General features: G+C 46.4%; 1 protein-coding gene across 1 annotated transcript; it reads left to right on the top strand.

The window, feature by feature from the left end:
* Positions 1-17,386: 17,386 nt before the first annotated feature.
* On the top strand, positions 17,387-36,147 carry ARHGAP40 (Rho GTPase activating protein 40; the record flags this gene model as incomplete). Its single annotated transcript, XM_082491374.1, has 15 exons — positions 17,387-17,424; positions 19,550-19,752; positions 24,212-24,432; positions 26,280-26,355; positions 26,927-27,078; positions 27,694-27,859; positions 28,234-28,325; positions 28,446-28,523; positions 28,772-28,931; positions 29,695-29,777; positions 30,963-31,169; positions 31,438-31,578; positions 33,271-33,431; positions 34,500-34,555; positions 35,429-36,147. 15 exons carry the CDS (start codon positions 17,387-17,389, stop codon positions 35,533-35,535), a joined length of 1,941 nt encoding a protein of 646 aa, XP_082347500.1. The 3' UTR covers positions 35,536-36,147.
* Positions 36,148-71,227: the final 35,080 nt, after the last annotated feature.

Raw genomic sequence — 71,227 nt, 5'->3', positions numbered from 1 at the left:
CTTCTTGCCGGCCTATTGTTAATTCACTAGTTGTCTGAGAGTTGTTTAGTTTTTCCATAATATGAATCTTTTTCCATCTATGATAACTTGCAATGTCCCCAGCTACTTGAATTGAATACTGTGGTCTATAGTCCACGTGAACATACACGCTGCCATCATATGGCGGGGACTGAGCATGGGAAATGATACGGAGTGCAACACATAGCTGAGACCTCAGCGTTCCAGTAAACAGCTTGGCTGAGACCCGAGCACACTTCCAGTGCGTGAATTCCTGCTTGTTGGCTTTGCGGCACTAACATACTTAACCCTTTGTCCAGTTTTGCCCCTTTATAGAAGGTTCCTTCCAGGACGATGGACTCTGTTAGCAGTGGAGGTTGGTACTGATGCATGTTAGAGTTATGTGTGTGTTGGGAAGGGACTGCCAAGGAGTTGGTGAGGGCAATGGCAAGGGTCTGCTTGACCATTATACGCTGATGGTTCAGCAGCAGTGACGAAGTCCTGCCTGGGTCCCCTAATGAAGCACAGGAGAGACATCGTTGTAACTAAGAAACAGTGGAAAGGCACAAATGTGGAATGCTCTTCACTCCCTTGCCTCTGTTCTCTTCTCTCTGAAGAGTCTTGTTTCTGAATTGGTTGAGGCCAATTAGTTGAGGTCAGTTAAGTGCCTGTTTCCTGGAGGAGGTGGCATGACAGATGTGCGTTTCCTTCATTTTCAGTTCGTGGTGAACCTTCACTGGGCTTAGCCTGCAGTGGACATGGAGAACACACGCAGGAGGAAAGGAAGTCTGCCTGGAGGGGTGCTGGGGCATCTGAAGGGCTGTAGCACTGCCGGTTTGTGTGAGGCTGTCTTGCTGATGGTGGTTGCCATTCAACCGCTGTGAACTCACACTTCTTCACTGCTGCAGCCAAATTAACAGTTACACTGGAGTCCTGGGAGCTCAGATTTCTCAGCATCTCTATGTGTGCACAATTAAGCATGCTGCCAGTGCTTGAACCCCCATTTCTCCTGCGTGATCATACTCCTGACAACCCAGTGACCAATGCTGGAAACGAAAGCGGTGTTTCTTTCCTTCAGGGTGTGTGTAGGCTCTTGGGTGAACAGGAGCCTGTAACTCTTGCAAGGTCCGTAGCAGGTGGCCAATATATAATGGAACTGGAAGGATATCCTCTTTAGGTAACAAATAAATACAGCTTTGCTGATGAAAGTTGTTTTTCACAGTCAAGGTAAAGCTCAGACAATGTTAATGTTTGAAAACAGCAGGGATAACACAGTGGAAGGAAATCCTTGCATGCCTCATAGCGGAAGGTAGACATGAGGCTGCAATATATACATCCCTGCAGCTGATCTGAGATACAGTTGTTTTGGTCAAATATTCCAGAATCCTGGACTCAGTCCAGCTTGTGCATAGGAAGGGTAAAAGCAGATAAAGGTAATAGCTGTATTTAGATGCAGTATTTCCTTTGACTAATGGGAGAGGAAGGATACCTCTTGGGAGCAATCCTTCTAATGATATCCCTAATCCAAGAGTTTCAGAGTTCATTCACTCCGCGCTTCCTACGCTCTCTTGGCCAGCGTAAAGCAGGCGTGAAGCTGCTGGATGTTTGCAGGCCAGGAAGAGTTTGGAGCGAGCAGAGAGCTGCCAGGTCAGTTGGGAGAATTCAAGGCTTTATTAAATACCAGCGCGCATCGTGGAAAAAGCTTTTTGGAGAATGGCTTTTTGCAAAGCTTTTCTAGCTGCAGCAATGCGTTAGCTGGAAGAAAACCTAACTGGGGGGCAAATCTACAAGTAGAACCGAGGAATTGCTTCTTTAAGGCTTTCCGGTGAACTCTGCTATGAGGTCTGTGCAGTTTTGTAATGGATTAGCATTACCTCATTGTCAACAAAGCAGATGGCAAAAAAACCCTAGTCTTTGTAAAGGTCAAGAAGCTGCTGCTTGGTCGCTAGCTGGGGATCTATGAATATCATTTAACCCCATATGAGTGCTTTGTCTGACAATAGTACTGAGTCAAGTGTCATGGTTCATTTGGACCTCTCAAAGTTACAGGAGGATGTACCATGTGAATCCAACTTATTACATGAGCTCATTTGGTAAAAATCAAACAAGGGCTCTGTCCCCTTTCAGTGGGCTGGTGTAATTTGTAAATTCTCTCATTACTTCCTTAATTCACAAATTCACTAACTCGCTTGCTTATGAGGCCAGTTTCCCAGCTGGTGGTGAGAATGTGCTGTCACGGTGCAGGTCTCCCAGTATCGCAGTGGGAAGCCTGGGAGCCTCAGCAGTGTGGATGCTGAAGGGTCCGCTTGAAAGCTTTTTGGGTAAGGTGATGTACTTACACCTTCAGTCATGGGAGTTTGGTTTCTACCATTCCTCTGGGTTGTTCCAGTTAATTCTGAAGAGTTTCAGTCTTATCAGCAACTGCCCAGCAGTTGCTTTTGCACAGCTGCAAGGACAGCAGCTCTTATCTCCTCCTCTCCTTTGTATCTGGTGTACAGGTAGCTCTTGCTTTAGCCCAGGGGCGCTGCTCCCAGCGTAGAAGAGGCTGAGCTGTACCAGCGTGAGCTGCGTGTTGGGCCAAAACCTGAGCAGCAGTCGAGCCAGCAGCCACAGCCCAGTGACACCTGTGTCAGAAGATGTCCTTTGTACAAAAGTGTGGTTGCTTAGACCCACCTGGCTAAAATATACCGTCCTGAATATGAGTTTGGTTTTAAGAGTTCATCAGACTTACTAGAGCTGTGAGGTAAAACTTAGTTGCTGTAGTTTCTCTGCTCATGTGCATGTCTTTAGATTTACTTTTATGAAATCTTTGTAGTTTTCAACTCACCTGTGAGTTGGAATTGAATTTCTGCTGCTTTAGCGTGTTGGATTCGAAAGTGCTTATTCAGTGGATCATCTGTGTGATGTCTTCTTTTTGCCTTTGCAATAGCACTGTGTTACCTGGAACTTGCACACCGAGTGTAAACTGAAGAACAAAAATCTGTTTTGCAACATCACTTGGTATTGATACCTTCGTATGTCCGATCTTCTCTTAGAAGAGCAGAAAGCAAAAAGCATGCGGGGATTTAAAGGTGCTACTCTAGTCTCTGACTGACCTTTGAGATGATCTTGCACCATTAACCTCACCTGCCCTGCGTTCGTCTTCCTTTAAACCCTGTGCTACAGTTTGGAAGTGTCTGTAGTGAGCTCCTCCGTTCCCCTCGTTGGCCCCTCAGCCCTAGGTCACGCCTGCAATCTTCTGATTCTGCTTTTCATAAAGACTCATGGTAATTAAACTTTGTCATGAATATTTTGGAAAAACAAGCCCTCTCCTAATGAGTTAACAAACTCTTGACTACTAATAGCTCTGTAAGAGCCGTGAGCTGTATTGTGCAATCAGGTTCAGCATCTCAACCAGTTTTGTTCCAGCTGTTACATCGTTTATAGATGAAACTAGTACAAACAAGCTCAGTGTGGTGACTTCAGAGCAGGGTGCCAGCGTAGCAAAAATAGTGACAGCTGGCTTTTTTTTTTTTTTTTTTTTTTTAAACAATCTTCTGAGCCTATAAAGCAGCAGCCCAGTTCTGTTTCTGTCCCAGCTCTCTTCTAGAGGACAAACAAGGAGAATGCCCAGAAATATAAATTATGGGCCACTTGTAATCTCCCCACACAGAGAGAAGTTTGGATTCCTCCTGATGGACCTGTTACTGCTAAAGAGATGACGAAGTAGAACAGAAGCCTGTTAGGATAAATGATGGCACTTTTGAGTACAAGCACAACTGTTGCTCAGAGTGGAATAATTGGCACTTGCTAATGCCTGACTGCTGAATAGGAACTTTTGCTACTAGGCTGTGTTACATTTTCTTTTCCTTTTGGAAAGACTTGATTGAGCAATCAGGATCTGTAAAAATGCTGCTCCCCTTTGAGAGAGGGGTATCTGCCTCTTCCCCTGCTGAGGGGCTGATGGATGTCCTACCCACAAATGAGCTCAGTGGCATTTCATTCCCAAGTAAATGCCCTGTATCCACTTGTGTAGGGACAATGTGTGGGGACCTGTTTGGTAAGTGTTTTTCTCTGGATATTGAATTTGGAACATTTAGGTAAGTGGATTTATTTTTATTGTAATTATTCAACAAGACAAGCTTCAGTAACACAGAGGGGGTTCCAGCCTAATCTCTGAAGCAGTTTCAGCTAGTCTGACCCATATAAAAATTTCTAGGGAGATTTTTAAAACTATAAGATACTAAAATCTACCAAAACCGAACCCTAAACAAGACATCGCTTTGAAAACTGTATTTGTACTTAGTCCACACTCTGGTCTTCGGGTGTTTCACTTTTAATCCTAATAAATAGTTTAGTTGTGTAGCTATGACCAGGTCACTCCTACTTTTGCCCTCCTCTTGCCTTACCATCCTTGCTAAAGCTCTAGCTTATCTGAGTCAAGCTATCAGTAGCTATTGTTTAGCTGTCTCATAACCTTGGGAGCTCTGAACCATTTGCTTCTACCTTGATCGTGGGGCCGTGCCACGTGCATGACTTCTGTTCTTTCAAGAGTGGATGTTTGGCATTCTTTGGGCAGTAACTCCTATGGGATGCCCGAAAACGCACTGACTCATGGTGAGTTCAGCCCATGGAGCCCATCCCGCTGCTTGTGATTATGGTGCAGGAAATAAACAAGATGACAACCTAATCTATCACGTCTTTGGGCTGAGAACTGGGGCAGCAGAGTAAGATAGTCCATTTCTGACACTCTTTCTATTTGTAGCTCTGTTGCCCCATCCATTTCCCAGAAGGGAACAGAAAACGCAACTTGCAAAAATCAAGATGAGGTTTGTCAAATGGGCTGGGACGTGAGCTTGGGAATTTGAGCTCTTGCTATTCTTTTTCTATGAAAATTAAGGAGGTGTGAAGTGTTCCGTGACGCTGGTGCCGAGGGCGAGCTCTGCAGCGTGGAGTCCAGTCCCGTGTGAGCTGGGCTGGCGTGGCTGGGCTGGCATCAGGGGGTGGTTACTCATCGCAGCCGGAGAGGGAACTGCCTGCTGGTCCTTTGTCCCACCTGCCTCTCTGCTGTCACACCTTGGAATGATGTGTAGCGCTCTGTCAGCTGGTTGCAGGGATTACAGGTCCCTGTGTCTGAAGGAAGTGAACAAGCAGCTTGGTGGGTATTAATCTGGTGCCCGTTGCTCCTTTCTGCCTTTAGTGTGCAGCAAGAAAGAAAGGTTTTTGGGAGGCACAGCACCCAGTAGGTGTCAGACACGTGTTTGAATAGGGATGTAAACAAGGTCATCCTCAGAAACCCGCCAAAACTTCTAATTTTATACAGTCTGAAAATGCCCAGAAGGCAGAAACATATTCAATTTAAATTAGTAAGTCTTGGTTATTCATCAGAATAAGTGTTTTTGTGCATTAAGAATAGCTGCTATATCTTAGCGCTTCCTCCCATTGTTACAGCTCTTCCTTGAGCAGTGGAAATGTTTTGGTGGTTTAAATTACATTTAGAGTAGTAATGAGGTTTAAGCAACCTTGCAGTTCGCTTATCTAAATATACATCTGTGTCTAAAGAGCGTGTGGTTTTTATTCCCCCCTGCTTCAAGCCGTGACGTTACAAACTGGGGTGGGCAGCTGGAGGCGGTCGTGTACCCAACCACTGGCCCGTGTCTGGTGGAGATGTCTGCTCCGAGCTGCCGCTTCTGATGGTAATGTGGTGAAGCGGCTCTGGCTTTGACTGCCAGCCTGTTAGTCCGCTCTACTGCAGCATCGCATTCCACCAGATATCAGGGTTCCTCCTTTGCCCAATGGTTGGTTTTTTGGTTTGTTTTTTTTTTTTTTTCTGAAATGTGAGATTAATAGCCATCTGCATGCAAACGATCTCATTTTAGGAAGCACTTGTTCTCACTGTTTGTCTACCGCCTGAAGTCCTAATCCTCTGTTCGTCACAAGTCTTGGGTGCAGTAAAGCAGATTATGTGCTCTGACATGCAGCGTGCGGCTGGGGGCAGGCTGGGGCTTACGGTAGGGAGGGTCTGATTGTTCGGCGGCGGCTCTGAGCCACCCGAAGTGTGGGTAGAGCACAGTGGGTGGAGGGGGTGATCCTGGGCAGTTGGGGACAGCGATGCTTTACCTCTCGACTTGCACTGGGACGACACCCCAGCTGCCCTGGGCATGCCTGTATCCCTCCCAGCAGGATGACAAAATTAGGTCTCGTCTCTTGAAGCAAAGTCAGGAGCAGAAGCGCTTTGTAGGGTCCGAGTGTTGCTGTGGCTGTTTCTGGGCAGCTGTTGAGCTGAGAGAAGCTTGTTTGATGTCCCAGCCCAGGGCAGAGCAGAGCCAGCCGGGGTTTTGGGGCTGGCTGCTGGCAGCCGCTGCCGGTTACCCAGACGTGCCCCGGGCCACAGCCTGGGTGCTGCCTCCCTGCCAGGCTGGGAACAAGCTGGGGCTTGGGTAACCGCGCCGCCTCCGTGACTCCAGAAACTGTAATAATCTCGTAATCTCAATTGGTCCACGTGATGGATAGGTAACACTGCTTGAGGATTTTCTTGTGATGGGGTGGAGGGGGGATAAATTATTTTCAGGCTTTCCTAATGTTATGTGCTCTGTAAAAATAAGCCTGCTGGGGGGGGGGAAGAATTGCGCGTTAGAGATTTCAGCTACGTTCTGTTTTTTCCACACCGCATCGCAGTGTCTTTCACGTGCATTTGATTTTCGTGGTAGCAAATTACTTTGGGGATGCTTGAAAAACATAATGCTGCCATAAGACCTTGTGATGCAGCTCACGAACGTTGCGTTCGAGCCCACCTGAAGGCGCTGCTGCTGAGCTCTGAGGCAGCGTTCAGAGACAGGTCTCCCGGGCTGGTGGGGTCCCTGCGGTCTGGCAGAGGAGTCCTGTAGTCTGCAGGTTTCCAGCCTGCACGTGCTTCGCTGAGCGTTATCCCCATTATCCAAAAGCACGTTGGGTGTTTTTCACCCCCTCCTTTTTGGTCCTGAAAAAAAATCAGGTGTAGTGAGCGAGCCAAGCCGTGTCAGTTTGGCAGGAGGTGTAGAGACACACTTCAGAAATAACTCGTGCACGAAAGCTGTGACGATACCAGCCCTGGATCTGTACCAGTGATTCATTTGAACTAATTGGCTGCTGAGAGCATTGGTATGTCTCTTTGTCTCCATATTTGAGTAAGATTCAGCTCCTGTGATCCAGATGATCACATCCTAGTGAGCTCGGCTCATCTCTGACTCCGGGAAGACTGTCCTGGAGCATGAAACATGCTGGAGAGCTCGAAATCAGAGTTGGAATACTTACCTTGATTCACTCTGTCTGAAAACGCAGACTCAGCTGGCCTCGTGTCCTATCCTTCCACCTCTTTTCTCACAAGCTAGGAAATAAACTTGCTGATTATTCCTTTCAAATGCCACGAATAACCAAAGTCCGGACAGGAGTAAATGTGTGAAAGGCTATAGATGATAGTGCAGCTGCTGTTATCCACAGAGATCTTCAGCTTTCAGTAATGCTTGTGTAGTGCTTTATATGAGTAATCAAAGCTGAATGTGCTATTAAAGAATTCTGTTTTCATTCTGGATACTTTAAATTCGCCTCAGTTGTGCAACAAGCCCGGCTGAATTATTACTGCTGCGTTAGAAACCTGCGATGATGAAGCTCGCTCGTACGAGGGACCGGCAGTCTGTCTGTCTGCAAATCTGCCCGCCAAAGAGGATGAGCACCTGGGTGAAGTTATTAAAAGAAATGTAACGAGAAGGAACATAGCTGAAGGATAAAAAATGTAGTTGTGGGTGGTTGTGCCCATCTACTTGCAGTACTGGCAGCTTAGACGTGGTTTTGCGTACGGGAGAAGGAATGGCTTCAAACCCAACCGCTTGTTTCGGGGCGCAGTGCACTCGGTGGGACGCCTGTTGTAAAGGCTGAGTGCTCTCTGGGGAGAAATAATACTTTCCTGAGTTTGTAAAAACAGTGGAGCTTAGAGCAGCCTCATCTCCTCTCATAGATGCTTTTGTTGTCATCCCCTCCTCGCTCTCCCCTGTCTCAAGCCCTGGGCAGTTCGGCACAGTTTTACGATGGCACAGACTTCTGTCTGATGTAGCTTTGCAACAACAGTTGCCCGTGGACCTGAATAAAAGCATCAGAATGGTTTTGACTGACTTTTTGCGCATTGGTAAGCTCTTTAGTGTTGCATACATTTATTTTTTTTTTTTATACTATGCTGCCTATGTATCATTGAGTGCTGCTGTAAAAGCTGTGGCACGTGGATGGGCTTTTGTTATAACTGAATTTCACGACCTGAGATTCTCCCAGTCTGGTGCATTCCGCGCTTTATCTTGGTTCAGAGCTGATGGATGAGAAGCTGTATGGATAACCCGAGTTTTGAACTCAATCCCTTGTGGTTCTAATTAGACTACTTGTAGTGAATAAGCTGAATAAGAAGTATAACAGATGAGATATATGCATGGGCTGTGGGTCTAGCAGGAACAGGAGGGAGCCAGGGAAGCCTAACTCCAGCTCTAACTCCAGCTGTACACGAGAGCTTTCCCACGGGCGCCTTCAGTTTCCTGGAGAAAGACCCACCTTCAGCACGGAGGTCTAAACTTTGGGAGGAGGAATAAAATTTTACAAGCCTTTCAGGTAAGTAGAAAGGGGTGTGTGTTATCCCATGGATAGTTTAGCATACTTAGTGCAGGGAGTTGCAAGAGTCCCAGACCAAATTACCCTCCCTCCGCCTCCCCGGGGGACAAAAGCTGTGCTGGGGTACCGCCAAAGGCTGCGGGCTGGGGTTGTGCCTAAACCGTGGAAAACTCATGTCATTTAACGTAGGGCAGAGGTGTTAATTAGGGATCCCTCTCTGCCTGCAGGTCGGCTCGGGACGGAGTCTGGGCTGAGCCCGTGCTGCGGAGGGGGAGCGTGGCGGAGCTCGGGCAGCGTTCCTTCTGCCCCAACCGGGCTGCGTGTTCGCCAGCTGGGGTGAAAGCGGCTGGACTAAAACAGTGGCTGGAAAAATAGCTGTATTTTTGGGTAAGGAACAAAACTGAGACGGCCTCTGCATGCTTTTATGAGGGATTGTCTCTAAAATAGCTGCCGCTGCCCTTTAAGCCGTCGCAGGCAAAGCAGGCTGAGCCATAGATCCAGTCTTACTGGGAATATTGGAAACAAGGAGCGGGGTTATTACCTGTGCTGGAGAAGCTTTGCGTGTCTTCATTAAGAAAGCTTTACATAAATGACTTGTTTGTCCCTTTAACTTCAGGATTATGAATAGTAAATGTCAGAGGAAAGGGACGTTGCAGAAACACTGTGCGAGGAGGTTTGATGGAAAGAATAACAAGGAAAGAACAAAACCTGTTAGGACGATGGCAGGGAGACGGAAATTTGATTGCTTTAACCCTTTGCTCGCTGGCGTGTCTCTTGTTGATGGGCTTTTAAAGAAGGATCTTGCAAAATATTCTCTGTGGGTGTTACGGGTTTATGCTGCTCTTTCAACACCAGTGTCTTCCATCCAGCTGAGATTTACTCACTGCTCAACTATGGCAGTAAATGCTGAATTTGCCTTTTTTTTTTTTTTTTTTTTAATAAGTGCTCGGGTTGTTTGCTCCTCCCTCTGAGTCCCCAGGCAGATACTTTGTGCTTTTCTTACTTCAGAGAAGTACGATTTTGGGGAGCAAATACACCGTTTGACTCCTCCCTCCCAGCCCTGCTTGTGGGAGGTACTTTGTCAGGCGGCTGAGGCTTGAGTTAATATTTAGCAAGCCTTAGCTTCAGCCCAGGCGTGGAGATAACTCCTTGCTATATTTTTCTGGTTACTCCGAGGGCTGGATGGGGGCTGTGGGCTGTGTCCTCCAGCCCGCGTCCCAGGCGTGGGCGGCTCAGCCTCGGGCACCGCTGCCTTGAAGGCACAGGTGGATTTGCTGTGACTTCTGCTCGGTCTTCCCTGGGCGGGTGGATGGATGCGGGGAGGGAGGAGAGGATGCTCACGGCCATCCAGTCGGCACCTCGTGGGTGATGAGGGGCGGCTCTTCATTATCAGGCTCGGCAGCCACTCCTCGACTCCGCAGCGGAGGGACACGGATGGACTGACGGCCGCTCTCCTCCCCATCTGGACATGGACGAGCGTGGCACGTGTGGCTCTGGGGCCGCCAGGAGCGGGATCCCCAGGCCCCGGGTGGTGTTGGCGCCTGCCCGGCCAGCCAGGCTCGGCAGGTACGCAGCGCGGTGGCGGGGTACGGGGTGACGGCTGCTCTCCTCCCTCCCGAAGGCAGGGCGATACCTGGGGCGGGAGAGGTGGAAACGAGGTAAAATTTCTAGAGGGGAGCAGGCTATAATACGCTCTTTAAAGCCGTGCTTTGACTGCCTGGATCGTAAAATAAAACCTACTAAAGCACACCTTTCTGGTGGGTATTAACTCTATAATTGAGTGCAGCAAGCTGTGGAAGTTGGACCTGGGGGGGGGGGGGGTGTGCGTGGCTCGGGGGGGGCTAAAACACAGCCTGCGTGTTCCCTTGTGATTCAGTGGTAACGCTGCCCTGGCAGCCTGTGGGGTTTGGGGGCTGTTTGGCGGTTTGTAGAACCCTATGAAGGCAAGAACTGCATATTTATAAATGTTGCGCAAAGCACATGTACTAAAGGATACAACTGAACTACTTTGCTTGACAAACACTGCGCTGTTTGTGTGCTTCAATGACATTAAATGACTTAAGACTTCACCTAATGTGTATTTGGATCAGCTTAGAAGTTGCACTGAGTTTCAGAATGTCTCCTGGCTGCAGTAACTGAAACCTGTTGGGTTTGTGTGAATGTACTCACAGTGATTTTTATTTCTAACCATAGCTCAGGTTTTCATGTTTCTGTCTGACCTCTCTTTTTTCCTAACCTGCTTTGACCTTCTGTGTAGAAGCAAGAAAGGAAATCTTTAAAAGATCCCAGGCAAAATCTGACATGTGGAAAAAAAAATTAAAAAATCTTGGGGGAAAGGACACAGGAATAATATGGTAAATTACTTTAAAATTACCCATGTGTAAGAGCACTAGATTAGCACCTTGAGTATCGCATGGTTTCTTTGATAAAAATCAAAATATTCAGTAACAACTTATGTTTTTTGCCAAACAAGTTAGCTGAGTTCCAGTGTCTGTACTGGTGCCAGAACACCTCTGTGGTCAGGTCTGAAGAGATGCTAAAGCAGGAACCCCAAATTTGCTCGCTAACTTTGACCAAAGCACTTAACTCCTAGCAAGTGGCAATGCACAGCTGTTCACCAGCAGGTGAAACGTGTCCCGTACGTGTATGTGTAACTAAGCCTCTCAGCTGGGATTGACTTAAAACACACCTATACAATAAGGCAATATGCCAACCGTCCTGGTTTTCTACTTAATTGACATTAATGGCTGGTTATTTTTGCAGCAGTGACTGTGGCATGCTCATTGGTTCCCGTTAAGACACCTACTGTCTTACCCGGCGGTGGGGATGTTGTGCCCCCAAAGCACCACCGAGCCAAAGTCAGCGCAGAGCCGGTGCCCTCTGCCTCCTGCCCCCCCCCCCCCCTCGGGGTTACAGAATCCCAGACCAGTCAGGGCTGGAAGGGCTCTCTGGAGCTCCCTCAGTGCCACCCCCTGCCAGAGCAGGGGCACCTCCAGCAGTGGCACAGGACACGTCCAGGCGGGTTTGGGATGGCTCCAGAGTGGGAGACTCCCCCCCTCTCTGGGCAGCTGTGCCAGTGCTCTGCCGCCCGCACAGGAGAGAAGTCCCTCCTCAGGTTGAGATGGAACTTCCTATGGTCACGTTTGTGCCCGTTCCCTCTTGTTCTACAGGTTGTGCAGTTTGTGGTACGTGGGGTGGCTGGGCTCGGTGGCCCTGGGCTCGCAGGCACTACTCCAGTTCTTAGTTGTAGAATTAGTTACAAATCTCAACCAAGGGGAGGCTTTTCATGGCAATGTAATAGCCAAGCACTTTGTCTTGGGTGTAATAACTCTCACCTGAGAAATCCAAGCAAGGAGCTTATGACTGTTCTTCCTGTCTTCCTGCATCCCTTAACCTCTCATGCGTGAAGCATAGCTGGATTCCAGCACATCTCTCAGCCCCTCCGTACTTTGTGGTGGCCAGCACGTTCCTCTTGTGACCTCTTCAAAGTCTCTTGCCTGTTCCCATACATCTGAGCAACAACTTACGGTCGCTCATTCTCTGCTGTGATGTAGGTGCAGCTGGTAGAATGAACTACAAGGAGAAGTGAGTTCTATCATCCTCGTTTAGTCCAAGTTCAACCTTAAAGAAGTTGTAGCACAAATATTTAGTATGTGAACCTGCTTTTGAAAAAAGCCTTTGCGTTAATGGATGATCACACACACAAAAAAAATAAGCTCACAGCCCTTTTATAAAGGCTTCAAACACATTAGCAGTCTTTCCTCTGAAAGCCGTGTGGTCCCTCAGCACCCCTGTCCCTAAGCTGGGCAGCTGAGCCGTGTAGAGGTTGAGCATCTTGCCTAAAGTCACAGCGGTGATGGAAATAAAGTAAGGGTGTCTCATCTGACGTAACGGTAGCGTGTTTTGAGGATGCGTTCAGTAACTGGGAGGTATTGACTCATTCTGGCCTCGGTAAGATCCCTGGCATGTGTGCTGTAGGGCTGTGACAGCCAAGTGGCTGAAGGGCAGTGAGTCCGTGCCAGCCGCTTCCTGGGAATGCCGTGCACAGGCTCAGCCTCGCGGCAGCCAGAGAGAGCCCAGGGCAGCTTCGGTGGTGGGCGAGAACAAGGATGCGGCAACTCCTGTCTGTAGCCAGGGCCACTGGTCTGTGGCGCTTGCAGCCCCCGCGCTCGCTGGTCTGTGGGTCTCGGCATCCCGGTGTCGTGCCGATAGGTAGAACCTGAACGGCAGACTGCATCTCTGTGGCTGCTGGACGGACAAAGCTGCTTGTGTGTTTAGGTGAACATAGATTCAGTGGAGTGTGTGAAGACGGAAATAGGGATGAGAATGCCACCTTGTAATTAACGCTTCTCATATAATCATGCGGTAGATCAGGCTTATCAATTCGCGACTGCGTTAAAGATCACGGTACTCCTAAAGCTTTGTTTTGGCCAGGTACCCCTTTCTCGCGGCCGGATTTCCATGTCAACGAAAGACCTTTCCTGTTTGGCTTATGGGGCTAATGCAGGGAAAGTGAACAACGGGCTCGTCGGCAGTGACCTTACAGTGAAACCAAAAAACACGTACAGAGAGAATGGCTTATGTCTTGTGAGGCCAAAACAAACTCTAGCGTGAGGGACAGACACCCAGATAATAGGCTAATCTAAACATGGCTTTGAATATTTTTAATTTGGCTGTATCTGCATGGGCTTATCAATCCGGTGTTTGTTCTGCTCTGAGTTTCGGTCTGAGACGCCGCCAGGCAGATCTGTAATTACAGGCAAACTTCGCTATTCCGTAGCTTGCTCCTTTAGACCCTTACTAGACAGAGTGGAGACAAGTCTGCTCCCGATGAGGGCCTGAGACACAGATGTTGAGATGGAGTTTCTTTGCCCATAAGTACTTTGATAGAAACACTTATAGTCAGGTAAGTTATAACCTGAGCTTTATTTCAAACTCCCGGTGCTGCAGCGGAGGTAACCTCTGGAGTTCAGGTCCATCATGAAAAGCGGTGGAGGAGCTAAGCTAAAGCAGTGTGTTAAGCACAAGCTGGGGGTTCGAGTCTTTCGCTCCAGAAGATCGCTGTTTTGTCTTTCTGGTGGCACTAGGGATGCCAGGAGAGGAGCTGGGGAGTGCCTTGTTGTTGTTGGGGTGAGGGAAAGCTGGGTCTGGTATGAAACGCTCCACGCAGGCAGAGCGATCCGCCACGTCCTCTTTATCACTTGCAGAACAGGCTTCTTCCAAACAACCTGAAATGACGCGGCTCCCCGCGCTGCTTGCATAATGGAACATCTTGATGAACTGATTGCTGCGTTACCGAAAACAAGCTGTCATCTTATTAGCAAATTGTGGTAGTGACATCTGAGCTACTCTTGCTGGTGCTATAGGGGCAGACCTTCAAGTGTGCTGTCCCATGGGTGCGAAGTCCTTGATAAAATGCCTTAATGGGAACATAAGTGGTGGTTGGCAGCAGTGCTATACAAAATAGCCCGGGCTGGAGGCACCGTGACTCCTTGTAGGGGATGCTCTCAGTGAAACTGAGGTATGTGAGCAAATCCCCTATGGTTAGAGATACGCAAAGGCGTATGTCTGCAGCGGCAGCCTGCTTCCGAGATTGCTTTAATGCTGCCTCTCTAGTTTCTTTGGTTTAGTTAAGCCAGGGAAAGTAAAGCATGGTAAGAGTGTATTGGGTAAGTTACTGTTCATTACTGCCACAGTAATTTGATAATTAGTCTGGCTTTGCTTTTACAGTCTGGCCCAAGGAATTTGAACCAGCCGCGTGCTTTTCATTTTCTCCGAAGAGTAAAGTTCAGTGTTGCTCTTTTGTTGCTTGTCGTGGGAGGGAATTGGTAATCTGTGGTGTTTGCACTTTGTGTACAAAATTTGGAGGACTGTAGGAGTACCAAAGGCAGGCTTTAAAGATTCGCAACAAAACTTGCTTTTATTTAAAACTTTGGTAGAAAAGTTGTGGAGCTTGTGTCCCCAAGGCATCTGCTGGGTAAACTTGCTATCCCTGTTGAGAATAGGGTTTTGGGTAATTCTGTACGTCTGAATAAAATAGCCGATTATGAATATTTCATCTAAAATTCTGATAATAAGTTGATTGAATTCTTTCATACTAGGAGTTGCTCTTGTATTAACATTGATATCTTTGAAAGACTGAGGTTTAAACTTCCAATAGTTTCAGTAAGCAAAATTATCTATGTTTTATGTAGATATAGCTATAGTTATGTGACTTACTGCTTCAGGATTTTCTCTAGCTTTTCAAATATCTGTTGTTTCTGGATGCTTTTACCCTACTACATCATTTTAAACAAGAAAACCTATCATGTTCTGAACTGTGGTGGGCTAATTTGAGGCGATTCTTTCTTTTCAGAATTACTTACGCAGTTCTTCACTTGAGTTTAAGCTGCTTGCTCAGGGTAGGAACTTGGAGGCACAGTGAAGAGCGACTTTTTCCTGCGTGGACTTTTTTATTTGTTTCTTTTAATCTTGTGCTTTTCTACCCATTGGTTGGTTTTGACCTTGAAGTAAACTGAAAGCCTGTGAGATGCGCATGTGTTGTGATGCAAACATATTTTTGTTCCCTGATTTAGTGTCTTTATCTGTCAAAATACTGCAACCAGTTGGTATAATTATTTCTCGCTTTTTTTTCCTTTCAAAAGAGCTTGTGTTTCATGCCAGCAGTCTGAATTGCTATGATGCTGTGACTTGGTGTGCTGCTCCTAACTTGCTCTTGAGGTTAACTCCAACTCCTTCCACCTCTCTGTTTCTTTGTTGCATGTGTGCCTTTGTGCTTGTTCCACATACTTGGAAATGTCTTTAAAATGTAGGTGCTTGAGTGTGAAAGGACTGCCTTGTATAGCTTAATTCTTCTGTTCTTGTTGCCTTTTTCTCATCTTAGTTTTTCTGGAAACAGTATTAAAGGAATTTGATTTTCTTGGCTTACACTTGTCGCCTCCTGTTCTGTTTGAAATGCTTGAGAAGAACACTCTTTATTTATTCATCTGCTCGAGAGTTATTTCAATGAGGGAAGGACGTTGAGCAAGCGGTGGAGAAGTCTAGGCAGCTCCAGATCCTTTGAGAAGCTCTCTGATGGGAATGATTCAAGCCTGGAATGAACAAATGCATAGCAACTGGGTTTATTTTATTTTGATATTCAAAAGGGCCAAGAGTTGCATGAGTGTTTGCAATCTGTTTGCTGTGTATTGACAGTATCTAGGAACAGATCGAGAACTACTCTGAGACTTCGTATTCTAGCCCAGGACCGGTGAGCCACCAGCACCCAGTCAGTGCTATGCAGGCGTGCGCATCTTGCTCAGGGCTACCAGTGCTCTATGGGAAGAGGATTCGTAGAAGAAATAATCAGAAAATGAACCACGTGAGGTCCACGCTAGTCTAATTTCTCCTAAGTCTGCTGTTAATATTGTTAAGTCAGGGTTAGACCGAAGGTGTTAAGGGAGTCAGCTGAATGACTCTCGAGCCCCATTGAAACTGGCTCTGCTCTTAAATGAGAGAAGGTTGCCTTAGGATAGTCAGTCTTTCCAGTCATTCCTTTATGGTTGTCCTTAATTAGATCTTTCTGCCAGTTTGCTTTTTGTTGGGTTAATTTTTAAAACTTTATAATCTTAAGCTTTTTGTTACGTTGACGGTACAACTGAGTGAACTTGATTATTCAACTTCTCTTTGCCCAGTTGCGACTGAGTGATTAACGCTTTAAGCCAACAATCTACACTTTCAATCTAAACTGTTGCTATGCTCAGACGTCACAGATTGCCCTGTGTTGACTTAGGAATGCAATGAGGAAGAACAACCTCTGAGGTGCACTGAATCTAAAATTAACCTTCCAACTGAGCAGTTGGATTTGTAAAGCACTGCGCAGTGTGTTCAAGAAAAAAAGTATTTAGACCAAAAATAAAACCATTGCTAAATTTAAAGGTCTGACTTTGCTTTGGTGTTATCCTGTGAGACAGGAACCACAGCGCTGGCTTGGGACTTGTAGAGCTGGGCTTCGGATCCTGCAACTGCCTGATGTTGGCATCCTGCACCCTGGTAAAATGGGGTTTAGTGCATCAGTCCGTGAGGTTCTTGAGGGGGAAAATTCACTAGGATGGCTTTTGGGCTGTTGGATGCACAAGTAGTCCAAAGGTGGCTCTCCTAGAGTAGGCACATAGCGTGACTGGTGATGGAGCTTTTTGCTGCAAGCACTACTAGATCATCTGTGTTTCCAGCTGTGGAAGGAAGCAAACCAACTGTGGGTGGCACAGGAGCACAAGTCAGAGCAGCATAGGGGTACAGCTGTTTGATGTTGTCTGGCAAACCAGTCCCGTGTTGTCTTGATGTGGACTGAAGGTGCTGGTAGATCAAAAACAGCTGCTGGCAAGGCTATAGCCTGAAATCTGGATGCTGTGACCCTTCCTAGATGTGCACCAGGAATCTGCCCTAATGCTTTAGATAAGTATTACTCCACTTGTCACAGTATCTTCTGGACTAGAACTTGTATTCGGGATCTGGTATCTGGGTAAGTCACATAGAACACCTAAGTCAAGAGTCACCCTTTTGAAAGAGCTGAAGACTATATTTACGTTGGCTTAAAATTTTGGGTTGTTTTTTTTTTTTCCAGGCAGGCCTGTGGCGGGTGTGGGGAAGGGATTGTCGTGGCTCCGTGTGCTGCAGGTTTGCCGCAGAGCGCGTGTGCTGGCCGCGAGCTGCTGCTCGGGTCTAGGGGAGGTTCTGCTGCATCTGCAAACCTGGATGTAAGTGCTGCTTTGGGGTGAATCCACGGAGATTTCCGGGATGCTGGATGAGCCTGCTCTACACCAGGCTGAACGTGAAGGAAAGGTACATTTCGGAGCTGCTTTGAGCTGTATGAGCTAGATCCCACAGTAGTACAGGGCAGTAACTTGGGGCAAGAAGAGTAGTCGTGTGCCTGCTGAGTGCCTTTAGCGGAGCAATCGGATAGTTTCGTGTTGCAAGGGATAATTTCTATTGACTGGCATCTGATGGAATTCTAGTGACTTGTCACGGCAAGGTATTGAACAGTCTTTTTGATGCTAGCAAGGTGGCTTTGTTTTATTCTAATGCTTTTACGAGAAGGCTGTCTGCAGACGTGAGAAAATGGAGAGGAGTACTAAAGATGAAGAGTTAATGTGCGAGATGTGATCTGTGTTTTTAACTCCTAATGGGTTAAGAGATAAGTAAAAAGCTGAAAGGGGAAGTAATGATTTGAGATGGTAGCTGTAGCAGAACTGAGAGAGACAGACATGAATTATGAAGGTTAAAAAAATAAACAATTAAAAAAAAATAAATCTCAGATTGACGATTTAAGTCAATCTGAGATTTATTTTTTTTTTTAATTGTTTATTTTCCATACCAGGCTATGAAGTGGCACCTCGTCTGGAGACCTGTTATTTGGATACCGAGGAGTAGGAAAGGGGGGGTGGGCACGGGTACTGAAGAAGCAGATCACCTCTGCCCTTGTCAGAGGTGGGCTGGGTGGTGTAATAGCTCTTTTCAATCTTTAACTTTTGTGTTCCTGTAAAACAAACAAACCCCTTATTCTTGTTCTCAACGGCATTGCTGGCTCCAGATGTTCCTGGAACGCTAGTTATTGCTTTAGTTCTGGCCTTTAGAAGAGAAGGGCTGCCTATGCGCATGTTAGAAAAAGGTACGAGCATAATGTGCCTGCACGTCTAAATATAAGTGCAGAATATCCTACAATGTATGCCTCTTAATTGTTAGATCTTCAAATTTAGCCCTTTATGACTTGAAACACATCTTAGAACAGAAGCAAATTAGTGCCAGAACTGCTAATAATGGCTTTCTGGAATGGAAGGAACTAAAACTTTCCAGATATTTTGCCATCTACAACTTTCTAAGTCATTCTAGATTTAGGAGGCTAAATTACATTCTGTGGGTGTTTTTGTCATGGTTTTCAAGGCACAAGACTCAATGTGCTTTTTTTTTTGTCATGAAACTAGAAGGTGATTCTGATCTGTGTTTGGTGGTGGTGGCTGCTCACAGGTGTTTTTCAAACCATCCAGAATTAACGTAGTGTGCCTTCTCTTTGATTTTGTATTCGTAGGTTGAACCATTGAGGTGTTTTTATAAGTAGGTACACTTACCCCAATTTTCTTTAAGTCTTTGAAAAAGACTTTTGAAAAAGTCTTTAAGTCTTTGAAATAAACAGTACGGTTTAAATGGCTTGTAACCCTTTGAAGAAAATTAAAATTCATTTTAGGAGAGGCGTTATTTTGTGAACTGATGAGAACCTCACAGCTTTCTCCACAGAGACTGGAAGCTGAAGGAGGCCGGTCTGGGATTTCGGCTGCCCATGAATTAATCAGCAGGGTGGTAGGAAAACTCTGTGTGTGTGGGTTTCCCGGGACACTTGTGCTGTTTCACAGCTGAAAAATCTGGTCTGGACAGGAAAAGAGGGCCTCAAACATCTGAGTTGTTTATTGCATGAGCTGAAGCGCGGGGAGATGGAGCTGCGCCGGTTTTTGCGTACGGAGGAGAAGGCTGTGGGGTTGGGTCTGCTGTGGCTGGGAGGTGCCGGGCTTGCCGCGCGCGCCAGATGATAGCCAGAGCACACGTGCGCCAAGCTTGGGACACCTTGGCTGCCTGTGAATGCAGAGGGTATGTGGGCAAATTCGCGGGGGAATCTTGGTAGCAAGTGTGGGAGTGGTAGGTGATGTGTTGGAGGTCGCTGGAAGGACAGTGTCAGAAAATCCATGTTGATACAGTGTCCTCTTGCGTGTTTGGACGGCAGGTTTTCCCTCACTCTAGGGGATTTGATCCCAACCTTGTCTGTTATTGCTAAACACTAACTGAAGGAAGTCTAGCACTTACCTCTGTTGGGCTTTTATTGCGGTCATTAATCAATGAAGACCGCTGTACTGTGAATGCTGTATGTGAACATGTGTAGCTTAATCTCTCTCTCTCTCCTTATCTCTTCCTCTCTCAGGACCAGAAATTGCCCTTGCAAAATGAGCCAGCTTCCTCCGAAGAGTCCTTTGGCATCCGCGGTGTCAGAGGGCACGAATACCAGGGTAGAGTCTTTGGACAACTTGTCAATGGACAGTTTTTGGCTGGAAGTAGAGAACATTAAACAGAGCGCCGAAGCCGAGCAAGAGGAATGCAGCCTTGCAGATGTCAAAACACAAGAGGGTAGGTTGCCGAGAATGTCGGGAGTGAGGGGAGGAAGATGAACATCTTGCAAAATCTGCTTATGCACCTGAATGATTTAGAAGCGTGTTGGAATATGGTTCGGATATTACTAGTCAAATCATCTATATATTTTTATTTATTTATCGGGTGGTGGATAATGCCCCGCAGAAGGGGAGTGTTGCCCTGGCGCGGTTTCAGCTTCTGAAACAAATCTGGCTCTAAAGGTCAGTCAGGAGTATGTTCGAGGCTCCAGATTTTTTTCAAACAACCCCCGCTAAGTGTGGGGGCTCTCGCTCCCGGTGCAGGTGACCGTAGGGTAAACACATGGTGATAGCTGAGGGTGTTTTGGAAGGCTGGTTTGTGTACGTGGTTCTGAGACTTCATCACAGTGGCTTTTACGAGAGCTGCTTTTGTGGAAGACAGACTTTTCCCCCTCAAACTCGCTATTCAAGAAGTCATAAGAAACATCCAGAATGACTTGAGTCCATCCACACAAGGCTTTTCTTATATACTTCTTTTTTTTTCTCCTCTTTCTTTCTTTCTTTTGAAGACTACTTCGTGTGCACAGGCTGTTTCTGATGGGCTTTCTGTAGTGCTGATGTTATCCACTATTTTGGAATAACTGGAACCTGGGCTGATTGCCTTTTGACACGGGAGGTACCGCACCCTGGGGTGCTGGAGAGGTGACACACGGTGATAAGCGCCCAGCGATCCCGCAGATCGGGATCACAGATTTTCCAGGTCCATATTGAAGAATGTGATTTAGTTGGCTGTACATCCTCTTGAGCGGTTGGGTTTGCAGCCTGTACAGCCTACAGCTGTTGTGCTGGCCTGATGCTGAGAAGGATCCATGTATGTAATGGGAAAATGTTTGAGTGACAGTTCCAGTGTGCTGCCATGCTTGGGAAGGGTAAAGAATTATCCGGGATGCACAGAGGGGGCTCTGGAGAGTGGGGTGGGAAGATCATCATCCACGTCTGCCATAGCCATAGTAGGCAAGACACGGTAAACATTAAGGTCTGCTGTCGGTGTCCCTGCATAAAGGATGGAAGTTTGTATTTCCAAACTGTAAGAGATGCAAAAGTGACTCGGAAAATGAGTGCGTCAGGAAGGAGACTCCGGGAAAGAGGCCGTGCCATGAGATGAAAGGCTGTCTGGGATATCTGAAACACTGATACGCCAGAGGCAATTTGATTACTGCGTGTAGGCAGGGACACAGGGAAAAGCGTCTTTTAATGCTGTATATTAATCTAGCAGGCAAGAGCTGACTGCTTAATTGGCCATTGAAACCAGACAGACTTGAAATGATGCTCTGAGTAGCGAAGCCTTCCCGGCGGGCTGGGGAAGGCTTCCCGGCACGCTCAGCCTCCCGGTGCCTTCTGCCAAGGAGCTTCGCCAAATAAGCGGTGTGCTGGGAGCATCAGTAGCGAGGGGAAACTTCGGATGGGGGCGCCTCTTGGCTTTCACACCTCTGCAATTTATGGTCGGAGCACTGCTCGGTGGCAATGCAGCTTCGGGGCTCCTCGGAGCCAAAGGCACCATCGCTCTTTGCATAGAGCCCGAGGAGCTATGCTTGGGCAGGGGCCAGCAGCTCTGCCCGCAGGCGACGGGGCTCAACCTGACAGAGAGCCGATCGTAATCGCAGTACCGGGACAGCGTGGAGGCTGTGTGGAGGCTACGTGGAGACAAGGCGTTGCAGAAACGCTGACCCAGTTGGAGAAGGCTGGTCTCCTGTGTAAGGGGTGGTGAAATGGGAAGCTGCTTGTGAGCCGGTGTCAGTGGGAGGCCAGCGTGCGACTCTGCAGAAGAAGGGGGTCGGCTGAAAGGTGCTGATGATGCTTGTGGCCTCGCTGGCAGTTGAAGGGGGCAGAAAGTAGCTTTTTCTTGAAATACAAGCAGCGTTGTCCTTTCCTTGCTCTCTGCTGTCTATCCCGCTCTCTCCAAGGTCTGACTGTACAGAGTGATAACGAATGCGCTCTGTGCGGTACTGCCACTAAAATAACTGCTGGTGTCCTTAGAGCATGTAATCACGGCTGAGAAGTGTCTGCAAAGAGTGATTCTTCTCTACCTTTGAAAACTACATAGGAAGTTGTACTTAATGTTTAGTCTGAAATCGTAGGGTGCTCAGCTTGTCCTTCAGCTTTTTTTGAAACTAAATGCTTTATTCCGAATGCTCTTTTTGGCTAGCGTATGTTTCAAGTAAGCTTCTGGAATTGGTGTTCTTTAGTTTTGCAGATTTATTCCCAATTATGCCCCCCTGAAATGCCACTTGTCTGGAACTCACAAGGCAAATCTGAGCAGCTCTCTGGGTTTATACTGCAGCTCAGCTTCTGTGGACCTCTCAGTTCTGACCTGTTTCTCTCCGATTTCCCCCTTCTCCCCATAAATAACCTATCTTGCCGGTTTCCTTTTGCGTTGCTGGCAAACATAACTGGGCCAAAAATATTAAATAGAGGAATTAAAATCTGGTGCTTTGGCATCAGGTGGGGCAGTAGGCTCACACGGATGTCCGATTTAGGACCTGCTGTTTAGTATTGTGTATTAGATTAATTTCCTGTTATGACTGGAACTGGGTATTTTCAAAATTTGCAGGCAATACACTTAACTTCCTTTAGTTCCCAAAGACAAAATAAACCAGCAGCCTTGCGCTGTGCTGCTGCGCAACCAGGGACGTAGGACAGAGAGCTGTACAGCGAGGGGTTGTGAAGGGCACCACGAGCGCGTGAGCAAACCAACGGTACCGGGGGGATGCTCTTACCTCTTTAGCCTCTGTAGGACCAGAAGTGGGAAATGACCAGAACTTAAGACCGTGTGGGAAATCCTGCCAGTCTGCTAGAAGATTCATTCAAGCAAGCACTTCACTTCAGGTCCAACTCTATTTATTGTGGTGTGATGCTGAAAAAAAGTTCGGTTTCATTACAGCGCCTAAGAACACAAAGAACGTGCTCTGAAAAGAGTTTTAATGGAGTCACAAAATGTTTTTCCAAGTTGCATGAACACAGAAGTTTCCCCGGAAAAATTAAATTATTTAATCTCTCAAGAAGAGCTGAATGACTTTTTTATTATTTATGCAGCAATAATAAAGCTTTTGTCTGAGCAGCTGTGATAACTGAGAAGATACCAGTTTGCATCAGAAAGGAAGAGTGGGAACGAACTGTTCTATTTCGGTCAGTTCAGTTGTAACTTTTCTTTTTCCCGGTATAACCTTTGGTAGAGCTCTGCTGGAGCTGACTGCAGTGAATTACTGTGACACATAGAATTGAAAAGATAAAGGCTTTGTGGTGTTCGCTGTATTAAAGTTGAAACCACCTGCTAAATTGCTTCTTTTATCCTTGGATTTGAAGTAGCTGCCTCGCTCAGGGCACTTTCTCACTTGCACAAAGGGCACATCCCATAAGGAAAATAGTGTCTTATGTGTTTGAAGTGCAACTCTATGTTGAAGAATGGAATTGAGCTTGTTTGAGTTATGCTGCTATTACTGTCTCCAGGCTTCTCACACGTCATTCTGGCACTGGAATGGTCTTAAATTTTAGTGATGTTTTGAACAGGCATAGACATAAAGCGAATGCACAGAGTAAGAATAACATTGTTTTCTTTTGTTGAATGACTGTATTGATACCAATCCACTTAAAAAGGTAAAGAATAGGGATGGTGCATACAAATAGTCACACAAGTACATTAAATAAAATACATTTGAGTCTACCAGATCAGTGTCAGGGTATTTAAAAAAAGTTTCTGATATATAAGCATGCATATAGAAAAATAAAAATTAAAATAAATAGACAAATAATTGGGAAGAGTACAAAAGCCAAATGTGCAGTGTTGCATGTTGTGGCTTCCCACAGACCTTTTGTCCCTCCTGAAAGCTGTCGGAGGATTGGGAGTGCTCCGGGAAGGCACCGCCATTCGTTCAGAGCTCGCTGTGCCCCGTTGCCTGCTGCCAGAGCTCCCCTTGGCACAGGCAGTCCGTGTAAAGGCAGATTTAAGCAAGCGCATCTGACTTCCCTCCCGTGTCCTGTGAAATCCCCCACTGGGTTCCGTTCCTGTCGCAATCCTTCTGTTAAATACCGTGCAGTCACACTTGTGTCCCCCCTTCTGCCCAGCTTCTGAGGGAGCCTGAGGTCCTGGCCGTATCCCTGCCTCCCTAGGTCTTTTTCTTCTCTCTTTCCTCAGCTAGGGTGAGGAGAAATGAGCACGTGGGCAGTTATAGTGGCCTCAACTGTCCGGTCTCCTCCAGTTTCACCCGGATACCCAGCTGGGTACCTGGGAATAGGGCTGCGATTCTGAGAAGAGCTGTGACCTCCTTACAAAGATGTGGCTCCCTGCCAGCGATGCCCCACTGCCACTCGGAAAGGGGACGGCTCAGGCTTCTGCTTTTCTGCCCCTGAAGTGTTTCAAACACTCTAATTGCTGTTATCTTCTCTCTTCTCACTCGCCTTTCTCATCCCTTGCCTTGCAGAAGGAGAAGCTGAAGCCGAGTGGCTCCAGGCCGCCGGTCTGTCCGACCTCCTCGGGGACGGTGCCTCGGAGAACGACAACATCGTGCTGCTCTCCACCCTGACCAAGACCCAGGCGGCCGCCGTGCAGCGGCGGTTGGATACCTACTCCCGGTCTCGGAGGAGGAAGAACAAGCATCCTGTGCGTGATGTCCGAGACATTTTTGGAGTGGTCAACTCTGAGGTATGTTGATTTAGTTGGGACCTCCTGAAAGGCTTCATTGCATTGCAGTAGCCGACTTGGCTTTCTGGATCTAGGGCTACTTTCATTTCCAAATAGATGACTTCATCTTTTGAGCTGAAATGAAGCTGAGACTGTAGAAATTCTGCATCCAGGTTGCAGCGATGAGAAGTCACCACAAAACCTGCAGATCCATGAACTTCCTAAAGACTGCTGGGAGACTTCTGTATAGTGCCTATGGCGCTGCAGCCTTGAGAAGCACTGGTGTCGTTTGGAGCCCTCTTGTGTTGTCTTTATTCCAGTAACGTCTTAAATCATTATTAACCAAAAACAGAGAACGTCAGAAGTTCGGTTCTGATCAGCTGATCTTGTACAGCTGTTAATTCTAGAGAAAGAATAGCCACTGCTGGCTTTTTTGGTGAAAGAATACATCACCATTTTGGTTAATTTTCCACACTGGTTTGCTGCGTCGTCCCAGTTCCAAACACAATTTTGGGGCTCCGAAGGACGTATTCGGGAACCATATGCCAAAACAGGCCTAGTGTTGCTGCAACACTTGCTCCAGGCATGTAGCAAAACATGATAAATCCCTTATCACACAAAAGGATATTTGAAATCTCAGCTTTGTAAGTGAGGAAACAGAAATGCAAAAAGGTAATGTTTTTTTTTCCCCCGGTCCCAGAACTGGAACCCAGATCCCGTGTCTCTGCCTTTACTGCTCAATCAGATTTTGGATGCTTCCCGCTCCTGACTGCTCTCTCGGCACGCTGGGAGCAGAACGTTTGAGTAGGCTCTACCTATGGGAAAAAAAGCTATGTTCAGCCAATCAAGCTTAAAGCTAATCCGGTTCTGCTGTGGCCTGAGTGGGAGCAGTTTGGGCTGTAAGAGTGCAGGCAGTGATGTGTCAGTCGTTTGGATTTTTATTTCCATCAGTGTTTCAAAATGGTTTCGCAGTTCACCTCCCGTCCACCTCTGTCACGGGCAACTCTCGGGCATCAAAGCGGTTGGCGTTTCTGTCAGAACCATTCGTCACTTCCCCTATATTACTGTTGAGCAGCTGGATCTGAAGGTGCTCTGGCGTTAGTGTATGATGTGTGATTAGGCCAGATGCTAAATGAATCGGTTCTGCTTTCAGGGCAGGCTCATCAGCTTTATGCGTACTCTGAAGATATAGTACGCCTTTCTGTGCAGATTAACTGTTTTGTCCATTTGCAATAACTTCGCACGGGTTCCTTTTAACTTTCAGTCCTCGGTCCACAACTCCACATCATAAGCAGGTTTTTGGAAAGTTGCGAACTTTTGATAATAGAATAAGCTTTCCTGTAGTCTAACTAGTGCTGGCAAAAGGTTTTTAACAGAACTGCCTGCCAAATGCCTCCTTATACTTCTAAAGATTCACTTCTCCCTCTGGACGTGAAGAGGTAGGTTACTTTGAAGCCCACGAAGGGGAGTTTTTAGGTGCTGATGTCTACTTAGTGCATTCTTTCTGGTGAAAGATCTTGTGGTGATGCGCAGTGGGTGGATCCCGCGCAGCTTGGTTGGTGCGCGGTTTGGTAGTCCCTCAATACATGAAATAAAAGGGGGGAATTGGCTAATGATTGCTCGAAAGGAAGAATTGGCTTAATCATATGCAAATTTATCATAAATACTGTCCATGAAATAGTCATCTGTTTTCCGTCTGCCTGAGAAATCCTCTAATTATGGTTCTTAATTTCAGAGCAGCCTTGTTAGCTCTGAGCTTGAGCAGCATTTTCTTAGACTAGCAGACAAGGTCAGGTGTGCCAAAAATCAAGTTGTCTTATAATAACTTCTGTTTTGTGTAGGTAAAAATGTTCTGGTTTATTTTTCAGGCGACAGCGACAGAGAAAGAAGAGTCCAGCCCAGATCAGCTGTGGCACAACCTACGGACTTCAAATGTGCAGAAATGTAAGAAAGAAGTTTTTAAAGGTGGAGTAGGAGCGGAAGGGGAGTTATACTAATCTGAGCTCTGAAACATTGGCTTTGTTTGGTTTTGTTTTTTGTTTTTTTTTTTTTTAATTATTATTATTTTGTAAATACATGGTCATCCCCAGCTGTGGATTTAGTAAACTCTTCCAGGCTCTAGTGTTAGAAATTGCTGCTCAGACTGGTAACTGTAACTCTCAAGAAAGCAATTGGAAGATGTAAATAAAATCACTGTAGCAGAGATCGCATGGTGAAATCCTCTAAACACCATACGGAATTGTGTTAAGAGAAGTTAGCCATAGGTATGTCCTATAATTTATGGCCATGCTCATGTCTTACCAGTGATCATAGCTGCAACGTTATGGCTTTAAGCTCATCTTATCCTACTGATCAGTCTCAGGACTGTGCTATGACAACACTCTTCAAATGTTAATATAGCTTTTTACTAGAGTGGTGATCCCCAAATCTGTCTCAAACTGTTCTTTTAGCACAGTTGTTCTCTAATCTTCACCCTTGTGGCTTTCTGAAATTCAAGATGTTTTCTCCCCTGCAGCAGAAACCCAGGATTACTCCTGCACGGTTCGAAACCCTGGAAAAGAGGAAGTCTTCAACATGGATATTGCCTACTCGGAGCAAGCAGCTGTCCTGCTCAAGGGATCGTTCCTGTCTGAATCTAGGAGGCTAAAGGATGGAAATGCCCTAACTGTAAGCGCTGAAGGAATTTTTCCTGTTAGAACTTATTAGCTCCCTTCTTGTCAAGACCCTTGACTCAACTGTATGGCCAGGAAATCTCCTCTAGGGATAGTGTTGGAACAGGTCTATATTAGGTGGATATTTTTGGACAAGTAAAGCTGTTATCCTTGCAGTGTTGGGCAAGGATAACTGTTGTGTAGTGGAGCGTCAAAAGAAGCTGTACTTGTGTGTGAAACTGTTTTGATGTGAACCTGGGTTGTTTCCACTGAAAAGAGGAGAATAACTGGACTTTCTTACTTGTAATTCTAATAGTTTTCTCCTCCGTGAATGTACTGGACTGCTTCCAAAGTTCTAGTAGATTAGGGTGGGCATCAGGCTGCCTTTAATTTAGATAAATTGGCATCTCCAGTTAAAGAGTGATGCTGAAAAGGGAAAATATTTATTCAGCTGTGGGTTAAGTAGAAGTAGGAGTAGCTTGGGGCGTTTTTCTGGTGTTGAAAACAAGAGAATGAATAGATGCCTGGTTATAGTAAAGAATGATAAAAATGCAGCAAAACTTGATACCGCTGAGATTAGTCATGATACTTGTGCTGAACGTTGCGTGTGTGTGTGTGTGTTTTCCCGTAGAAATTTAAGGTCCCCAAGGGTAGACTAGGGGTGACCAGGATTGGAGATCTATCTGCTCAGGACATGAAGAAGATCCCCACACTGGCCCTTATTGAACTAACAGCTCTCTGTGATGTTCTGGGCTTTGAGCTGAAGAGAAACAAGGCAGCAAAACTGAAAACAGCAGGTCAGTTGTATTTCATCTTGATTTTTTTATTTTTTTTTTCTTTTGGCGGGCGGGGCGATGTATTTTTTTTTATATTGATCTTCTCATAGGTTTGTGTTGGAAATGTTAGAACATAGAGGGTCTTTGATAAGAGAACTTGTGACAGGTGTTTTTCCTTGGTCAGAATTTCTCCTGGAAGTCACTGGATTGTAACATCAAGACCTAGCACCACATTTACCTCTGACTGTCAAATGTACTCGTCTTGTTAACTGTTCCCCTATTTTTCTCCAGTACCTACACCTACAAAATGTGCCTCTTAGTCAGCAGTGGTGGATATATCCCTGGCGTCTGTATTCGTGGAGATACAGACTTATAACTTGTTGTCTCTGTTGTAGAGAAAAGACTCTTTGGAGTTCCACTCAACACCCTGTTGGAAAACGACCAAAAACTGCTCCCCAACACCAAGGTCCCTCTGTTACTCCAGGCAGTAAGTTCTCTTCTGGTTTCATTTGCACCTCTGATCCTCAGAGTCAGCAAGCCTGGATAAGGAAGTGCTGACTTCTTATCCTCTGTGCCTAAGAGCTTTCTTTTTTCCCCTTTTTAATAGCTGCTGTCCTGCTTGGAAAAGAGAGGACTTGAAACAGAGGGCATTTTGAGAGTTTCTGGGTCCCAGACCAGAATCAAGGTATGAGCTCTCTAGGAATGATCGACAGTATCAGAGCTTACCACGGAGCATGTTGCTTAAGCAAATATAATTGTCTCACCTCCCTTCCCAGTACAATTAGAAACATCCATCGCTGGGAAATCTGGGAGTGTCTGCTGTGAGGGTCTCTGCGCAGTTGGACTTGATGGGTTGCTCTCCTGCTGCTCAGCTACAGAATCTCCCTTGTGTTTGCTTACTAAATCATGTAACAAATGCCATCTTCTTTATAGAGTCTGGAGCAGAAGCTAGAAAGGGACTTCTATACTGGCCTTTTCCGCTGGGATGAAGTCCACCAGAATGATGTCTCTGGGCTACTGAAGAGGTTCATAAGAGAGCTGCCGGCCCCGCTGCTGACAGCGGAGTACCTCCCTGCTTTTGCTGCTGTGCAAAGTGAGTCCCTGCTTTGGCTGGTTAGCGTCAGTTTGCCGGTTTGTGCTTTTCTGGTAAAGCTCTGCTGGTGTTGGGCTCTCCTGGCGGGTGCGTTGGGGGCCTGTGGGTTCCCTGGGAATACAGAGCACGGTACGAACTATAGCCGAACGCGGTGCGCTGGGTACTGCGTGTACTGTTATGTGTCAGCCTGCGACGCGTCGTCCCTGGTGCTTGGTTGCGTACATCTTTGTGTAGGAGCACTGTCCTGGAGTCTTGAATTATGTCGTGTCATTTGAGGCTGCAAGGTTGCTACTATGAATAAGGACAACTCGACCAATAGTGACGCGCAGGCTGAGCTGTGGCAGCTGGCCGGGGTGCCCAGCCTTGGCCTGTCTGCGGGTAATGCCGTGTTCTGCAAGCCCCTTATTTGGAGGTTGGTGCCTCAATAGATGGCTTGAATGTGTTATGTCGTGCACTTAAACAGTTAGCTGCTTTTTTTTGTCCAAGGAATGGGAAGTAACGGGGTTTTCTGCCTTTCAAGACCATCAGACTTGCTGGTAGGCTGTGTACTCTGAAACAAATCAGCCAGTCTTCTAAAACATAGGTAGTTCACTTCGTAAGGGCTGTATGAGCTTGATTTACTTCTGTAAAACACAAGGTCTCAAATCCTAGGTGACAAACACTACAATAAACAGCTGCCTCATTCCTTGGGGGATTCCCGTGCTCAAAAAGAACAGTGTCAGGAACCTGAATCCTCCGTTCTGTTGTCTCTCTCCCTCTCTAGATATTCCAGACCTGAAACAAAGATTGCAGGCTCTGAACCTCCTCATCCTGATTCTGCCAGAGCCCAACAGAAACACTCTAAAGGTAACTACCTGTTCTGGATTTAACTGGAAAAACAAGATCTCATTCCAGGTTTTTATTCAAGAGGCTCTATCAGCTCTTGTAAATAACATACATTATGCCATTTGGCTTTATTTCGCTGACTTAAGAATGGAATGGGCGAACCTCAAGGCTGTGCAGTGAACGTTAAGCTGTAAGCACAGTCTGCCCTTTGGGTACAAACTTTAGAGCAGGAGGAATCCCTGTGGTCTTGGAGCATCCTATTCAGAAACGTGCTCTTCCTCTTCAGTCTGTTAAAGCATTTCACTATGGAGTGAAAGATGTCTATGTCTCACATTGTGGGCATGCGAAGGTGCAGGGAAAGAAATTCAGTTTTTTGATTCATGGTTTGTGGTATTGTCATCATCTGTGAAGGATAGTTTCAATTTAAAAAAAAAATATTTAAAAAGCTACTAAACTTATAACTTCCTACCCTTTTCTGATCAGATGACATTTAAAATCCTTTCACCTGCTCCTTTTTGAAAGAATAAATGCTGGTGGGATCAGCTTTGCAGGCAGTGCACAACCTTTGCCTTTCTGGGCTTTAGAAGAACTGTGGCGGTGGTTGCAGCTGTTTTTTGTTTTGTTTTGTTTGTTTTTTTTTTTTTTTTTGTTTTGGGTTTTTGGTTTTTTTTTGGTTTTTTTTTTTTTTCTCCTGAGTAGTTCAGGTTCCAGGTGATACAGGCAAGGCTGACTTAGCACCCTGCAGACTTTATTTAGAGCACAGGAATGCATAATCCGGTCAGAGATGATCTGTCATGTGTCATGGCTTTGGTGGAGGCGTGAGGCAGAAGAAATCCAAAAGGGTTTATTTTTGCACATCTGGGAATAGCTTTGAGGGGACAGTGGGGGAAAGAAGGGGGTCATCTTTGGATTCTGTAGCTTTTATGACTGGACTTTGTAAATTGCTGCCTGACAAGGAGTAAGAGCTCATCCACTTTCCACACAGACTGTCCTGATTTTGCGAACGCTGGACAAACTCTCTTCCTGCTGGGTATGGTTATTTGTTGCTATCCTAGTATTAGAAACTGATCACTCAACTTCCTGACTGGAGAAATAGGGCTTGCTCATGGATATCAAGAAAAAATGCTAATTAAATGATCTCTCCGCAGTCCTCTCTTTCTTGAGGACTGTTAGTACTGTGTCTTAAGCCTCTTGCCCTCTCTTTAGGCCCTCCTTGAATTTCTCAGCAAAGTGGTTGCCAGGGAGAACAACAACAAAATGAACCTCTGGAACGTTTCCACAGTCATGGCCCCAAACCTCTTCATGCACAAGGGGCTGCCGAACAAGATCCCCGAAGGGAAGGAGAAACAGCTGGCAGAGGGGGCGGCTGATGTTGTGCGGATGATGATCCATTATCAGGATCTGCTCTGGACAGTGAGTTGCACAGGTCTTTTGCAGAACGGTGTAGCAGCGTCTTGGTCTGCCTAGAACTGGGGTAGGGGAAGGGATAGTCTTGGAAATTTCAGGGGGAGTTAAATGTCTGTAGGCAAAACCTCTGCCTGAGTTCCAAGCCTACCTGTTTTCAAGGTATATGGATATTCTTTCTACTCAAGGAGTTTGATAAAGTGATTTTTAAGTTCTTAAATGACATCCTCATCTCTGCTTGATTTAATTCCTGTGTTCCTCCTTCTTCCTTTCCCAGGTCTCCTCTTTTCTCGTAGCTCAAGTGAGAAAACTGAATGAGAGCAACAGCAAAAGGTACCAGTTCTGTGACAAGCGAATTAAAAATTTGTTGCGGAAGATTCACGCTGATAAAGACAAGGTGGAAAAGAACCAGGCAGAGGTGAGTTGAGGCTTGGAAAAACTGGGCCCTTTCATAAGCGTCAAATACTTTCTCATTGTGCGTGCTTTCATGAGACCTTGGAAGACAGTGAGAAGTGATGCTCTTTACAGAGCCAGAGGGAGAAGAATCTGCAGAACCATGAGAAACAGCTTCCCAGACCGTGTTGGCCAGGTTGTGACCTGAGCCCAACAGCAAGTGTACTAAGTACATTTCAGGCTACAAAACAGTTGGTTAAGGTGCTGCGTTGTTGCAGAAGAAGGGGGAAGAGACCAGAAGCAGAAATGCTGGTTTCTACCTTATATGAAGAGCAGAATTCACATGGCTCTAGATGCCCCATGTGTTCAGACAGATATGTCTACTGTGATAAATGCAGACTTAATCTTCATGAACTTAAAGCAAATTTAGGCTATTATGGTAGTGTAAGGGTACATTTTTGTATCTCATTTTCTTTTTGCTCCATAATGCTGCTGATCTGTACGGGGAGGCTTGAGGACAAGGTTCTTGCCACTTAAAAAAGGAGAGAATTAACTTCCCTGATAAATAAGATGGCTCTGCTCCTCCTTGTGTTGGTGCAGACTGAGATTTTTTTTTTTTTTTAAACAGATGTTACTCTCAGATCTATTTGTGTATTAAAGTTGGAAAAGGCATTCTGCCTTTTTTCAGTTGCCACTGTTAGTTGAATAAGCGTGGGTCTGTGGCAGTTCAGTTATACCACACGCTGATGGATTTTAAGTATTGCATAGCAGTGATGGTGCAACTGGGATGCTCAAAAGGACAAGAGCTACATGGAGTCTGCAGGTAGAAATAATATTTATAGAGCTTGAGTCTACAGACCTGGAGAAGTGTGTATGTTCTCACAAGTCAGTACATCCCCCTTTCTATACCAGTCGGGCTCCTGAAATGATGTCTGCCTAAAATTTGGCTGGTTAAGGTTGCACGTCACTTGAAGGTGCACTCATTTCAGAGAGGACAACTACAGTTTAGGCAGTTAAACAGACGACCTGATACTTAGTGCTAATACTACTGCCTAATGGTCTTGGTGCTCAGCTGTTTTGCAGAAGATTCAGGATTGCAAAATTAACTTGCTGCAGATCAGACCCCATTACAAAGGTTCAACGTTCTCCACAAAAGTTCTGGGAAGTGACTTCGTGAAGGAGTTGATGAAAACAATGTTGAGAAAATAGCACTTGAACTCTGCTCTGTGATGTCTCAGCGCTTCCTTTTTTGAAACTACCCTTCTGAAATTCAGCAGTCTGCAACTCAACTGCCTAAACTCCTTTTTCAGTAATTTAAATGAGTTCCAGAGAAGTCTATCCGACTTGTGCAAAACAGTTTGTCAAAATTTATTCTGACAAATCCTACTTTCATCAGTTTGTCGCTTCTAGTGCCGGTGCTGTATTTGAACAGCAGAGAGCACCAGCGCACGCTGATGGAGACTGGTGCTTTTCTCCCCAGCCACAGCACCGGGGCACAGACGGTTTGTTTATAATGCTCACCTTGATGCTTCTATAAGCTTCCCGTCTGTAGTATGGGTGGGATAAGAAACAAACCTAAATTCTCTGAACAGAGAGAGGCTGGATAGGTTTAATTCTTCACACTCTCCAATCTATTGTGAAACTTGATGGTTTAGTTCATAACGGAGTCTTTCTTTAAGCGCGTTCTTCTTTTTGCCTCTCTGCCTGCCTTGTTCAGCCTTCCAAGATTGTGAAAGTCCACGCTTCGTTTCTCCTGAAGGATTCACTAGAGGTGCATTTGAACAATGCCACCAGAGTTGCTGATGTCTTGAGGCAGTTTCAAAAGAACCTGTGCCAGAACGGTTGGAATATTGTTAACACTGTCAATCTCCTCAAGTGGTAAATGACTTCTTCTCTGCTTTATTTAAAAAAAAAAAAAAAAAAAGTACCAGGTGGTTTAGTTGCTGTGTTTTCTGTCTTCTGGCAGAGCTGATGTGTTGGCACAGCGAGCCATTAGCAGACTCTTCGCAGTTCCTCTGTTCTAAGCTTTGGAAATAGCCTGTTGCATGGGGCAAGCACATGTTAGTTCAGCTGAGTGGTTCCATCCCTGTGCTCAGGCTGTCGGGAGGTCGGGTGGTCCCCTCGGGTTTGTTGTCAATTTTAGCAGCCTTGCTGGAGGGAAGGGAAAGTGGAATAACATTGACCCTGCAAAACAAACCCTCTCTAGCTCTCCTGGAGAAAAATATCACCCGTGCAGATTACTGCCTGGAGTAGTATTTCCAACATGCATATGTTAATGTAGGGGCTTCCTAAAGTAAACCCTGCGGTTCCCTCCTATGGTCCAGTGGTGAATTGTTGAAATAACCCAAAAAACGAACAAAAGAATTCCCACCCCCTCTACCATCGTGCCTGCAGACTGTATTTAGTAGGTGAAGTGTTAGTGCATCTCCTGACTGTGTCCCTGGGCAGAAGATGTCTAGACAAGGAGGGTGGATGGGAAGCTGGCTGAATATGGGTCAGCCGGGAACGAGTATCTCACTAACAAACTACTACCACTGCTGCTGAAGTCTTCCTGCAGATAAGCTTCTCCTGAACAGGCCATCAGTCCTAGAGGAATGCTGCCAACGAACTTTGATATTTATGCCTGTTGTCCTCCTGTTGAAAAGTTAAGGTTTGCATATAGTGTGCTTCTTGCCAGCAGTGAGGAATATCTGCCTTGTTCTCTCTCTTTTTTTTTTTTTTTTTTTTTTTTTTTTTTTCTTCTTTTCCTCCTTCCAATTTTGGGTGTATTTTCAACAGCTGCACTGTTCAGGAGGATCAGTGAGGTCTCTATACCATGGCCTGTAGCTTCCTTGACCGTTGCTGGTCTCTGAACCATAAGCAATTTTGGGGGAAGAAACATTACTAAACTACACAACCTGCCTTTTGCAGAGTTTTGTTAACTTCAATGTGTTTTTCTTTCTGCAGCAACAACTCAATGGAGTGCACGAACTTGGTCCTGTATGAAGTGGGAGGCAATATTGGTAAGTCTGGGTGGTAACTGGAAGTAAGGACTCTGATATCCAGTCTTTTCTGCTTAGCTTGTCTTAGGAGGGAGTTAAAAAAAGGATGAGATTTGGAGGGGGCTCCAAAAGGTAAAAGACAAAGTAAAGGGCAACTTCATCCTATCCACTACAGGCTTTTAATTGTGTGCTGCTTTTCTGGGCTTTAATTAAGTGTGATATGCTGTCGCATGGCATCTGTACTAACGATGGCTGCTCCAGGTGTGAATTCTGTCTGCTTTCATCAACTCTGACAAAAGAACCTGTACTAACTTGGGTGGAAGTTTCTCAAGCCATTTAGTTAAACAAGTTGCTGACGTTCATTAGTCACCAATTTCCACTCATCAAGAGGGTAATGTCATCAGATGGAGAGGAGACTCGAATAATGTGATTGCAGCAGCAGATCAGGGGTGTCTGAAAATGGAAAGGAGTTCTTATGCCCTGTTACAGCCGGTGCTGGAGACAGTCGGTTACTGGAGCGCTTTGGCTGCCTCTTAGTATTTCTCTTAGCAGCGTCTGAAGAAGAGAGCTTTGTCATTGGAAACAATTCAGTCGCTGGATTTGATCACGAATGTATTTCATGATGGTTTTCAAGTGCTAAAGTTACTGGGTATTAAAGTTAGAGCACCCGTCTACAAAGGTCAAAGCTTGGGCTTAGTATAGTTTCAAGAAACATACGTTCATTTTAACATAAATAGTCAGAACTCTTCCAGATTTGTGGGAACGCTTCTGAATGGCTGTGGTATTGAAATTAATGTGAACAAATACCAGTTTTGAGGGGAAATTAAACCACCTAGCAACTGTAGGAGTAAGGATATAAGAAATGCTTTTTTTCTGAATGTCTTGTTTTGGTAGGTGAACATTGCCTGGACCCAGACACTTACCTCTTAGACTTGTACCACATCAATCCCCACGCTGAGTGGATAATTAAACAAAACCCGTCTTATCCTCGGATGTTCTAAGGAAAGCATGAGCAAAACGAAGTGTTTGGTGGAAGTTTTTGGAAGGCGTGGAAAAGCTATAGAGATGTTCCTGGTATAGTCACAGACTGGACAATGCTTGTGTCTGAAGGAAAAACAACTTTATTTACTACTTCCATGACAGCTGGTGGTGAGAGTGCATGAGCCTACACGCTAACAGGGGTGTTGATAACAAGCAGCCATTATCGTTATGTAGCAGGATTTGCAGGGGGTGGGATTATTCGTCAACAAAACAGCCTCCCCAAAACAAACTCTGCAAACAAAGCTACAGCGATTGTGCAGCAAAGGTGGAATGTAAGAGGAGAAAGGTGGTCTTGAAGGTGGTAGAAGACATCTGTTTCTTATGGGTTTGCTCTTTCTTTTGATCACATCCACATTTTGGAGGAGAGACAGTCAAATGCTGCAGCGGTACTAATGACATCCCTTTGGTAAGATCCACTATTGGGTGTCGCACATCACCAGAAGAAGTTGTGATCCTGGGTTTCACTAACACGATGCTGTTATTTTCTCTGAAGAGTGAAAAAGGATGCTTCCAAAAAGGCCAGATGGGATGTGAAGCCAACATCCTGTATTTAATGACTACGGTTAAATACATACATGCAACACAAGAAAATAACTTTCCTTGGAAAAAAGTACAGGATGGGCAGCAGCCTTTCATGTGTACAGTTTGCTAGGAGAGATGCCTGGCCCAGACAGCTCTGCTGCTGATGCAAAAACAAATGTACAGGTTGCCGTTGATGATGGTAAAAGGTACAGTTATTTTACTGGACCACCATCGACAGATAACCAAGGAAATATTCTGAAGTTAAGTGGCCACATGAACTAAACTTCCTTTTGGAAGACCCTGCGTGAACATGTCTGTTTAAAAAATAAAACCCAACAAAACAACTAACTAAACAAAAAAAAACCCAACCCAAAACCAAACAAAACCACAACCAAGATGTGCAGTGGCTGAAATAAGAGGTCCGTGCCTGTGTCTGGTCACGCAGTGGGTACTGGATTGAACCTTTACAGCCCTGACTGCACGTTTTCATCCCGCCCAGCCCAGTGCGGTCGCTGCGGTCTGGGGAGACAAGGGTGGAGCAGCGCGCTTGCGCCGCGCATCGCTGCTTAACCATCGGACAACCTCAGCTCGAATTAGACTGCGCTTGTGGAAGAGGAGTGCAGCAGTATTGCTTTCCTTTCCAGTGATGCTGAAATACCTCACGTGAGAGGACCTACTGTGCAGTTACAGGGGGTGGAACGTGCACTGTTTCTGAAAATCCTGACTTTTTTTTACATACTGTTTTTAAGTACTGTCGGATATTTATTCATGTGGCAGAAGCAGGGCTGCTCTGCAGCCATATACACAAAGTATTTCATTTGCTGAGTCCTAGCTGCACTAGTGACAATCTCCAGTATTATTTCTTTTGTTTAACTGAATTTGTTTCCATTGCAGTCTGAATTTTCCCTTCTCTGTGTTGTTTTTGTTTGTGTGTGGTTTTTTGTGTGTGGTTTTTTGTTTTTGTTTTTTTTTTCCCCAGGCTGATGTGTAGCTATCTCTATCCATTATCTCAAAGTCCTAGTTTCTGTTGTAAGGGAATTTCATTCTGTGGTTTATCCGTCTGTGTGGTTAAGTTCTCTTGGTGGTTAAGATCCTTGAGGAACAGGTCAGCCACAGTCCATCTCCTTTCTAACCTGTTGTGAATACTGCGTGGGTGGTGCTGATGTCTTGAAACGATGCATATATTACAGAGTCTGTCTCCTTTTCTTTGACTGAGATGATGCAGATGCACTGCCTGGTGGGATCACCTTCATAGCTGTCTTTTTAAGAACCCGTAATGGAAACTTGCAAAAACACCACCTCCCAACCCAAACCCACAACCCCAATGTCAAGACTTCTTGAGGTGCCTCAGTTTTATAGGGCTTAAACTGTGCCTAAAAGGGCCTGATTCTTATCCTTGAGATTGGGTGCTCTGCGTCTCTTGAAAGATCAAGCTGCTTTAAAATTGGGCATTAAAAATCGAAGGTACCTATTGGCTCGTCACTCCTGGAAAACTTTGTTGCAGTGATGGAGCTCAGGAAAGAGCAAATGCCAGAGATGCGATACCGTAAGAAATGCCTAACTCGCAAAGGTATCAGCAGGAGAGGCAGGAGAACCTGTGCTTGCTCAGAGATGCTTTGCCAACCTTAATTGCATCCCTGCAAGTCACATAACTCTACAGGTTGGGTTTTTTTCCCACCCCTCATATACTGGGTTTTATTAAACACACTGGCTTCCATACATATGAGGGGGAAATGCTACATCGCTGCTTCTGTAAGCAAGCAAATGAGTGGGTTCTTTTGGTCACCAAATAATGTGAACTAGTGCTGTGAAAAACAAGGTTGGTGTGAGATTCTCATGAAACATCAGTTCTCAAACACAAAAGGAAATATAAAAAGAAAAATCATCTCTTTTTAGATGATAGATATGCTTTTCTTAATTTTTCTTTCCTACCGTTGTATCAAAAAGTACGTATGAATTTTTCAGTCACTGATGTGCAACCTACTTCTGAATGCTGGCTTTTAATAACTATTTTTACAAATTATTAATTCTGTATTTAAAAATCATTTATTCAATTAAACAATAAAAAAATATAGTAAAATCTCTTGGCTTCAATTTCATTAGTGGCTGAGAATAAGCTAGCTTGGTAAACGGCACCACATCAGTGAATGCCAGCAGGATCTGCCTCGTGCCTGAAGAGGGATGTGCCTGGGGTCTACGGGAGCTTGGCGAGAATTTCGTGGTACGGCTTCGGGAGAAGTTCCTCTTCAGCCAATGCTGTGGGTTAGAACGGTCCAGGAGGAGGAAGAGGAGGTCAGCGTTGGGTACAGAAAGCCCAGAGAAAAGTTGATGGTAGGTTGAAGGTCTGTTTGTGAGCACCAAGGATTAGTGATTTCGGAAGGAATAAGAGCTGTTGTTTATGATTTAAGCTTGAGGAAAGATGGCCACGTCCCATGAGAAGTCCCCTTCCCACCGCCTCGGTCCTGTGCTCAGTGCCGTACATGCTGGCAGGATTAGCCAAGTTGGCCAAGAATAATAGGAATCCAGTCTGAATCTTTGGTTAAATTCTCACTGATATTTTAGTGTTCAATAGTCAGTGATGAAATGTGGCACAAATCCACTGCTGTTTGTTTAAAAACAGTAACAGCAGCAGCCTGTCCAGTATCACCCACAGAAAAGCAGGACTTGCCATCCTATCCAGAAACAAAGGGAAAGGGAGGAGGATCCAAGCAGCTTTAGAAAGCTTTCAGAGCAATTATCTGAGGAAAACACCAGCTTATCAAACTCATTTCACCCATTCATCTTCAGTAGTATCAAAGTGCTAATCTCTCCCATCCCCAAGGGCATTTTTTGATTGATCATTACACAGCTATCTCCCCTGCTCTGAACAAAAGCCCAGTATTTATTCTGTATGCAACTTACAGCTGGGTGTGCTGAGATAACAGGACACAGCATTAAAGAATCTCGCAAATGCTGGTTAAACATATTTGTGGATGAAGCGGAACTGAAATACCACATATTTAAAAAAAAAAAAAAATGCTTCAGAGGAAAAAAAAACAACTTTGCAGAAATATAGGGTCTTTGTAAGAACAAATGAAGCTTCAACCCTTGGAGGGAATCGCTGCAGGAAAACAACTAAGTACACCTTCTGGAGCAAAGTAAGTAAATGATGGCAAATACTGTTGTAAACAAAATACAGTAGCATTTGATTAAGTCTGTTTCTTTCCCTTAGTGCACTCCCCGGTGTTGAAAACAAGGCAAATAACATCTGTGGGTTTGTATGCTGAGAGAATGAAACTTTAAAGTTCTCTCCAAATCCTGTCTGGTCTTGATTGCACACGAGGGTGGCACATGTGTACACCTTGGCGGGGGGGGGGGGATGGGGTGGGGGATAGGAGGCCGCAGTTCAGTATTTCAAGTTGCTAGAAAAGAAAATGTGCAGCTGCAGTGACTTATCAGCCAGGAAAGGGTCGTGGCAGGATGTGGTCCTGTAGTCTTCCCTGGCATCTCTGCTCCCTACAAACTCAGGCTTGTACACTTTTTGTGTGTGGTGACAAACATTTTCTTTCTTGAAGCAGCGTTGCGTCAGCTGTCCCTTCCCAGTTCCTCGTTGTCCAAGGGAAGGCAGGTCACCTCACCCGCCGAGGAGCTTCTCCCCAGCGCCTGGAGCTGGCAGGATCCACTGGGCTCAATGGGTTGCAACTTTCTTCCCCACGCTATGTTCTGTTACCGGGTCTGTCCAAGGGCTGGCGTAAAGGAGGCGAGGGCAGAGGGACTCCTTTTATCTGGAATCTTGGAAGGGAACTCAAAGTGGTGGTGTTTTCACCTATCTGACCCTCTCGGCTGTCCCTACTTGCATGGCTGGGGAAGTCGAATGAGTAATTAACTAGGGGATAAAGGAAAAGAGAGGAAAAAAAAAAAAAAGACAGAAATTGAGCTTATAGGTGTACCTGTGGGGGTTGTTTGGTTTTTTTGTTAATTTTGCAGGGTTTGGAAGAGATGCAGATGCACGTGAGCTCTGCTGTCCTCTCCTCGCTCATCCCAAACCTTGTTCTTGGCAGGTTGCAGTAGAAACCTGCTCCAGCGGTTCCCCATCCTTTCCAGGCTGAAAACCGGAGGCTGTTTTCCCTCACCTTCAGCTTTCGCTGGCCTGCCCTGTCCGTGCGCTCAGCGCAGAGGGTGGTGTGAGCCTCCAGTACCGAACGTGCTTCATGTTGGTCCTCGTGCGTGGATGGATGCTCTAAAGCTGTGCCTTAAGAGCAGCTTGTGACTTGTGTCGAAACGGAATCTTTTGAGCCTTCCCCAGAGTTTTAACAGCCTTGAGGAGCAGGGTTATACTTAACCCACCTGTGTTGCCTCCTGTCTCAGCTCTTTGTATGTGCCTCGGCGGTGCAGGCGGAGAAAGTTGCCCTTATGTGCGCTGATGACTCTGTAGTAAGCCTTCTCTGGACACGAGAGGCAGTCAGAAAATGGAATAATTGCCGTTCACTTATAACAAACCAGCAGAGCTGGCTCAGGGTTTCAAGAGAGACAATTAAAGATATTGCATTGTTGTCTTCAAAAGGAGGAATAGACCTGGGGGTTCCCTAATAGCCCTCCTGATCCTGCGCTGCACTCTTGGAGCACGTTGTTGTGAGTTGCATTTATTATGAGCCACTTATTATCCCTAATTATTTAGCGGGGGGGAGGTCTCTCAGTAACAGGCAAATTTGTGACTTGATGAACACTCAGCTGTCTGTATTTAAGATAAAATTACTGTAATTAACAAACCGATCAACCCTACTTTCACTTTGCCTGACTGGGACAGGACAAATGGGCTAAATGAGACCTATTTAGTACTGAGGCAGAGAAAGGGGTTTGCAGACATCAGGATACACAGGCTTAAAGCTTTTTTTTTTTCTTTTTTCTTTTTTTTTTTTTTAAACACACTGCTTTTAATGGTAATGTCACATAATTATCTCTTGTTAGGTAATTCCGTCTCCAACAAAAAGCACTTGCGCTGCGCTTTCCTCAGCTCAGCCCAGCGAGGCAGAGCCCGGGGGGGTGAAGAGCCGGGTGGGTTTTGTTATAACCTAAACCTGGGGCAGGGCTGGGTTGGATTCCCTGAGCGCTGTGCTCTCTCATGGCTCTTACCTGGTTGTTGGCAGAACTTGTGCCTTTGAGAGCCGTACCAATCCCTCAGGTCGTCTTATGGCTGGCAGATGTCGCCTGCTCCGACTGCCCAGCTTTGCTCTCCAAGGGTAGATGTGCTTCTAGCGCCGGCCAGTCCTCCCACCTCCCTGGTGTGGGAGGAACTTGTCCCCAGCTCTTCTTCCAGGTAATTGGTTGAGCTGCCAGTTGCTCACGTAGGAAAGGAATTTAAATAACCGTTCTTCAGTTTTTGCCCTGGATTTCTGGACAGGCACCATCCTTGCGCTGGCATCTCTCAGGCTGCCCCAGCATGTCCCCAGTGTGCTGAAATCCAGTCACTGGGTGTAGAAGAGTCACTGGGTGCGGAACAGTCACTGGGCTTTGGATTCGTGCCCTGACTTAGTTCATGGCAGTTTCCTAATGAAAACAAACTCGGAGCCACACGCTGTCTAGAAAGCATTCAGCTACTGGGATTTGTCCCTCTTTAAGCCTTTGAGGTACGTCTGTGCGCTCTGGCAAGCTCACACTGCACGTGTTGTCAGCCCGTCCTCGCTGCCGCGTCACTCCAGGATGGTGGGGCATCCGCACGTGTGTTTAAGGTGCTCCTGTTAAGCCGATAAGATACTGGAGGGCCAATGTTCTCCATTTCACTGTATTCTGCTGTCCTGCGAAATGAACTGGTAAAGGGTAGATTTGCTATGGAGGTGTTTTTTAAAAAAAAAAAAAAAAAAAGGGGTAGACATGGTACTTGGGGACATGGTTTAGAAGTGGTTTTGTCAGGTTAGGGTAATGGTTGGATTTGATGATCTTAAAGGTCCCTGCCAACCTCAGCAATTCTATGATTCTAAGAAACCAGCTCTGGCCATCAGTGTGAAGATGAGGAGGGTCTTCTCTGAGAAATGGGGCTGTCCCTGTGATAGAGTCCCTGGAGGGCAGATCTGGCAGCGATGGAAGGAGAGACTTTCCCAGTTACAAAAGGGGACTGCTTCAGCATCAGCTGGTTGCTCTTACAGGGGGATGAAGATGTCTATGGGGGAAGCTGGTGCTCCTTGCCAGTGATGGCGGTTCCTGCTCCCCCTATTAATCTAGCAGAAGAGGGTTTTGCTTACACATGTTGTGTTATAAAAAAAAAAAAAAAAAATCACAGTCAAATTTATTTCAACAGATCATTAAAAAAAATAAAATCTGTAGGTTCTTCAAGGGATGGGACCTACTGAACCTGGAGAGTCGTCTTCCTCCTGTCCCTCTTTGCATATGCTGCTGGAGAGGTTTATCCTTGCTGTACCCGTACCCAGGGGCAGTGGCTGCAGTGTGATGAGGGTGTTACATCTGATGGCTAAGGGGGCACTGGAGGATGTCTGGCTTGGTCTATAATGCCAGGGGCTCAGTGTTTTAGAGGGCCTCGTCATCACTGCCTTGTTTCGTGGCGTGCATGGCTGCCCTCCATTTTGGAGGCTGGTTGCATCTTTTGGGCATTTTGCCACTCTGCTCCGATCGTGTCCGTCACTCTCCATCAGGAATTTCCTCTGTCCAGCTCCAGAGTCATCCCTGGCTGGAGGGGACGTCGAGTTGTTGCTGTAACTGTCACATACGAGCAAGGAAAACCCGTGTTGAACCGTCAAAGGCAGAACCAAGAGCATTTGAAAGCTTCATTAGCCGGGCTTTGTTCTGACGGCGCAGTCAGGCGGGGAAATAATGCCGAGAGTGTTATCAGCCATGTGCAGGAGGTGGTTGCATAGCAACCCCAATTGGGGTACCACGCTGCTTTTCCGAGAGGAAAAAGAAATACTCATTTTCTTCAATTTAGAGGCATTGCAAACAGGAATTCATTATTGACAAAGGATTCACTTAGGCTTTACATCTTGTAGAGAGATGGCAGGCGGTGGCAGCCTCGTTTTAGCATGGTGTAGGTGCAAACTCACCAGTGAAATGAACCTGGGCGACTCCAGGTTTTGTTTGTGTTTTCAGCTGCTGTTTTTCATCCCTTTGTCCTGCTGGGTCTCAAAATGGGATGAGGACTGGAAATTTCATTGCTCCTTTCAGACCTGATGTAGAGGTATCTCCAGGTCACCCTTCTCACCTGTAATAATCACCACGATACCAGGGAGGGCTCCCGTGTTCCCTCTTCCCTGCGAACCCTGTTTAGGGAGTAAGGTGCAGAAGAGGGGTGGTTCTGCTTCTGCATCTCCATCTCCATGTCAGACTGGAGAAGTGGTCAGGCTTTGGAGCCCTTTCAACCTGTGAGGCTGTTTAGGAGCATTGGATGTATGAATAGGAAATAGATTCACCAACTCACTTCTTGTCTGGAATCCTAGATGCTGAGATTGAGGTAAATGGAGGCTCTCCAGGACTGTTTTGAAGAGTAGCGTGATTACGTGACACAAGTAAGAAAGAAGTCCCAGCACTGAGGAGTGGGATTGCCACGTGTGGAGGTGGGACAGAGCATCCCATCGTCTCCCTGCCCTGCTGCAGCTCGAGCTGTTTCACACAGAAGGGGCGCAAAGAGCTTTTTCAAACTTCAGCTTTGGTGTATTTTGTGTAACAACAGCGGCAGAGCAGAGGCAGTCCACCCTGAAAGAGGAACTGGGCTGCTGAGACACCACGTGGGCATCCCTAATGAGTCTGTCTGCATTCGGTGGCTAGGTACAGGGAAGCACGCCGTCCATGTGCTGTTCATCTGGACAATGTATCTGGCTTTCCAAACAAACCTGCAGGGGCTGGAGCACCTTCCCTTGTACAGCCCTCTCGGGGTGCCTGAGACAGGGCTGGCACAGAACGGGCATGCCTGAGTGCTACCAAGGGAAGATATTGAATAGGGAATTAACAACTACAGAATATTTATTGTATGCTTCTGAGGCTGTGTACAGTAACATGGAAATTGCTGTTCTATATTTTTTTGTTCACCTGATAACATCTCTATTGCCGGGGGCTGCGGGCAACAGCAGAACGGTGTTGGTATTGGCAGTGAGATCTGGGATCCGTGATGGGGGAGACCTGAAATGACCATCCTCGATGTGTTCTCACCTACCGAGAAGATGGAAGCATTTTCTTTCACTGGTTAGCTAGTGCATCGAGTGACAGCAAGTAGGGAGAATATTATTTGTATATTGTGAAACTCTTTTCTTTGCTCTGTCCTCTAACTTCAATTTTTCAATATTGAACAATAATACATCTTCCCTTGTCATTAGCAATTCAGTTTGCAGACTGATTCAGATTAACTTGGACTCTCACTGTATTAAACACTTTAAGAAAAAACCCATAAGAGCTCAGGATGTTTATGAAAAGCAATTTCCTCAATGCCAGGCAATTTAATAACTCTACGGTCATGGCATTCAGACTCATTTATTTTAAGCTATGTTTCCAAACTGTGACGGGTCAATAATAAATAAGGCAATGTGGCAGATTTTGCATGGAAGAGAGCTCATTTCAAAGAAAAGAACACAGACGAGTTCAGGCGGGAGTGCAGAGAATAACGTAGCTTTTAGGTCTGCTAAATTAAAGGCTCATTTGAGAGACCCAATCTTCTTATAATCAATATTTTCCCGCTGAAGAATTGGCAGCAAGTGAACATTTGGAGATGTATATGGCAAAAGAGAGAAAATTTTGCTCTTCTTTCTTGGTTTGGTTTCTTGTAACAGTAAAATCTTCCGCGTATCGGTCTGCCTTTTTCCTTTAATCAAGTTCGTGGTGGAGAGAGGCGCGTAGCCCCAGGCAGTCTTTTGCACCTGAGACCTCAGACCTAGTCAAGCAATAAATACACACATCACAGGGTGTTTCAAAGGACTTGTTAAAAATATTGGAAATCAGTATCTTGTAGGAAACAAAGTGAGTTAATACTATTTGTTGAAAACACCTTTTACAAACCATGTGGGACACTAAGCAGGTCAACTGGAATGTGTAACAACATTCACCTATCTCCTGCTTCCCTCTATGGATATTCAAGCAGGGATGGTGGTGGTTTCAAGTTGTATTATCCCCCTTTGAAGCACGGAGCATGCTGAAGAGCCAAGCTGAATTGATTTGCTTAATGTCCTGCTCCACTATGGAAACTTTGGGCTCTCCAGCTCGGGAAGGTCTTTTCTTCTGCATCTGCCATGTTCAGGGTAGCAGGTTAATAATGGAAGTAAGATTCAAAAAGTTGGAATAGCCAGACTGTTGTTAATATACAGGGATTTGGAAACAGGCTTCTGTCGGTGAGGTTTCCTTTCAGATTACCCTTTGGCAGAGGGATACCCCCTTCTCTTCCCTCTGGAGCGTGAAGTGATTGTTCCGTGCTAATCAAAATATTAACCTTGAATTAAGTGTTATTGATCTGACTAACATTTAAGATGTATCTGTTGGATAACCTCTGTGAGTAACTGAGCAGGTATGTTGTTATGAACCCAGCTGGGGGGGTTGGCTGTGGCTGGCCGGGGGGGCGGGGGGGGAAGCGGCTCTGCTTTTGTTTTGGTTGAACAGTAAATTTATAAATCAGGTGCCCAGCATGAATGTTTGTTTAAGAGTCCTAACTTTTTCATAATGTTCCTGAGTGCTCACTTATTAGAAGCTCACACTGTGAATCCCCAGGAATTCGTGAGATGTTTTATGTATCTGTGTACTTTAAATGAAGCTCTCCAGAGCAGGCTGCAGGTCCCGGGTAGATGTACTGTATCTGAACAGGTTCCCCACGCCATCCTTCCCCTTCTCCAGCCTGGCAGAAAGACCTGCACCAAAATCTCGGGGTCTTTTTTCCACTGAGGAACTTACATGCGGAGTTTCTTATTTGAAACCAGGGCTCTAATGGTGGTTGGGGTGACACTGGAGCTATGGGTGGCACTGTCTCCAGTGGTGGTGTGGATAACCGTACGATCAAATCCAAAAATATGTCCGTAAGAGCTGATGAGAAATCATAGTTAGATCCATCGCTGCCTGTTCATGACTTTAATCTATGTTATCACAAATAGTGATTTTTATACTGGACAGTGATCTGCCTGTGACAGTTGGCGTGTCACTACCTTACAAGCACGGGTACCCACAAATGCTGTCTCCGTGCCGTAGCATTTCAGTGAGGCTGTTTCTGAGATCAAGACCTGGACCTTTAAAGAAACAAACCCCCAACTCCTGCCCTTCTGAGAAAGGTCAGGCATAAAAATATCTTCACCCCCGCCTTCTTCTTCCCCTCTGTCCTGAAGCCCGTGATCTTGATGACCCAGTGAGTCAGGACTCTTGGCAAGTTTCTCTGCCATCAGCGTGCGGCAGCTGGCAGGCTAATGAGACACAAACAGAATTCATCTTGAACTCCCCTCCCCCCCCGCCGCTCCTGCCCCGTGCACATGGTTCCTCCTGTTCTGCCCGCACCCTCTGGGGTATGGGCAGATGCACGTGTGAATACCTACAGCAGGCTGCAGATGCAATAGAGACGGACAAATATTGCTTCTCTGGTGGCTAAAGGATTTCTTTTTTTTTTTTTTTTTTTTTTAAGCTGCCATAATAAATTGAGTCCTATAGCCTGCTCACACTGGCAAGGATTAAATGGAAAGGATGCGTTATGCCTCGTCCTGTCCGCAAGGATGTCTCTGCTCTCAAAGCCATTTCTGAGTCATCGCCTGATGAGTTTGGCTGCAGGGGCATTGACTAAGTCCCCAGCAGAGTCCGAGGGCTGCATCGCCGTGTGCCATGAAGGGATGCCCGCTGTTACATCCCGTGACCGGCAGCGTGCATTGCTGACTGCTTCTTGCCTTCTTGTCTTATTCCTTTGATTTAAAGGCATTCTGCCAGCGCGTGGGGATTCATTTTGCTTAGATATGCTACTTACAGGGTTGGGGAGAGAAAGCGTTGTCATTTAAATTGTTTGTAGTATTTTCAGGCATAGCCTCTGGTCGTGGGTGCTGATGTCTTTCTCTTCTGTACATGGTTTGGCTCACACGTGCTTTGCTTTCTAACCAGGTTTGGAGGGATAAGACTTCTTTGTCTGCCTTTCCTTCCCAGATATCCTGTCTACTGCGTACTGAAAGCTGAGGAAAACTTCTATCTGAAAAATTGTACCTGATTTAAGGCTTCCCTGCCTTAATCTCTGGTCAGGTAGCTGGAAGCGTATGTAAAAATGATAAAGAAAGCAGATAGTCTGCCAGTTTTAACAGTGTTCAGCTCTGGTGGTGGCATTCCAGCTATTTCCAATCATCACCTTGCTAGAGAACCCATTGCCACGATGATAATCATTTGACAGCTTTTAATCTTCCAGTGCAGATGTGACAAAATAGTTTCATAATCCGCTTCTGTACGTAAGGCTGCTCACTTCTATTCCTGGCGACTTTGTGTAGCTTTGTCCAACGGTATGTGACACAACTGCACTGCTGCAAAGGGCTGTCATCTTGCGGCAATTGCCTCCAGAAAGTGGGTGTGTTGTAAAAGCATCGTTGTGGTTTTAGTATGAGTTGGAAACTTGAAGCAAAAAGACACAAAACCCCCTGTGGATAGCACCCTGAAAAACTTTGTATGAATAAATAGATAGTAAATCTCTATTATGAGTAAATATAATAGGAGTCACTGAGTTTGTGTAGTAACCAGGGAAAGAGCAGAGGAGGGATGTTCCCTGTGCTCTCCGCCTGCAACGTGACCGTTCTCGGTAGCGTTAGAGGGATCTGTGGGCTTCAAGCCAAAGTAGGATACGGTGACTCACTCGCGCTCCGAAGGGGCGCAGAGCCGTGGGCAGCAGCGTGCTCCCCTCCGTCACAAAGGATGCCAGTCACTCAAGAAATCCCCAGAGATGGTGCTATGAGTCATTTGTGGGAGGCGAAGGTACGGGGATGATGGGGAACGATTTGAGCATCGTGTCATCTGACGTGTGCTTTGCTACAAAATTTGTGGGAAGGGGATAAAGCATTAAAATCTACTGAAGCCGCATCAAGAGGAGCGTGGGGGAACATCTGATTATATGTCTGAATATTTCATTGTAGCTTGCGCACGTGGTCTTTTGACTCCATGTGTATATCAATTTACACTAACAGTACACTAATTTGATCTTATTATCCAGAGTAAGTGTCTATACATTTGCTTGTTTCTATAGATGGCCAGGTGTGTTAATTAAAAATATTAAAATTTCAATAAGTCTCAATGTATAGACAGCTTAAAATGAAGATGAAATATGGTTGAAATATAATCAATATCCTGATGAATCCTTGAATTTCTTTTTGGGAAGTGGCACTGAGCACTACAGGGGAAAAGAATGGCAAAGGACCTTTTTCTCTCGAGACCATATCCGATTAAACAAGGAAGTTGGTAGAAAAAAAAAAACAATTTCCAATTGTGCCTAATGAATCCACTAAAAAAACTGAAAATACACACAGGGAAGGTTTTGACAAAGAATCCAGCAGTTGTTTTACTAATAGTAATAATACTTAGATATAGGTAAAGATGGGAACTAGTCCAAAGCTGAGTCTAGGCATAAATCCTATCATTTATCATCTGTGTTCTTTTTAGAAACAAGAAATGACTGACATACATGCTTAATTCAAACTAAATAGCCTATAAAACAAGTTCCCCAAGGCTAATAATAATAATATGGGGAGAAATGAATATAAGGATGATTGAATACAGGATACACTGAAGAGTGAATATGGAATATAGATACATATCACGCTGGCAAGAACGGGCTGGTGTTTATGGTATGCTGGAAAATCCAATCCATCATCCGACCATAGAATGTAATGCAGTTGGAATCAAAAGAGATGCCTCTGTTCGAAGCAATACGTGCACGTTATAAACCAGCAAATGCAAATAATCAATCAAAAGCAGCAAGCGGGCAAAAGTGGAATATCATCAAGCAATAATTCAGACCACAGCTGTGATTATGAGAAATAACCTTAAATCTGCTGTTTAATTAATATTAAGCTCCTGACACCCTCTAGGATGGGGCGTGCAAACCTCAGGCTAACATGATAATAGTCAGAGAAAATGTTACATTCCTTAGATATTTCAGAAAGTGAATTAACCGTTCATCGAAGGCTTTTGGATCTGCATGTACAAACAATGTTCTCTTCACCCAAATGCTGCTGAGGCAGCGCCTGGCTTGCCGGGCTCCAGCATCCCGTGCCAGAGACCCCAGTTCACGCCGGGGCAATGGAGCAGACTCGGTACCCCGGTCACCTTCGGGGCCCCTCTTTTGGCACTGCTCCGCAGCTGCTGTGTACTGTGCCCTTCTCTGCTCCCCAGGGAAGAAGAGACATCGCCCGTGTGACCCTTCTGAGCGAGACTGCCTGCGCCTGCACCTCGTCCAAGGGTGATGACTGAAGGTTGGGCGCCTTAGTGTTGGGCGAAGGTGCCCAACTCAAGCACCCAGCTTCAGAAAGGGCAGTCCGGTACCTTCACTAGCCAAATATACGCGTAGAGAGCCCGTTGCCTGGATGCAGATCTAAAGAACAGAGCTTTTTCTAGGTGAGTGCCCTGGCTGTCCATAGATACATCTTTGCGGTGAGATTGTAGATCTGCATCACTAAAGGAGCGGACTGTGTTTCCCAAGTCTGGGAATCGAGCAGCTTCCATCCCCTTCCTCTCTTCTGTGAGTGTGTGCGTGTGGTAAATGACCTTTGGAATGAAAATATTAACAGAAGAGGAAAACATGATTGTAATTTATGAAATGTTAGCCCAGATGCCTCCAGGGGAGAACAGACCTTTCAGTCTTGCAAGCTGACACATCGCTGGGGTGCCTGCATTGACACAGGTGCATTTAAAGAGTCAATTAAGGGGAAACTGTGTATTTACACAGCCTGGATTAATTTCACATTTTGGCAACTTTCTTTTTAAACAGTTGAGACTACTGATATTGCCTAAAGAGGTTGCTTGTTCAGAAAGTCCTGGAGAAGGTACTGGAGGAAGGAGATGAAGCACAGACCGGTGGTGACAAAGCCTTTAGGGTGGGCGCTGTGCTCTGGGAGCGGGATAGACCGAGCACCAGAGCGAGCAGCCCTCGATGGTGGGATTTGGGCTCTTGGATGGAAACGGTGCTGGCAAATGGCTGCAAATAATTGTCAAATTTCCAGGGATGTTATCTGAAGGAGAACAAAGAAAGCGGGTGCTCTGCTGGCAAGTTGCTTTGTGCAATTCAATTTTCTGGGTAAAAGCCCGGCGTTTCTGTCTTCATTACTGGCCAGGAGCTTCCACGCAGGCCTATAAAAACCTTAAAAGACTCTCTTTGAACTTTGAGGCAGATCAATGCAAAATGGAAGGGGGGAAAATTGTTTATTGCTGAGGAAAATACGGCACAGTGAATAATAAGGAAGAAAATGCAGCTGAGGGCTCAAATTGAGTCTCTATTATGCCCATGATTAAAGATAATGTGCTAGGAAAAGGGGATTACAGAAGGGTTTCTGTGCTAGGTTGGATGGCTAAAAAACGCGGTGATCGTGGCTGCTGAGCCCTCATTGGCCTGGGCTTGATAGCTAAATTATAGGGCTTTTACACAGAAATGAGCTTGCTGGTCTGTCTGAAACGCAGAGCCCCTGCGCTGCCCAGCTGGCTGGGGCGGGCTGCTCCTGCTCCAGGCTTGGAAACTCTCTGCCTCTTTATTTTCCTTAACAGCTAAGAGTTTGTAGTACTTTGCGTGACCGAGGAGCTGCTAGGGCTGCTTCTTTGTCCTTCCGTCAGTGGTGAACGGCAGATGAGCGTGTTTGACGCAGGAGAGCGGTTACATCCCTGGGGCTGATCAAACCCCTTCCCGAGTTACGTGTCTCTCCCCAGTCTGTGGCACCGAACTGGTGCCTTCGCTTCAGAGCACTCTGTGGGGCTAGGACTTGAGTAATCTGAATTGTCCCTTCCCTTGAAAAGCTCAGACATACCAAGGAAGGGGAAGAACTCAAATATGACATAGCTCAGACCCCAGCAGGACCGGTGGGCAGAACGAGGGGAGGAGAGCCGTGTGTTGTGTGAACGGGGTGAGGCTGTCGAGTTGCAAGGGTTGGACTTCGTTTTGTTTTATTAGAAATGTCATCACAACCTCGAACGCATCGCCGACCCTCTCAGCATCTCTGGTATCATGTGTAGATTAGGGTAATAATATTCCTTTGGTGTGTTTTGGTGAGTGCAGATTATAAGACGTTTTGCAGGAGTACGTGTGTATATAAAGGGGCATCAGATGTGGTTCAGATTACAATTCTGGACTGTAATAAAATACAATTACATGTACAGCATCCTTGGAAAGAAACACAAAAAGTGATAGAGACCTTCACGGGCATCTGGAAACTACCAGTGTGTACTCTGCACCCCTGTACAGTGGTGTGGGTCTACAAATAAACCGCTTGATTTCACTTTAAAACTTCACACTGAAGCCTTTTGTTTTCTTTAAAGAGGCTAAAAACCCCAAATACTCATAGGTCCTTAGAGTCACCTACACTCCCATATAAACCTCCAGATAGTTTGTGCGTGACTACTTTGTTTTAAAACTGGTTTTTTGTTTGTTTTAATGAAGTTTGCGTCCCTTTATTGATGGATGTTAGTGTATGAGGAGGTGGTGCAGGATTTATGATGTTTTCAAGAATAAACTTGCATGGTTTTAAGTAGTTAGGTTTGTAAGTGATGGCTGAGGAGTTGTAATTTGGCAAATTTAATTACACTTGAAACGTATCTGGGTTTGAATTTCAGAGATACTGCTTTCTATTTAAAACAAAACTCTTTTCTGTAGGGAGGAGAAGATTTCAGTGATGTGTTTTTATTTAGTAGGCTCAAGGCGCTTTTCACAAACTTCAGAACCATTCAGCATCACAAGTCATTTTCTCCGGGAAATCTTCCCTGCTCCGCATCCTCAGCCCCCACGAGCCTTGATCTGGGAATCGCTGCCATCAGCTGCCTGCAGCCTTCTGCTCCCGGCTTATCTTCTCCCGACACAGAAAGGACACTGCCAACTGCTAATCAACCTCGAGCCCACAGATCTCCCAGAAACATCAACAGGATCCACGCTGTCCCCTCTGCCTTCTTTCCTTCTCATCTTATTGAGGGGGGAAGCATCATTTACTGTCTTTAATTTCCCTAAGCTTAAAAAATGAAGCATAATTTATTGTGCTCATTGAGTTGCTGCATTGACTTTTAGCTGAACCTTATTTTTCAGCACAGAGCTACTTGAATTTGGAGTTGTGGGGCACGTAGTTATCCACTCGGTCTCCAAACGCTAAGGTCAGAGCTCCCTCTGGCACCAGTAACGCCAGCGTTTGCACCACGGCGCTGGGTGGTATAGCACCATTTCCACCCTGGCTTTGTCACCGCTTTAGGGGACGTGCTGCAAACCCTTGGAGCCCCAGGCTGGTCGTTGACTGCTTGGTGTCACCTCTGGGTCTCCCTCCCCGTTAGTGCCGAGTACTTGTTTGGCGAGCCGGCTCCGGGGTGTGGGTGCCCCCGCAGAGCTCGGTCGGCACCTCTGCCAGTGCCGAGGGTCTGGCGTGACAAACCGTAGTTCCTCAGCACAGGACAAGAGTAAAGACGCTGCAGTGAAAACCACGTTTTCTGCAGGATAGGCCAAATCGTAATTTGGCCCATCACCCCCGCAGGTGTTTGGAACTGGAGTATCTAACCTGTGGTGAGCACACCCTTTCAAGCCCCTATTCATGTCCCCTGGGTTATCTAGTTAAGAAGACACGCAAACAAACCCCAGCTTTTATTTCAGTATTCCTGTCGTCGTTCCTATTTCTTCTGCTGCTCTGGCTGCCTTTGTCTGGGACGTTAGTATCACAGTTGTCATTGCTGTGCCAAAATGTGGCAGGAATAGTAAATGCTTCAGCAGGAATGTGGGTGCAGAAGAGGACTTGGGGTCCCAGGGAGTGGAGAGGGTCTCCAGGGAGAGTTTGGCACGTGAACCTAAGCATGGGTTTGATGTTTCTGTGATTTTACTGAAAAATCGGGTAATATTTGCGGGGCAAACCTCCAGCTCTAAGTTCTGTGCAGCTTTTACTGTCTTTAAAGGAGGGGGAATGATTTGAAGCCAGAAGGCACGGCCTGTGGCATTGGGCTGTGAAGACTCCGGGTACCAGTGGGCACCGGCAGCACTGGTACAGTGCGGTTGGAGACCTGCAGTCGGGTGATGCTCAGCTCCGTAGTGAGGACAGGGCAATGACATCTGCTTTGTTTTACAGGTCCTGTATGACTGGCTCCTATGAATTTTCCAGCGCGCCTTTGTGGCTGATGAAAACCAGCAGGTGCCCATGGTGAGGTTTAGCCCGGCTGTGGACACCCCAGCCTCCACCCCTCCGTGTCTTGTCATTTAACGTGAGGCAACCAAGGGCAGCGGCGCAGTAACTCCCCCCTCCTTTTTTCACAATGATTCTGCTGTGATTTTTGTGAGAGGCAGCCATGTGTGAGAGCAGGCAGAGGTTAAATTGCAAGGCTCTCTTAGCCAAGGAAAGATTTGACTCTTCGCCCGAGGCAGGGCCGTCTAACCTGAGCTGTAATATTGCTTGTTAGGTTCTGGTTTTTCATAGGCAAAACATATTCAGCAGCAAAACCTCGCTGTCCTCGTTTGCTGCGAGGAGTGGTGGGTTTTAGTCAAGCTGTGTAAACCTGATCTAACACACCCGGGTAACACGTTGTCCTTAACCTGCCTAATTTTGGGCTGCCAAAGAATGGGGGGCACCGTACAGTTCTGCTGACTCGTACCAGGAAGAAGCGGTTTGTCTCTCTGTATCTGGTGAGTGGGAACCGGGAATTATTAGATGTCTCTTCAGATTTATGCCACTGCAAATGAACAAGACTTGTGTTTCTCGCCGGTGTGTACGGGGCATAGACTTGACTCGTGGCACGGCCGTGAGTGCTGGCTGATTGCCTCTGCTTCGTAAGGGTAGTGAGAAAATTTAACTACCATTAAGTAAGTTCACCCTCACTGAAATTTATACATGTGCAAACCAAAGGCGTGCTGCTGCGAGCACCTTCAGGTGGCAGGTCTGGGTGTGCTGACGGACTGAAGGGAACCCGTCACTGAAGAACATCGCAGGCTTTGCTGGTCCTGAGAAGCCTTACTTTGTATGGCTTTTCATAGGGAAAGGAAATGAAGTTGCAGCACAGTAAACTGCATTAAAGCTGCAGCGTAGGACCATCCGTATGGACCATCTGGCAGACCCGACCGAATCGCTGAGCCCGCAGGGCTCCGTGTCCAGTGACACGCGGAGGGAAACCATGCGGAAACAAAAGCATTGCTCATTTTATCAGCAGGAACAGTGCTTAAATATGACAAAGGTTTTTATAGTGACAGTCATCTTCTATGACATCTATTGTAGGTTTTTTTCGTGGTGATGTAGGCAGACCTCACCTCTACAGCACAGATGCCCTGTACTCCATTTTCTGATGATGAAGGTAGTGGTTTCTCTACCTGATCCTTCCAGATTTCCTGAATGTAGATCAGATTTGTAACTGAGGAGGAAAATTCCAGGAAGTCCAACAATGTTGCTGAAGTCTCAAATATTCTTTGAGATACGGCTCAACAGAGCTGTATCGCAACAGGCACGGCTGTTTTCCTTCTGCCCATTCCTTCTAGGCACACCTGTCTAACTAATATATTCATAAAAGAAATATTTTGGTAACCAGTCGCCTATTATAGAATAGCTCCCAGATTCTTTAAAAAGACGTAAGACCTGTTTTTGCGGTAAGTGCCACGGTGGGAAGTTCAGGCTGTGGTACAGCCGCAGCAGGAGGGGGTGAAACACCGTCCCTGGTTCAGCCAAGGCTGAAACATTGGTACCCACCTTCCAGGTGACTTACTGCCTTTTGGCTGCCAAATTGAAATATTTGAGAGCCCACAGGAGCCAGAATTAAAACTGCCAGCATCTAAAGTGAATTTTGGAAGAAAATATAGTTGACCTTTCTCTCCCTTACGCGGACTGCTTATTTCTCCAGTGTCTGTACAACATATGCCCCTGCAGACAGAAAACAATCTTTGCTTTCACATTGGGATTCAGATAAACAAAGGCATCATCAGCTACCCCCAGAGAGGCCGGGCTGTAATTGAGGTTATTAGCTTTGCTATTTTTTTCCGAGCGCGGAGCAGGCTGGCAAGAAGCCAACCCCCTCCCTGCACCGACAGATTCTCCGCTGCTCCCGCAATTGCTGCCTTAAACGCCTCCCGCATCCCGACCGGCCCCTGCGCCTTCTTCCCCAGACTGCCAATCCCCTGCTCACCAGGGAGCTTTTGAACCGGCAGCGTGTCTGGTTAAAAATAGAGTAAATTTTTAATGACTGCAAAACATCCTCCTTTCCACCCAATCTTCCTCTGGAGGAAAGGGAGGGTTGGGAAGTCGGGGAATGCCCAAGAGCTGACACGGGGGTGAATGCCTCTCACCTGCTTTACTGGGATGTGTGGTGGTAGGGAGGAGAAAAGAAATCAAAGAGATATTTTGATTAACCAAATTATTATATTTTTTTTATTGCCTTTTAGTGTCAGGGATAGAGAAAAGTGGCCAGGGAATAATTTGTTTTACTCGGTAGGGGCATACACAGGCAACCGGCTCTGTTCATATGGTTGTGGTGCAACTGGTGCCTGAACACTGAGCGTGTTTTGGGGCTCTGACCAGCACTGCCCCGTCTGCCCAAGCCTGGGCACTGTGCGAGAGCCTGATGGGCAGAAACCCCTGGGCACCAGCCGCTCACCATCAGGGCTTCACTGGGGAGTCCTGTCGGGGCACGCTAGCAGAGCTGCCGCACCAGCATCCCTGGACCTTGCAACTGGTTTTCGGAGGGAGCTGGGTGCTGCGGTAGCCAGCAGAGTCTGGTCAACCAGTCCGCTCGGTGTGTTCAGTCTAGATTGAATTTGTCACTTTTCCCTGGTTTTTGCCCTTGGGAAAACACCGTGTTACAACACTCAGTGTTTGCGTTCACTTAACCACAGTGCTGCACAGCTGTGTTACCTCCTCCACTGCTCCGGGGATGGCGGTGCTGGAACACCTCCCAGCCTTTGCCCGGTAGTATTTTGTGACCTATTTAATCTCTGCTAAAATAAATTATTTGGGAGATGTTGGATAAAACTGTAAATCGATAGTGAGGCAACAGGTCTTACCAAGACAGGGACTGGGAGGCCAAATAACCAGAGGTATTACTGTTCTCAGGGTTTACTGCTGGAAGAAGTTATCTCTGCAATGACCTTCCATGTGTGAAATCCTCCTGGAGATTTGCATACTCCAGCAATTCCTGCTCAGGGTTGACAAAAGGGTTCCCTGCCTGTAGATCCTTGCTCCAAAGGCCGCAGAAAGACTCAAATCAGGAGCACGTGTCCCGGGGAAGGATCGCCCAGCGGAGCCGGTCCCGGCTCCTGCCCCGTCGACTCACACAGCAGAGCTGGTGCGCTCCCGGGACGGGGCAGCCCGGGATCACGCCAAGAACCGAATCCATCACACATCATCCAATCGTGACGGCTGCTGGGGAAGTCATAGGGAACCCCAGAGGTTACCCAGGCTCCGTGGCTGCTGCTCCACACGGTACCTGCTGGCACGGTTCAAAGCGCGCGGGTCGGCACACGCCTCAGCCCTGCCTGGGGACAGCAATCCCATCACCCCGGCGGGATTCCCCTCCTTTCTCTACAATATCCCTGTGATCAGCAATCGCTTTTTCATCCTGTGCTTGCTCGCGGTCAGAAAAGATCAAGTTATTGTTGTGTGCCCTGTGACTTTATAGATCAACATGACATTTCTGAGTGCTGTAATTTGATGAGGAAAACAAGGTATTGGTATCTACAAATTAGCGATGGGTGCTTTGCAAATGTCTGGATACCTAAAAATAGCTGCAGAGGACAGTGCTGCTAGTACATTTTAAGTACAAGAACAGGCAATGAAAGCTTTCCCAGAAATGCTTGAGGGAACGGCAGACTTTCAGTTTAAGGCTGTATTATTTAATTGGATAATCTGATTAAATATATAGGTTATGCGAGGACCTGATGCAATCCCCTTTAGAAACTGCTGCATATACGTGAAAATGGCATAACAACCAACTGTATGCGAAGGAGAGCTACAATAAATGCTGTTCTTGATGCGATTGCTCCAGAGAAATTGGTGGCAGATGCATTATGCTGCTATTTGGATAAAAGGGCTGTTTTCTCCCAGATGAGTCAGTTTATGAACTGCAGTGAATTGCCTTTTGCCAAAATAATTTATTAAGTCTGAGTCATTGATACTGGGCATTTTGTTTGAATTTCCTTGTTTTATTTATCATGTGTTTGATTTACAAATATACATGCCAAATGTATATCCTCTTGCAGTGGCTCTGCTGTCTCTAAGTGAAAGCCGCTGAAGCTGCTGTTAGATCCCCGTGGTTTCGGTAGCAGTCACACCGGTCCTGTGAGTCGGGTAAGCTGAATATATTTAACTCGGTGCTTTTTCTGTGCCTGAGCAAGGGATTTGCCATACCCTGCAGTTGGCTGTTTATTAGCATAACTTCATGGCTGGCTATAAATAGAAATAAAGGGAGGTGCAGACAGAGACCTGCCTTCCTAAGCTATCCCCTGGGTCGTTGCCTGTGATCTTTTTTTTTCTTTTTTTCTTTTTTAAAATTTTTTCCCCTGTTCCACAGTGATAAATAGTTAAAAGGCAATTACAATGTTAATTTGTTGTGTTAATGTGCTACAGCAGGAAGCCAAAGAGAACTGCGCTGACGTTCACGGAGAGCCAGTCAGTTCCCATTAACCACGCGGGCTGCCGGGGGAGTCCTCCGCCACGGAAAATCGCAGAAATACAATCAGCGTCTTATCAAGTCTGACACCGAAAATGATGCAATCACGTTCAAGTGTCCCAGAAGGACCACAGCACTGAATAAAGATAAAGCCACTCAGCCCTTCCTTTCTTCACTGGGGTCATTGGGAAGGGAAGGATGTTATTAACTGAGCAATAAATCTCACTCCTGAGGCTTCTGGTTTTGGTTTTCTCCCCTGCAGCTCCTCAGTTATGCAAGGAAGGGGATGGCACCCAGCAGACCCCCTCGTCCCTGCGCGGAGGGTGCTCATCAGGCAGCACCACGGCCGTGAGATGCTGAGCGCAGCCGTCGTGCAGGGAGCACCGGTGGGAGAGGTGTCGCATCGTCCCTCCATGGTTAGTCTCTTCCAGCTTTTCCATTCCTTCTACCTGTGCTCAGATGTTGCTGGAGCGTTGTCCTTTGGTGACACAGGCACCAGAAATCAAAGCTTCTCGTTTCATCCTGTTCTTGCCTGGCAGTGAGCTGCAGTGTCCCTGGGAGGGAGAGCCAAAGCTTTGGTGCTTTGCATGGACCGCATTTGGACCACGTTTGTCAAGAGGGAGCTCCAGTGGGAGATAGCCCTGGGGTTCATGTGCCCCAGCACAGGCTATCATCCTTCCCTCGAGTCCTTTTTTTTTCCTGCTCCTGCTGACACACTATCAAGGGCTTCAGCCTCCCCGCACAGTGCTCTTCATGGCTCTCCTGTGCTCCACCAGCAGCTGAAAGCTGTCCAGACCACCAAGCAGTATTCCAGTGTACAGTGTCCCTTAATGCAGACAGCAGGTTTTTCTTCTCTTCTCTTCCCCAATTACTTGTTCCAGCTTCCCTCCCAAGGGAGGTGGCAAGAGGCAGAAGGGTTGGCTTTTGTCTTCCTGAAATAGGAACATTTCTTTCACCTTTGGGACCTTTTTCTAGAAAGGATGGGACTGGGGATGAGGGAGAATGATTCTCCAGACCGGGGGGAAATAAGCCAGTGAAATAGCATATTGTCCCCTGGCTGGTGCATGGCTGAACAGAGCTGCGTAACTCCTCCAAGAAATAGTGTCACCTTTTTATCGTGGGGCAGAACAGCAAGTGATTTGTGATGGCCGCAGGATCTCCATGGAGAAAGCAGCAGTTAACAGCCTCTCCTCTCTTGTGTGCGTTAGGAATCCCTTTGCCGAGCTAAATGTGAGCGGGGACATCACTTTTTTCTGGCTCTGCATTATTTAGGCAATAAGGAATGGGACTGTCCAACTTCCAAATATTCAGGGAGAATTAGACAAGGGCTATGTGCCCTGTCCCCCTGAGGCTGCCTTCTCCTCTGGCAGTCCCTTACCTAGTGATGTTCTTTGGGATAATTTGCAGCAGAATCTCGACTAAGCTGGATATTAACGTGAGATTTGCAAACCCAGACCATGGGCAGACACAGTAACGCTCGGGTAAAGAGCCCAAGTTGTGTATTGAAATCTGAAATTTTACCGTTGGCTTTAGTGTGGGAGCAAGACCTAGTTGCTGTTCTTCTTGTAGTTCCTGAGCCACTCTGTGGGTATTTTTTTAGTCTTCTGAGCCTACGAAAATTGCTTATATACTGGGATGCTGGTAGGAATGCTCAAATTTTGACTTTCAGCTAATATATTTATTGCATTTCACCTATCTTTCCTTTTGAATGTTTACAAAGTAAAACCCACTCCAGCAGCACTCCATATAATTTATTGAATAACAAAACACAGCCTTAATCAAATGCTTTTTGGTCAGGACGTACATAAATAAGTAAACCAGTCTCCGAAACAGATGACTTGCCAGTAATAGAAAAATCCCTTTTTATTGAAGTAGCTGACCTTCCAAGGAATTAAAACTCATTAGCCTCTCCCGTTTGGAAAAAAGAAGGCTTTTAAACATCAATTGAGAATCCATTTGCAAGCTCTCTTGAGGCCCCGTATTGCCGCTTGGATCCAGTGAGAAGTCTCCCTAATAAAGAGCTGGAAAGTGCAGAAAAGCAGTAGTCTGTAGGGGAACTGGAATTTCTGAAATATTTTCAGATTTTTTTTTTTTACTAAAATAAATAATAGATTACTAAATTAGCATTAAAAACAAACAAACAAACAAAAACCCCTGAATCTCCAAACTTCCATGGCTCTTGTAAAAAGGAGAGAATTAGAAATTCAGTGCCAAAATATGCAAATGTTGCAAAGTTTGAAGGGGACAAATGACACAGTGCCCTGGCCTGGCTCGGTGCCATGTGCTTGCACTGTCTGTTCCCCAGAGAGGATGAACAAAAGATGTTTGCATTAAAATAAATGTTGTCAAGCTGTGAAGAATATTTATTTTTCAAAAACTGTTCATTAAAGAACACATGCAGAGCTATGGTGATATTTCACAACTATTTCACAACCCCGAGACCTGAATTTTCAGTAGTGCAGCTCTTACAATCTGCAGTTAAAGGCAACAGGGTTTGGATTTTTAACATACCAGTTGCTGAAGAATATTAAATTCTGTTGGAAAAACGTGAGATCCTGTGTGTTTTGCGCTGACTATACAATTAAACACCGTACTTCATAGGTAAGATGTGAATAATGCTGCCATGACCTGAATTGTGCAGATATATCTATTAGGGCTTGAAAAATCTCTCTTTGCCGTGAAAAAATGGCTTGTGGGGAAACAAATACTTGTACGTTCAGAGTAGTGTCTACCTCTGTGCAATGAATGAAGCTTGTGGCCACACAGCGAACAGTGAAAATAACTGAAAATGCTGCTATTTATTCTCTCCTGGAGCGTTACCTTTTCCATGTGCGATGTGAGGCAGGACCCACGAAGAAGTGTGTTGGTTGGAAGGCCAAGTCTCCGATCTGCTTGAAGATGCTGAATTAAGGTTGTAGGGAACGGTTCGACTCTGATGCTTTCGGTCTCCTGCGTGCTTCATTTTGCAATGGCCACCAACTCCTGTGGATGTGGTCTTGTGCACTTCCCTGCCTTTAGAGAGAAAGTTGCACTGGACTTTGCCATCCCTTGTGAAAGCCAACGGGCAGCGTGTTGGTGAGTTTATTCAGGAGGCAGCACAGCTACTATTTAATTCTCCTAATGCTGTGCGAGATCTTTGCTCTTGGATACGGTGCAGGTTTTTTAAAAATCATTTCTATTTTAAAAAGTGTTTCTGTTTTAAAAAGCATTTCTAGTTTAAAAAGTAAGCTGAGGGCTGTAGATCTGGTGAACGCATCGCTTCCCCTTGAGATAACTGATGAAGGTGCTGCAGAGAGGTTTTCGGCTTCCTCACCTTGATCCTGCTGCTACGCTGGAGCCAAGGGGAGTAGAGGTCAGATGCTATTGCAGCCCACAGTATCCTGTGCCCGCTGTGTCACCTCCAAACCGGTGTGTGTGCTAAGGTGTCACAGGTGGTGGGTGAGGACAACGGAGCGTGGGAACAGCCCTGCTAAGGAAAATCTCGCCGTGGGAGAGTACAGGGCATGTGGCAGCTTTCCGGGGCAGGGACATAAAACTAAGCAAAAATCTAGATTGAATATTGAAATGCGGCAGCTAGTGTTTAAAAAAAGATTAGTAAGGACTATCTGTGTCCTACTGACATCTGCAGAGGTAGGATTTGCTCCTTATTAAGTAGCCGGAAAAGAAAGGCGGTGTAAATACGTCAGTGCATTCCTGATTTACAAAGATAATGTCTTGAGATAGCTCTGTCTGTCTGCTCTGTCCCCTCGTAACACCCCATTTGGATACCTGGGCTCCTGTTCACTCTATCAATCGTCACCACATTAACGAGCTTATGCTGCTCGTACTTGTTCTTTCACAGTGTCCAAAGGCATCTGGTATGCAAGAGCTAAAGACCGGGCAGTTAAAAAGACTCATCCCATTAGTGAACTTAATGAAATTAGTGATTGCCAACACAGCGTTAGTGTTCTCCTACAAACTGAGGTGTTTACAGTCCGAGCCACAGCTGAAGTGGTGCTGGTGGGAGGTAGCTCTTGCCCACGTCTCCTCTTATGTCAGGCCGAGGGGTGGCTGCACGTGTCTAACTCAGCAGAATGAATGCGGCGCCAAGTTTGCCGTTTTTCTCGGGTATGTAATGAGAAACAGTTGGCTGACTCCAGTACGGCGCAACAAACAAAGTGTTAGGACAAAAGTAGATCTGACTTCATAATTCTAGTTTAGTTTGGGTGGGCAAAAAAAAGTAAAGGGTCAAACTATTATGTGTTTCATTTATGTCTTTGCCATAAAATCCTGTTTAATGGTAGTATATCAGCATAGTAGAGGAGCAAGTTACACAACTGACAATTATTTTTAAAGAGTATTTTTGTCTTTATGTAGATTTAAATACTTTGCCACATTTGCCAAGAGAGACAGATTGTTAAAGGCCAGAGAAACCCTCTCCCTCTCTTGGCACTCTGCAGGGCCACGCAGCTGGTGTGAATTTTAGTATTATAATCTTCAATTAAAAAAAAAAAAAAATTTAAGCCAATTTTAGAAAAAATATAGTCAGGATTTTCTACGAAGCCCAGCTCACCCCCCCCCCCTTCAAACTGTTATAAATAGAAAACCATCATCAACAAACTCCTTCACTGTGCAAGAGCCTAATTTCTTCCTCTCCGCTGGGATCTGGTGTGTTTTTCAGACTCTGTCATTAATTGTGCTGTATTGTGTGCATTTTCTGCTTCACTAGTTAGTCAGATAGGCAGCAAATGGAGTCAGCTCTAGGTCAGAGAACACAAAAAGCCAACTCCTGCTGCCTCCCAATCAGGTAGAGATATTGAATTGGGCTTCACATAATTGAAAACATTAGCAGGCTAGACAATAAGCCAATTCTTAAACACACAAGCCTGAAATGCAGAAAAAAAGACAAGGTCTGCAATCCCCAATGGGCCTGATCCGTCGTGTGTCCCCCCCCCAAAGCAATGGAAATTCTGCCACCTCTCGTGGTGGGACCAGAGTAGGGCGCGTGGAAAGAAATACTGAGGGCACAGTGATTTAAAGGTAGCGATCAACATATTTATCTTCCCCCAAACCTGTGAATAAAATAAGGTTTAGCGTTGCCTTTTCTTGAAAAGGCATGCCGAGACATAGAAAAAGATCTGGGGTGTTTTGCCATGTTTTAAAGCCAATGAATATGGACTTTTTCTTATGTCTGAATAGAGTAAATAGGCACATCTTATTTGTGCAGAGCTTTTCCTTTCCTGATTTGATGTCTAGAAGTTGCTCTTAGTCTATTTCCAACAAAGAGGAGAGTTTTGAAAGGCAGAAGATATCCCGCTGTTACACGGTGTGCATTTCCCCAGCCATCAGCTGTTACTTAAACAAGACCCGGACATCTCACTCTCCAGAATATTGTCCTGGTTTCATCCTGGGCTCCTTTTGTAGAGGAAGCACAAAAGCTGAGGGCTATCTCCTGACGCCGCAGATACTTCAATATTTACAATGTTTGCTAACTAAGGGCTTCAGCCCAAGAAAAGCCACACTTGTGAATCAGAGGTTGGCCATTAAATGGGCTGATGGAAACTTCTTGGCCAGTCTCTTCTCCAGCTGAGGAGATATCACAGAGCTGACCCTCCCCCCCGCCCCCCCGTTCTTCTGTAGCTCAGTGCGAAACGGGGCTCTTCGAAATGCAGATCCTGATGGGTGGGAGATGGACATCTCCACTGGTTGCAGTCACAACTTGCACTAGCTGAGGGTGTCCCACCGCGGGGCACAGCAGGTCCCCTGCAGCCGAGGGTAATCTGATGGCCTTAGGCAAGTAAATATCCCTGGGTAAGTAGGCAAATATTCCCGTGCACATATATGCATAGGATATGGATTCTATATGTCTGTAACTATAAATATTTAACCTTCTGTTTTGCAACTTGCTTCTTTGGTTTTGATGTTTGAACCAGTGGCGATGGAGATCACCTTGGCCATAGCAACGTGCAGGGGAAGACGTTACAGCACCTTGAAGTGCTCTGCTTTTTATTTACGGGGTAACGCGACTGCAGGGGGAAGCCGGAGGCTGCGGCTCAGCCCGGGGGGGTGCTGCAGGCAGGGCAGGGAGATGGTGCCGGCGGGGCTGGGCTGCCCTGTACCGAGCATCTCAAAACGCTTATGCGAAATCTCATGGCTGCTGTTAAAATAAGGGGGAAAGGGAGGCAGGGAGGGAAATGCGCACCACACCTTTTTGTGCAGGCAATATTTTCTGAGGAAACGATCGTATTGCTTCCCACCAAATATCACGGCATTCAGCATAAACTTGCATGTTACGCTGTGACGTGCAAATATCAGGTCTCCAGGTCTGGTCTCTGCTGTGAATGCCGCGCCACCAGCAGCTAATATATGCATTTTAATTAGAAATGGTTGCACGTGCTTCCTCCCAAATCTCCTTAGATCTAAGAAACGCAGAATAATTGTTGTGGCTATGCAAAGTGCGTGAGGAAAGAAACTACAAATGTACGTGATGGAGCTTCTCTTATCAGGAGAGCGGCACTGGCAGATGCGTCCTTCTGGGACCTGCCAGATCGGGGAATGGCAGAAATGACGACGTACGCTGAGCAGAGGAGATAAGGCAAAGGAATAATTCCCCATCGCCTCCTGCTTCTTCGGGCCTCCTATCTACATCATCACAGCCCCTTGGCCTGTGTACGCTGAGCATTTGGCGGTCCGTCGCGACAATACCCGCGCAGCGTATCAGCAGCACAACGCAATGTTCTGGGCTCATCGCTCTCAATCTGCTCAGCTCAACCCTCTTGAACGGCGCAAGTCGGCTGGCGGCTCCTCTGTTGTTGGCCCCCAAAAAGCAAGGTAATTCCCTGAGCAAAGGGGTAGCTGGGGTAAGGACGGGTGTTGATGAGCGGCTGTACCTCCAGTATCTGCCCAGTAACCCACGGAAAAGGGCCCTAGAGAGAATCTACGGGCATCAGAAAAATGAACGACATCACACCCTACTGTAACTCCATGGGAAAAAAAGATGACCTACTGTAGCCACTGTATTCATATATACAGCAGTTAAGTCTATGCATAGGGTGTAATGCTACATTTTGCCACCTCTACATTTAAAAAAACAATTTTATTATGACTCAGGCAATAAGGTTGGTTGGTTGGGTTTTTTTCTGATGCAAATCACACATAGAGGCATAGCCCAGCTGCTCCCTAGGCTCATCGCGGGCACAGGGAAGTGCTCCGGTGGTGCGGCTGGACGCGAACCACAACTCACGGCATGCCTGTTCAAGCATAGGAAACGTACAGTGGGTTGTGAATTCAAAGCTGGTGAAATCTGGGTGAGGTGTTGAATGTTCAAACAGCAAAACACAGTTTAGCTTTGAATTTCCTTCTGTATCACTGGAGAGAGCAGCTCAGAGCTGTATTCCAGTTTCTGATGGCAGACTGCTGGGAGGAGAAGGGGGAAGCACAGCTATTACGCAGGTTAGTATATTCATGCTATTGATGACACAAGCAGAAATCCCCCAGACGTGGTGATGGACAGGGGGGTTGGGAACATGTGAAGGTGTCTTCCTGGGATGCTGCTACTGTCTGCACACTTTCCTGCTGCCGTACCACTTGATTATTCAGCCACATGGTTTGTGAGGAGCACAGAAAAACAGCTGTTTGCAACTAACATGGACACACAGGTCACCTTCATTAAGTTTCAGAGTAAACACCACATGGGGATGAAGGCAGCTGTTCCCAGTGCTCAAAGAGTAGGGAAAGAGATTACTTTTAGGCTTTGCAACAATTTCAGAAAGGTGAAAATGAATCTCTGCCTCGACCCAGCTGTATGCTATAAACTCACACCTTTAACAATGTGCTTTTACTCCTGGTGGTGTTGCAGCTGAGACCCCTCCGCAGCTCCCTGCATGTGATGCCTGCGCTCAGGTCCATGTGGGAGAGCTGTTGTCACCTCAGCGAAATGGGACGGCTCTCCTGGGCACGCTGGCAGGGGAGCGAGCCTTGCGCTTTTTACGGGCATTGTAAATTTGGTGATGGCCCTGAGCAGAAACAAGAGGATCTCTGCCTCATTTCCAGTGACAGATTTCACCTCGTGGCTGGTAAATCCTCCCTCCATCCTTCCTCAGCTCATTTCACAGCAAACCCTTGCACGCTCCTCACACAGTGCTGCAGAGAGTGACCAGAAATTAGCCATCATCCTCCAACAAGCTTATCTCGGACAGTGGTGAGAGGAAGAGGCTGAACCTGCTGTTGAGGACAAAGCACGCAAGTAGAAAAAGATGTTCTGTGGTTATTGATGGGAGTGTGGGGTCTGGTCCCACATCGAAACCACCCTACAGAGAGCCGTATGGGGTGGCTTGAAGGCACCTGCAGGTGTTTTTGAACCATCGGGTCGCCAGCGGTGATGTTTGAAGCCAAGTTTTGTTGCCCAACAGGCAGAGGCTGGGGCTGTCTGCACAGCTGGCTGCTGAGGTTTGGGTGATGGGCAGTACCTTACTCTACTCTCGTGACCCACTTACTGTCATTGTCTGTCCATAGCATGACTTCTTCTTCGGTTTGACCTGACAGCCCTCACTTCTTGCGCATAATGCTGCTGTTGTCTTGGCATAAATTCGTGCGCCATTGGGCATCTACATAAATGCTGCTGCTTAAGCAGGTTTACTTCTAGTTCAGGCCATAAAAGCTGTGTTTAGGGCTCAGATCTTAGGCTGATGCTGACATGATAAAAAATTAGGTTAAAAAGATGCTTGACGAGGTTTTCTGTGTGTGTGTGCTGGCAAAAAAAAGGCATTGGTACCAACTGAAAATCAAAGGAAAAGGTCCCGGAGTAACAGTGAACCAGGAAAAAAAAAGAGAGATACAGATTTTGATCATAAAGTAAAACTTTGATTCTTATAAAGCCCTGAATGAGATGCAGGAAGGGCAAATGTTTGTTCTGCTGCTGACCTTCTCAGGCAAATAGCCCGCCAGGAGGCAGGGGGCTGCAGGGACCGGAGCGGTCACCGCCAGCGAGAGGGGGCTGTAAAGAAACAGCTGATTGCTTGGGGGGGAAGGCGGCTGTGACAAATTCCCCAAATTCCAGCACAGTGAGAAACCCTTATCTGGATGAACGTGTCCAAATACCCTCCTTGGATTTAGAGAGTGAGGTCTGGCTAAAGAAGCCCACTGGTTCCCCACCTGGCACTGGCTGCGGGAGGGGAGGTGCCGGCGCAGGTTGGAGGCACCGTTAGGAGCAGTTTTGGGCAGCCCAGTGATGACCAGAGTGTCCCCGAGTCCCCTGCCCCTGGGGGTGGCTCTTCCTTATCAAATTGCTTTAAATCTGGAACACAGTTACTGAGGAAGTGCTTAAACAATGACTTTGCAAGTAGGGAAGAGCAGCTCAGCTGAAAACCATCAGGCAAATACGTAACTCTTGAAGAATAACAACTTTTGTACAATTAACAAAACAACTGCTCTTACTCAGATTTAATATAAACTTCATAAAACTTAGAACGGAAACATTCCCCTGGGTTAACAGGTTTTTTTTTCCAGCAGCAAAATGGGTTTATTTTTGCAGTTACTCATTGGTGCTGAAGAGAGAGGAATTTGTTTCCAGTGTGTCTAGAGCTGAAATTTAAAAGTCTTTTCATCACGTGTAATTTTCTACATGTGAGTGGTCCTGCTGTCTCAGTTACAGAAGAGTTTTTAGTATTTTCAGCTGAAAAAATGATCTTCTAACAAATTTTGGTAGAAGAATTCACTGTTCCATAGCACTAAGAAGCTGATCTTGGCGACGTCTGCGCCTCCGAGGGCACGGCACCGCTGTCACATAGGGGAAAGGCGCTCACCTGAGCTGGACACGGTGCAGAATCAGCCACTTATTTTACCTACAGCTCCAAAAAGTGATATATTTTTTTTTTCCTCCTACCTGGAGAAAAACCCTGGCTGGGGAGTGACACCAGCCACCAAAGCAGCGGTGGCTCTGACCTCTGCCCAATCTGGAGGTTGGGACAGGTTTAAGAAGAAAAGGAGAAAGACTACCCAGGAGAGGAGCTTCAAATACTAATACCTGGCTGATGGGTTAACCGGGTGTGTGCTACTCACAGCTCCCGGTCTCTTCATCACAGCCCTTCTCGTCCTGAGAGCACCCCTCCGTCGAGCCAGTGTCTTTATTGTGGGCAGCTGATCATCTCCATAATGATGCTATTTGTGACTAATCTTCCAGGATTAAAAATGAACTGTAGCTGCTGCGGCTTCCACCTTTGCCGCATAGCAACGAGAGCAGAAAGTCAATTAATTACCTTCTCGCTGAAATCCAGGGGCCCTTTCGTCCGCAGCTCAGCCGAGTGTGTAATGGAAAAGGGAGCGAGGCAGGCTGCAGCTGGCCAGCTGGGAACTGCATGACACAGTGAAGGATGAGCTCTGGGAAAAGAGGCGAGGAAGGGCGCTGGGGGGAAATCCTCGTCCTACAGGTTCATTTACAAAAAGTAAGATGCCACTGATTACACCGTTATTGACTTCTGGCCCTGCTTTCAGCCCCAGCGATGGTTCTGTGGACACCCTTGTCTCCTTGTGGGGCACCAGCTGAGCTCCCGGGGACATGGGCTTATCTGCTCTGAACCCCTCCCTGTTTTGTAACTGTGTTTTCAAGAAGTTTCTTTCAGTAACGGTCACTTTTTGGCTGCCATAGCCTCTCTCATTGCCCCAGAAAGATGTCACATAGCAGCTGTTTGGTTGCTCTGAGAGCTGGTTTCAAAGGTGACTGTTTTACTGCTCTTTCAGGTGGCTTTCTATGGTGAAGGTTAATGGGAAAATCATTTTAAAGATTGAATTTCCTCAGAACAATTTGACCGATGGGTACAAACACAACTGAGAAACCACGGGTGATGATCCAAACAGATATTAGGTTTGACTCGAGCAAGAGGAGGTGTTACTTCTAGTGTCTTAACTATGATACGGGACTTATAAGGTCACCCTCAGCCCTCACAGACTGGGACTCAGTGAGCAGAGCCCTGTTCTGAGTGGGACTGGAAAAACCAAAGAAAATAAGGAATATTATAATGTACATTTATCCAATCTGGCAGCTTCAGACCTCTCAGTAATTCCCTGTTAATGAGAGCGAGTCAACGTCACCTTTGGCCCCTCTAGTTTAGCAGTATCACTCAGGTCACCTCGTGTGGGTTAGGAGCGGGGACATCATGAACGATACCTCCCCGGGCAGAGCAGAAGCGGCAGTGGAAGGGGGAGGATGAACTGGGATGTGCACGAGCCTCCAGCACGGCTGGTGGTTGAGGCAGGCAGAGCCGCCGGGCGAGGGGGGACCCCTGGGGAGGGCTCTGCTGGGATGGCAGCCAGCGAGATGTTAGAGGGAATATCGGAGGGAAATTTGGCATCAGATGACCAGAAAGGCATCCTGGTCTGTAGAAAGAGTTAAACCTAGACAGATGGTGGAAAGTGTGACCCTCTAGTTTAACTTTACCTCCGGGCACTTCTGTCCCATTACCAGCTGGGATGTGAGCTGAACCGGGCTCAAATGATTTCTCCAGAGCGACAAACCTTCGGTGACTGAAATGGGAACAAGAAAGTTTAATCTCTACTTTCCTGCACAAGCTGGTGGAGTCTGGGATCCCTGGTGGTCCCTTCCCCATCGTGGGTTTGTACCACGTAAAGGAGTTTTTGGCAAAACAAAGTCTTCAGCTTTATCAGCCGCAGACCTCTGACATGGCAAGAAATCTGTCAGCTCCTCCGGAAGAGGCTGAGAGGTGCTGTGATCAGCTCTAAGGCTAACACCACCTACAAGTCTTGAAGAACAAGTCCTGAGGATCTTCTACCCCACATAATTACCAAACCCAGTTTTAATTAACAAGTTAATCCTAATATTGGGTGGTTTAGTATTGGAAGAGAGTTCCTGAATCACAGTCCTGCACTCAAACCAGAACAAGACTGCACAGCCCTCTTCTTTCCCAGGCTTGCAGGTGTCTTTCACTCTGTTTTCTGATGTGCTCTGTGGAGAAGTAGTAACTTTAAGTCTCATTATTAATTTATCACAGCCACAGTTTACGTGTGTGCAGGGGGAGGTAATCACCGAGCTCCCTTCCCTGCTGTTCTTTTCCTGAGGTTTTACACTCTCCAAATTTCTTTTTTCATAAATCAAATTAACTAAATTGCTTAAGAAGTACTTTTCTATTAAAAGAAGATAGAGTTATGATGCCAAAAGGTTTACGATGAGAATTGTCTGTTTAATAGTAATACTTTGAGTTTACAGGCTGCTATCTTCTCTTCAAAGTTTAAAGGCTTTGACCATGCTTAAGACTCCCCTGTGAAATGAATATTCTGGTACGTATTTACAGAGGTGCAAATGGATGAAGAGTTATAAAGGTGGCTGAAAGATTGGTCGCTGTATTTGCTGCAGACCCTTGGCTCCCCGTGCAGAGCAGGAGTGGTACCTGGAGCCTTGGCGGGCATTCATTGCCAGGACAGTTACAGTTTGGATCAAATCAAATGCAGCTTTAATGTAGGTGTTTACATGGCAGGGTTTCGGTGTTAGCCCAGCGCAACACCCCAGCGGGGAGGTCTGGTTCTGGGGTGGGTTTGACATGGTTAGACCATGGCAGCGCACACTACTAAGTCAAAACTTTGGGTTTTGGACATATGGCTTTGGGTCTTTAGTGCTTTGGGTCTTTAGTGCTTTGGGATCTCTGCCTTTCATTCTGTTTTATGATGGAGATATCATTTAAGATGCTGGAGAGACGGAACAGTCAATAAATTCCTACTTCTCCTTTCCTTTGGGGTTTCCAGCAGAACTGGAGACTCGAAGGGGTTGGGAAACTGTTTCCTCCTCCAGGGACCGTGCCAAGGAAACCACACAAACCAGTCTGGTCACCTGAGCATCAGCAGCATTCAAATAAATTCAGGGTGATGGACGTTATGGTCCTCTAAAATATGCTCTGAGTGTGAATCTCAGCCCCGTTTTGCCTTAAAGCTCTGTGGTCATTGAGAGCCCAGGAACCTGCTGATCTTTACAGAGCAGTTATCAACATTAATAAGCTGGGCAGTCATAGCTGGTCCTGAATTGCCCTTTGCAGCCATGTGGACATGTCCAAGGTCATGGTCCTGAGTGGCTTTGGAAAGCTCCTGAGCCACAAAAGCAGTGAGCCCTGGTGGCGCATTCATGGACTCTTCTATGGGACACAACGACGCGCTTCACGAAGCGGCATGTCCCCCTTTTTCTATTAGGAGCTACCCCAGGGAGAAAGGGGTGTGGGAGAACAGCAGCTCAGCGCAGCGCGTTCCCCCAACGTTTGAGCCTGCAGCGCGGGGTCAGGTGGAAGAGCAGCAGCACGGGAGGGTAAACCCCCCTCCAAAACCTACAGTGTGTCCCAAACCAGGTGCACTGTGCTGGGTTGGGCTCCTGGTGTGCTCAGCGGAGGGGTGGCAGTGGCCTCGCTGGCACCACGAGCACCTCTGAGCCCCGGGCAG

The sequence above is a fragment of the Vanellus vanellus genome (genome assembly GCF_965231255.1).
Source record: "Vanellus vanellus genome assembly, chromosome: 15".
Lineage (NCBI taxonomy): Eukaryota > Metazoa > Chordata > Aves > Charadriiformes > Charadriidae > Vanellus > Vanellus vanellus.
This window is presented reverse-complemented; position numbering and strand designations above follow the sequence as displayed.